Source organism: Triturus cristatus, chromosome 5_1 (assembly GCF_964204655.1).
Source record: "Triturus cristatus chromosome 5_1, aTriCri1.1, whole genome shotgun sequence".
Taxonomy (NCBI): Eukaryota; Metazoa; Chordata; class Amphibia; order Caudata; family Salamandridae; genus Triturus; species Triturus cristatus.
In genome coordinates this window covers 488,253,564-488,325,652 of record NC_140587.1, presented here as the reverse complement: position 1 = coordinate 488,325,652, position 72,089 = coordinate 488,253,564, and positions in this window count along the sequence as shown.

Below are 72,089 nucleotides of genomic sequence, written 5' to 3'. Positions count from 1 at the left end.
CGAGGAGAAAACCCCAAGCTACTGCGGTGGTCAATCTCCCTCCAGGGGATGGATTTCACCGTGGAGCATCGCCCTGGTACTGACCACGGCAACGCCGATGGCCTCTCCCGGTTCTTCCGCCTCAGCGAAGAGAAGCCCCACGAGGATGGGTAGTTCTCTCCGGCTTTCAGCTGGGGGGGACGCGTGTTAGACCCGGCCCTCGGAACATAGCCATCCCTGTCCCCGCACCACACAACCTGACCCCTGCACCTCACGCAGCCCCCGAGCCCACGGCCTAGCCGATCCTTCCCACCAGAACACACACACACCCGACCCGGACTCCCCCGTCCGTGGCCTTCCCCCTATCGGCCACACCGGGCCCGCGTGCCCACTTCATGCACCAAGATGGCCACCCGGCCCCAGCGCGACCCTGGCCCAGAGGCGCCACTCCGGCTGGGGGACATCGCGCTCCCATTGGGATGAGAGAGGGAGGAGCAGTTTCCATCGCACCTCTGAGCTCCCCTGGGAAGGTGGGTTTCGATCGGCCCGCCGGCCTCCCCGAGGGCTGGCTCCACGCCTGCTGGGTGTCTGGGACTCCTCCCGACCCGGCCCTGAAAGGATCAAAAGACAATGGCAGGAAACACCGACAAGCGGCCCCCAGGTGACAAGACCCCTGCCTGCACAGACTCCGGACATCAAAGAGGAGTCGTCCTATAACAAGGGGTGCTCTGGGACTGTCCGGCAGATTCGCCTTTGGAACACCTGAGCCCTGCTGAGTGACTCGCGGCTCCTTGAAGATCGTAGGACCTCCGAACTTGTGCTTGAGCCCTGCTGAGTGACTCGCGGCTCCCTGAAGATCGTAAGACCTCCGAACTCGTGCTTGAGTCCTGCTGAGTGACTCGCGGCTCCCTGAAGATCGTAAGACCTCCGAACGTGTACTTGAGCCCTGCTGAGTGACTCGTGGCTCCCACAGACTCTCTTGGTCCCGCCGGACCCCAACGACGACAAGTGTATCCCCCAGCTCGAGGATTGTGAGCTGTGCGCCGGGTACGCTCCTGCATTTGATCCATATCCCCAAAGACTGTCCCGCTACCTCCTACCCCCTCCAAGACTCTGTGAGCCCGCGCTCCACTTGTATATATTTGCCTTGCTGATCATAAAGATCCTACAACTCCGATCTGATAAAGATTTCTTCTTAAGAACTCCCGGTGTGGTGTCTCTTTGTCGTGTGGTGCCGAGTGTACGATCCTAGATACGAGATTCCTCCCCTGAGGAGTCTCCCGCCAGTGCCCGGCTACGATACCTCGAGGGTTGGTCTCAGGATAGTCAGGGTCCCCTCCGGGCTCCTCTGAGGTCGCCTTCTAACAGTTGTGAATCGTTTTAACCAAGAATCAAATAATTGCCGTGTATATGCCCTTTCAGATTCCTCATAATAGGTGAGGTGGGGTATACATTTTTTTATTAACTTGTAAATATTATGTTTTTAAGATTGGTATTTCTCATTGTATGTTTCTTATGAATGATTATTTTATTGTACGCTTTTATGATTTGCATCCAAAATCGAAATAAAGCAAGAAATTGAATTGAATTGTGCACTTTTATGAGAAAAGTTGCACCACTGTGGCCGGGGTCTTACTGTGGGAGCCGGCACTGTCAATGCACCTGTTCTCTGTGCTAGTGAAGCTTTAGAAAACAGCTCTTCACTTTACATTCGGCCAGATTTTTGGCTTTGTCATGCCTGGATATCAATTAGAGCAGCCTTTCAAATTGTTAGAGGTAGAATAAACATGTTGGGATTCTTGCCAGCCAGAATCTCTTTGTCGAGGGAAGGATGCGTATTCTCAGTCCCGAGACATTACCTGCAAAGTTAATTTTTTATAAAAAGTCGACTCGTTAAATATAGGTTATTATAATGTATACATTTTTCTTGTCAATTGATGGATGAGTTGTTGTGTACGTTTGTGTGGAGTTACACAGATGGGGGAGTGTGTGGGTTCTTGTGATTTGGCGAAGGTGGGCTTTTTTGTATGGATTAATTGGTGACTGAGTGCAGAGATATATGAAAGGACGAGCGCACTGACGGGTGAAGGGGCCAGCCCAAAGCACTCTCTTCCAGCGGTGTACTTGTGTGTGCTGGTGATATGAGATTACAATGGCTAAAGGTGTCTTTATCCAGACTTATATATAAGGGCAACTCTACTAGTTAAATATACGTACCGATGTACTTTCAAAGACACGATTGGACAATAATAAAAGGGTCCAAGATGCATCTGGAATCAAATCGAATTTCTGCATTGTAGGTCAGCAAATAAACTAGATATTCGACTAGAACGTGTCCCCGCAGAAATGTTGCCTTCAGGATAAAACTAAAGTGGAAAGATGCGTTCAATCTCAAATTATATTATTTTATGTTATACGTACAGAAATTATTTTGTTTTAAGATATCTATATACGTTTTTACAAATACTTTAGGTGTCATGAAAATGACACTTTCCTTTCAAATTAATGAATCAAAAACTGGGCTCATTACAGGCTCATCTATTATTTTGGTAATAAAGTATCTTCCGGTTTAGCTGCCGCAAGTCAAATTAGTGGAAACATTACGTGACTTCCCATAAGAGATGTTGTAGTGCCACCTGCAGGACCAACGCCAATTCAACATCGCAATCTTTTTCGCTTGATATGGTGTTCCTGATGTTGAAATATATTCTGTTTGGTGGACCAATTCTTCATCTGTAAGGTAACATTTTGTAAGTCTTTGCGACAGCGCAGTTGAATAATGTTACCTGCGCTTTAAAATACTTACAGTATGGGCTTTGGCTCCAAGAAGAGGAGAATTGCTCTTTCATCTCATGCTGTTTGCTATTTCGTGTATCATTCCTGCCTGACAGGAAGTGCTTCCTTTAGCTGCACGAGGGACTGACTACTTAACATCGGAAAGTTCCATCAGTCGTCACACTGTGTGTCACATGCAATCCTTTAACTCCTGTATGCATTCCGTACAAAAAGCAATCATTTTAAATAATTTGTTGCTGCATTGGTAAAGACAGTAGTGCATTCTTTATTGTGCATGCAACAAATGTAAACATCATCTGTGAATGCTTGTGTTTCGACGCATGCCAGAGCTATTGACTTTGCAAAAACAACAGTTGATGGACAGAATGCAGAACAATGTCATACATTCACCCCAGTACAGAGATCTGGGCCTAAATCTATTGTTTTTTTGGTCACCATGCCTTTCCAGTTTGGACCCAGTCATATGCAAATCAGTCTTGACCCTGTGCCTCATGGGAAAACAGTCCAGCCCAAACTGCCAAGCCAGGTCCTCCCTGGACTGGAAACAAGCATCCTAGGACCGGTTTTGGGGTTTCACCCCTCTTCAGCCAGGAAAGCTTGATTCCAGTGACATGGAGAGAACGGGACCCACGGCTGGGTATACCCATCCCACTCGGGGTGACACATGCAAAAGCAATAGTTGATGGACAGAATGCAGAACAATGTCATACATTCACCCCAGTACAGAGATCTGGGCCTAAATGCATCATTTTTTTGCTCACCATGCCTTTCCAGTTTAGACCCAGCCATATGCAAATCGGTCTTGACCCTGTGCCTCATGGGAACAGTCCAGCCCGAACTGCCAAGCCAGGTCCTCTCTGGACTGGAAACAAGCATCCTAGGACCGGTTTCGGGGTTTCACCCCTCTTCAGCCAGGATAGCTTGATTCCAGTGGCATGGAGAGCACGGGACCCACGTCTAGGCATACCCATCCCACTCGGGGTGACAAATGCAAAAACAACAGTTGATGGACAGAAACTATTGACTTTGGCAGTGCTTGTTATTTTTCATTTATAAAGTTTTGTATAGTGCGAACATGACCCTGGCAGGTATCAGAGCGCTTTACATTAGATGAATACAGGATATAGTTGAAAGAAGTAGAAAGTGGTTATATTTGTGAACGGAGCAAGTTCTCTTTTTGTGGACGATCTGTGGTTTCAATAGTAGTGAGCTCACACTTTGTTATGATAAGCAGCCCCCGGTAGCTCTAGCTTTTGTGCCAAATAACTGGGGGTCTTAAAATGAATGGCTTCGTGAGTCATCTTTAGCTGTATTCTTGCATCACAGGGGAGCCAGTTCAGGGCTTTTAGGACCGGGGATATGTGGTTATTTCTTTTTGTTTCGGAGACCAGTCTGGCTGCAGCCTTAAGAGAGGCCCTCAGTGGGGCCAGATTGTATTTAGGAAAGCCGCATAGAGTGGTGCTTCCATAGTCCAATCTGGGCAACTCTAGAACCTGGACCACCATCTTGAAGTCGTTCTGTGGTAGGAAGGGTTTAAGTTTCCTTGGGATACTCATCTGGTGATTAGCTCCTTTGGTGGCATTACTGATATAATTCTGCACAGGTTTCAAAGCAGGTGCAGTCCTCCTTCTGTTTTCCACAGGCCCAGTAATATTCTGAAAAGGGAGCCTAGTGGTGCCACATGAATGCCTGGTACTAGCCTGTGGGTGGGGGTGACCAATAGGGAAAAGTTTCCAAGGTGTAACCCTCCCACTTTTGCTGCAATTCCAGTGTGCCCTACTGCAAGCAATCCCACAGTACCTCTCTCTATCGAAATCAAATACAGCAGAACCTTTCATCTCCTGTGCAGAGCTCCTGTGCCTACCTTATAGATGTGGTGATACAAATGAGCAACCCTCCTCTGTGGTCACTCAAAATCAGTTCTAGGGGTAGCTCTCTTCCCACTGGGATTTGTGTTGGCTGACTAGAGTGACAAAGGAAGGGGTAGGCTCAGGTGTTTGCAACATCTGCCTGTGAAAAGGCTGGGCCTCGTTGAAGTTTATTTACTTATCAGGGCACTGCCCAGATGGTCATCCTGTCGAAGGAACAGAACACCCAAAGTCTTCCTCTCAGCTCTGGGGGAAAGTTCACACCACATCAAGGATAGCTCCTGGGTGACTATGGAAACTTAGCCAAAGGGGCTTCTAGGTTATGTTATTTTAGGCAGGTAAAAGGTTAGCTTTTAGAAGAAAAGTGTGTAAAGTATTTCTTAGAAATATGCCTTTACCAATACATTTGGTTTGTAATAGTTTTTTAAGAAGTCCAAGAATAAACTTTGTAGTTGGTTCCTAAGTGGACTTTACATTATTTAATTTTAATATTATATCCCAATGCTTGCCTATGAAACAGCTAACCTTTCTACAGTGAAAATAGCTTTTGGGGATTTGTCACTGTAAGAACATGTTTTACATAGGTGTGCCTCATTGTCAGTTTCAATTCCGACCAACTGATTAGGATACAGCTGGTTGGAATTGAAACCGGTCGGTCATTCTGGCTGGCTTCTGATGGGCTCCAGGAGCCCGTCTGCCAGTCACAGACCAGCCTGTAATCCACATGAAATGGGTTTCTGCCTTCTGGATTACAATGTACAGTTTCCAGCAGGGTTTCTATGCTGGCCTTTCTGAAATAGAAACTCTGTCGGAAAGCGTGTTTGGTGGCCCCTAGCAGGGCCCACTTCTGTTTTTGGCCTCTGGGTGGGGTCCGAGAGCGGGAGCCATAGGTGCCCCCTTGCTAATCCCTGCACCTTGTGACACACAGCTTTAGGTACCTGCCACGGGATGCAGGGATTAACACAGACTCCCATTTCTCTATGCGAGCTTCTGTTAAGGCTGGTTTATGGCCGTAACACAAACTCCCAGAGAGGAATGGGATGGTGAAGTTGCATCGTGATTAGGTAGTCGGGACCGCCAACCTTAGTTCAGTCGGTCCCGTTTCCGCCACGGTGTTGGGCAGGCGAAAGTCCGCCTTACATCGAAATAAGCCCCTAAATGTTTACATGTCCTACTTTTAAATGGCAAAAGAATGTTTTAGGTGTTTAAAAAGGGGTTATTTTGGCAGGTCAAATTTGCAATTGTAAAACTGCACAGACAGGCTAGAGTAGTAGTCCTGTTGTCATGTTTTCACTGCCACTCTAGTGGTGGCACAATATGTGTTGCAGTACACTAGTGACATTTAACTTACAAGCCCTAGGTACCCTTTGTAGCATTTACCAGAGACTTACAGGTAAGTTAATCTTGCCAGTTAGGAGTATAACACATTTCTACATGTTTAGGGGACAAAGCACATGCACTGGGGCCTGGTAAACAGAGTCCCTATGCAGAGAGCAAAAAAAACCAGCAGCATTAGTCCACATAAAATGGGGGCTATTGTGTAAAAGAGGCCTTTTTCTACATCATCATTTCCATTTAATCACATCTATTTTATATATAGCAAGAAACCCCTCTATTCTTGCCCTTCTCTGAGAATATGCATCTTTATAAGGTAATGTTTAAGAAAAAATTCAGGCACTTGATAATTTCAAAACTTCCTAATAAGCATCTTCCTCTTGCAGACTGAATTAATGATAATATAATTTGTCCTTATTTCAGAGAAACCCAATTCCTTGACTTGTCTCATATAGTCTTTCCAATTACACATTCACCCATGGTGGCTCATTTTATTTTAATATAAATGGAGGCAATGGAGGGGTGACCCAAGACTGTTGGCCCAATTCTCAAAGGTTAACTTAAACTTACAGCAGCGGCATCCAGGCACTTGTAGGGGAGACTCCTCACACAAACAGACAGGGGCAGCTCCTCCGATATGGCAGAGAAGTGTCAAACCACTGCTTTCTCGCAGTGTGAGAAGGAAAGACATGAAATGGTAATAACTTTTAGTTATTGCCATTTTATGTTTGCATTGCGACTGGGCGGGTAGGCGGTGCTGCTCTGCTCTCCGAGCAGGGAAGGGAAGGAGTTGTGTGCCCACACATGAGTGCACAAATATTATTTTTGGTCGACCTTCTCGGGCTGCCCAAACCAGTCTTGTGCACATTTCCCTTCCCCATGCAGGCTGAACACCGTGTTATGGCGCTCCAGACTAATCACAACGCTGGCTTAGGGGAGGGAGCCTAGCTGCCTGCCTCCTGTTCCTGTCAGAGGCAGGAGAGCAGGAGCTGAGAAGACGCAGGACCCAGCCTCAAGGTAAGTTAGTTAAAAAAAATATATTATGACCCCGCGCGACCTCCCCCATGCACCCACCCCCCACCTGTGAGCCATGCCGGTCGCAACTCTTATCAGATAGGAAAGACTTATCATTTTATTTGTGGAGTCTCCATCCTGAGTGCAGAGACTTCGCAGTCATAAAGATACTCCTTGCAAAATACCTTTGTGAAGAGGAAAAGAACGCAAACGTTCATAGAAGTGCAAATTTACCTTTGTGAATTAGGCCCTGTGAGTGAGTCCCTCTGTTGTCGAGTGCCTTGGAAATGGATGGATGTCTGCTAGGGTTAAGAAAACTTTACATAGTTAAGGAAAAGGCAGCATTCCTGCTGACTGGAGCATTGCCTACGAAAAAACTTCTGCAAATTAATTCTAGTATTTACCAGACAGTAGTGAATCTCTTGGAACATACATGGGTAAAAATGTACTTTATAAATTCTGATTGTATATTTATTTGTACTTTTTGTACTTTACTTAGGTAAATGTTATATCTTATTGATCTAACTACAGGAATATCGAGGCGCACATTAATCAAGTATTCACGCAACGCAATGCATAAAGCCATCTTGCTGCACGGCATGAAAGCAAGGGGGCAGGATTGCCCTGTAGTTAACATTATACAACACATCCTTGCTCTGTGCCTTGGCTGGCGCACAAACTGCTGCCTAGCACCAATGCATGCATCCTTGCACTATAATGCATGGGTGCCTGCATTTTAGGCAGAAGGTGTTCCTTCCGGCACAAAAACAATAATCCAAGGATTTTTACTCTTTCTATATGTGCTGCCGAATGCAGCACACCTAGAAGGAGGAAAAACAGAGTAGAAATAAGCATATTTCTCCTCTCTCCTCGTTACGCCTCCCCCGGGGAGACATAGCATTTTGACACATTTCCAGTTCTACCACTAATGGTAAATTTGGGGATACACCAAAATACATGGGTGGATGTGTGGGAACACCCATGCCCCACCCATGGAATGCCTCCCTGGGGCAGAGTAATGCAAGTGAGTGACTTGCACAATGTTAAAATACATTATGCGCCAAGCAGGGCACATGAGAGGTAATTAAGAGGCAGTGAAATGGGAGAGAAATGCAGATTAGTAGGAGTACTAAGGGGCTGATTACGATGGCGGTCATAGGCACCTCTGTGGTGCTGGCGGTGGTGGAAAACATACATTTAGTTACTCCTGCGGCGGTCCTCCCGACCGCCATATTACAATGGGCAAAGATATCCCTTTTTCTGTTCATCGCGGTGTTTCCGGATCCACCAGAAATATTGTTCCACAAGGGTGCCAGAGGGAGCCAAAAGAGAAAGCCCGCCATGCAGAATGACTTTCCAACCGCCGATCAGATCACGATGCGTCAAACTGCCCATCAGAACACGGCAGAGAAATCAGCTCATCGGAGATAGCAGAAGCACAACTAGATAGAAACATGAGTCTGAGACAGCGCAACACGTTCCTGGCCGTCATGGATCCTGCTCTACAAGCACTGCCGCTGCTGCCTACCTGATCCACTACCAGCAGATGAGACGCCATCGTGGTCAACACCACAGGTAAGTTTGAAACATCCCCGCATACAACCCCTGCACAACAACAGCACACAACTGTTGCGCTGAAATACATGTCCTGTCTACATCAGACACCCTGGCGGAGACAGTAACATATACCATAGTCAAAGTACCGTTTCTTGCACGTAGGTAAATTGTCACCTCTGCATCGGGGCATGCATCTCCTTAGAAATGAAGGCATATATCCCGGTCGTGGTGGTCATGTCACCGCAGCGGTGAAGCGGCAGTAACACTTGCCCACAGTGTTGTAGGATTCCAGCACATTGTCCCAGGCAGGCAAGATCCTCATTAAAACCTCTACCCCACAAATTTTCAAAAAGAGGCACCACTCAGCACAACATATCTGCAGCAAGAAGTCATGTGCAGGCACATTGTCAATAGTAACATCTCATTAGGATCATCAGCAATTGCATAGCAACAGGAGTCAGTCAGTTCACATACAATGTGGAACAGAGGAGGGCAGACCAACCAGGTTGTGTATGTGTACATCACAGTAGTCCAACAAGGTGTTGGATGAGTCAGGGAGCCAAGGTAGATGACATATGATATGATACGCTACTGCCACATAATCACAGTTCAGCACACACCCCAAGCAGACATTGGTAGGTTCATCACATACAATGGCAGACCATACCACATACCAGTCCCTACCATGCAACACAGTACACATTTTCTGACTCAAACAGCAAACTCAAAGTAAGCACCAGTGGGCATTTGACTGACTTGTGTACTGCTGCACTAAATAACACCATGTGAGTGTGTCCTGTACATCAATAACACAGACTACACTGCCACTTCACAGAACACCTCCACACCATAACTCCACCTCAACAAATGTAGCACCAGCTATAAAGTATTGAATGAATTCCAAAGTGTCAGGAAGAGTGCATCTTGACAGCAGTAAACGCTGACCTGAGACTCATGACAACTCTACTCTTCCCCACACCTGCCTTCCACTCATGTGAATAAAAGTGAGTAATTGAAGAAATGAAGAGTCACTGTGCTTATTAACAAACTTGAAAAATGCCAGTCTGCATGTTAAGTCCTTGATACAGCTCACACACTCTTACTCTGGCTCATACACAAACCATAGGTCGGCAGCACTGTATGATAACAAATAAACTATTCTAAAGTGGAGGGCACAGTGCAGGAAAAGCATGGAGAAATTACTGGTACCATATGTACATGGAATTCAAGAGGTACCACATATGACACTACACTTAGGACATCAAATAATACATGGGTGGCACAGAGATGAAAATTGCATGAAAGTAACATATGTGCAGCATCCCTGTGATACAGCAATGCAAGTAATGCATTGGACCAGAATGAGATAAACTGTCATAAGCCATAAAGTGACCAGCCCCTCATCTGCATCAACTAATTTGGCATGTGTATGCCACCAGCACAACACTCATGGTGACATTCCCTGACTGTCAAACTCAACTATGACTTCACACTTACCCCTCATCTACCCATCTTCCACCTTCACTGCTCTACACTTGGGACAAGCTCTGATAAAGGTGAAAATAACGTCCTATGAGTTCCCTGTCTGATCCAATGCTTGCAGCAAAATAGTAGATAGGCAATGTGATCCCAGACCACCCTGGACCAGACAACATTTCTACTCTGGCCAACTGCACAGACAGCATAATCTAAACTAATCCAAAAATACATTAACAAATGACAAATATAACCACAAACTGTGTGCATCCAGACAAATCAGCCAAGATAGCCATAGACACTCCACCGGTTACAAAGTGAGCATGGTGTCAGTGTGTTGCACAAACATTCACATGCACAATCCTGACAAGTGACTGTTCAAGTATAGGAAGCCATAGAACAATAGTGCACACAAAACAAGCTAATATACAAGACTCCACATTGCCACATGTAACATGCACACAATAAATGCACAGTACAAATTCAACACATATCTGAATGCATTCAAATACACAAACTCCTCACACACAATGTCATGCTAAAAAATATTACACACACATGGGCTTGTCAGTAGAAAGAGCCAACACAGAACAAATACTGCATCCCTCAACAACAAATTCATAACATATGCAGATCTAAAGACATCACGTAGCAATCTCAACTGGACATCAGTGGGACTCACACCTGGCAAGGACAATGCAACATCCACTGACATCAGTGCATGCACAGTAAGCAGTGTGTGAACATTACTAAAACCTTCTCACACATATCTGATTTCACCACCATGAACTTTAACATCACAATTCATCACAGCACACAGATCACTACACACTCAGGATGGGTAGCAGTACCTCAGGAAACACCTGTACATTTTAGTTATCACCTACTCCTGCACAACTCAGGCAAACAGATATGCATGTAACCTGACTAGAAGACTGCTGGAAACTCACCTGTACTGTACATGAGCAACCATGACTGCAATCAAGTAGAATAAAATAGCATATAACTAATTGTAAAACAGTGCTGAAGGACACAATTGTTCTGGACACAGATCATCCTCCCACAGTATAGTGTCACACTATGGAGTGGTGGGGAGGGTCAAACACTGGCAAGGCATGGAGTGGAACATATTTGACTGAAGTGGTGGATACAGGAGTATTGTACAGGTGAGGAGTGTACAGAGCAAAAACACATAGAGGAGTAACTCAGAATGTGTAGGCATCAAATAGTCTTCTTGCGGCTGGTATGACTTTGAATACTACATAGTGGAGTAAATAAAGTATAAATTGACAATAATGTATGTGAAAGTCACATATAATGTTTGTTTGCCAGAGCCAGTCAGCACAGTGAGAACAAAGGTAACCAAGAGCCATGGTTGATCCCAAAACTCACAACACAGACATTGCAGTGACACACTCTGCATACTCACAAATGATGTGGACAACAAGTAGGTGTACTCTAGGACTGCAAGGTCACACCGACACACTACACATTGCTCTGTAAACAACTCCTACATGTGCCTAAAACCTCCAGCAGGTGCCTGATCATGTAAACAAACAGGCACTCATCAACGGGATCATACATGTGTGAAAGGGTCATACCCAACAGTACATCAATACTTCAGCTAATGACATGACAATCACACTGTATGAGTACTCAAGTGCACACATTCTAATATACCCATGTGACTATGAAGCCATACCTACCCAAGATGATTACACATCTACACTGGTGTATACACATCAACATACAACCCACAGATATGATGGACCCTGTCCTCTCCTGAAGTCATCATGTAAATAGAAATAGCTGCTGTTGATGTAGAGCATCCAAATATGTGTACAAAAGTAGAGCACCAACAAAACAAAGAAGAGTTGACCATCACAGACAAGCATCACGGACCCATAAAGCCTTTGAGTCAATAAGCAGATTAGTTGCTGTAATCTCTGGGAACCCCTGCAAAAGCAAAGAAAGTACATGCCAATGTGAATGTGGCACTCAGAGCATGGAAGAGATTAACATGTACACATACATTGTACTGCATCCTTAGCAAGTCCAGCGAAAGGGTAGCAGGTAGTGGTGGTGATCTTCCCGGGGAAAATTACTGGACCTCGTGGTACGCTGGGGTGTTGGCGGCCTTTTCCTCTGCTTACCCTGTTGTGGAGGTACTTTCCCCTCTTTGCTACTTTCTTCACGCTTAACAGTGGAAGTGGAAATCTTTGCCAAACCAGCCCTTCCGAAGGGAGGTGGTGCCAGTTGTGGCAGGCACCAGGTCCACGGCAGACAGGGCAAGTGTTTGGGTGGAGTTTGGATCATGTGTCGGGATGGGATGGCGCTTGGAGGACGAGGAATGTGAGGTGTGCAATGTGGATGCATGTTTTTTTATCCTTATGTTTCTGAGTGTCCTGTTATGTGCTGGTTGTGGTGCAGTCATGTGTGCTTTTAGTGTGCTGTGGGGATGGTTATGGTCTCTACGTCGCTTGGAGTGCTGTTGTTGTGTGCTGCGTGTGGATGACTGGGTGCCTGAGTGCTCTGGTGTGTGTGTGCTCTGGTCAGGTGGGGGCACTGGGAGTGTGGTAGCGGAAGGGACAGGAGAAGGACTGGGAGATTGGGACTGCAGAATGGCTGCCGTCACTGTGAGGACAAAGACTGGACACTTCTGTGCAGGCCACCCATGTCAGAATGAATACCTTCCAAGAACGCAACTACATGTGACAACTTGTTGCCAGGATCCTGGAGTGCAGTCTGACCCACATACAGCTGCCACATGATGTTTATGGCCTCCACACTGAGGGCAGCAGGGGAGACAGGGACAGGGGCAGCGGTGCCTGGTGGGAAGAAGACTCTACCCTTCTTAGGGCTGCGGACCTGGATACCACTTGGGGGAGCATCAGGGAGGGTGGACCCAGGACGGGAGTTGTGGCAGACGAAGAAGCAGATGTTGAACTTCCTGTGCCCGCCACCACCGAGGAGTCACCGCTGGAGTGTGAAGATGTTGAGGTTAGTGTTTCAGGACCGGACTCCTCCAGGGCACTCCTGTCACCCTCCAAGGCACTGGTCCCCTCAGTGTTGCTGTACTCCTGGGGACCAGTAATGCCAGTGTCTTTCCCTACGGTGTCTGGCCCCTCTCCTTCCCTGACCTCGGTAGATGCTGCAAGAGACAGAGACATAGGTTGACTAAAGTGGCCTGCTCACAAACATGATTTGCTATACAAGCAGAAATACTTGCACTGAAAGTCCCAGATGCAAATTATCCATGTACTGTATGTATAATCCCAATTCCTGGCATGATCAGCTGATGCATGTAAATATGCTCAGTAGATAGTCATGCTCCATGTTGCATTGTCACTGCCAACTTTCTGTGCATGTGTCTACATCTCAACATCACATCCTATTGCCTGTAGGCACACCCACATGCCAGCAGGTAAGAGAGCTAAACATACAAATATGTTGTGGTTCTCACTCTTGAAGTATGAGTTCACTGAACCCCACAAATATGAACGGAAACCAAGACATTGTTAAGTGGCATTACCTCCTTACATCAATTATGTTTGCCAGAGAAGCACAACTACTGTTTAACGATGGTAACCACTTTGTAGATGTATTAATTAGATGGAAGTCCAGACAAAAAATCTCTCAATGCACCCTAACATGATGCTCACTGCTGTGCACTGCCAGTTGATGTCTCTGAGACTCACACTGCTGCATATGTCACATGGTCACACATTTTGTGTGTATCAAGTGCTACTAAGCCCCATGTGCTAATGTTGTCACAAAGACAATGCACATTAGCATGATTTGGGGCAATGCGGTGCAAGGCCTTTGTGTCTTGTGACATGTCACATACCAACACCATTTAAATTGCCTGCCAAACCGTCAAGGGTCCAAGGCATGAGAGTGCCTGCTGTGCATGAAGCAATGAGTGTCCTCCATATGGACAGCTAATGTGTGCCAGTACCTAGGCTCTGGCATCTGACATCCCTACGTTGTGCCGAATTATGACATCCATTACACATCAATGTCCCAAGAAATCAATCACTGATTGGAAGCAGTAGCCATAACTTCACCATGCATTGATGAATATGGACACACCTCCACAATGCACACATACTGAGGACTGCAACTCTGAGTGACAATTTCTTTGGCCAACAAAAGTCACTGTACAGCACCTCACTCACATCACAATTTGACACATACACTGATCACATCCAACAATGTTAAGCCTAGTGCCAAAACAATCTCACAATAGACACGTTTAGCTACATTGCTTAAAACTTCCACTATCTAACAGTCACAGACATGTTGCCATGTGCACACATATCAAATGCAGATCAGCCAATTCATCACTGCAATCATCACCATCAACACCATCAGCGACTATGTGCACTTGCTGTCACTTAACAGGAAATTACTTCATGTGATGGCATGCTGCTGATATTTGACTGAATGTCTGGCATTGATGCTGCTATCTGTATCAACCATGGTACAGGTGAAACCTCTGCTAACACACTGCACCCTGAGTCCACATATGTGCATGTCTCTATCCACATACACATCATCACATGAGCATACTATTGTGGGAGCCACACAGCACACACAAGGCTGACAAGTGTGTTGGAATACACACTTCACGCAGCGTCTTCTCCTGTGGAGGAATATCTCAGTTCGGACAACATTCACCAGATGGTAGATGAAAACATGTCAAAATGAATTACTATGACACTGTTCATGTATTTCCCACATGAGTACAAAACGTTGTACACATGCAGAACCTCTGCACTCGCCAACGAGGCTACTTAAAAGCCATTGCATCACACAAGAGTCATCACAGAGGTCCTGCCTTGCTCTGGGCTGGGATTAATGCAGACACTCATGCACCAAGTCATACTTTGCATAATACTCACCCTCGACTTGCTGCTGTTGGGCCCTCAAGTGTCCACCCAGCTCTGGCTGTGTCACTGCCAGGATGTGGGCCATTAGTGGGGTCATGCTCCTGCGCACCAACTTGCCACTTCGAGGGACTAGCCCCATTGTCATTTCTGCAACGTTTTTGCTGAGGCGGCAGATGTCATCCCACCTCTTGTGGCAGTGTGAATGGCGTCAGTTTGAGACCCCCCAGGGACCACACCTTGCAGGCAATGGCCCTCCATATGGCCTTACGCTGATGGATCTTGAGCTGTAGGCATGGGAGACAAGAAGAGGAATATTTTTAACACTGTGTTGTGTACCACTGAGTGCCAGTCCAGGAGCATGAAAACACATAGCACACGGATACATTAATGGACAGCAGAGGCCATAGACCATGTCACATAGTGCACTTGGAGCAAGCCATCTTATTACAATGTAAACATCTATGAAGATGGACACATTACCTGCCCATCTCATACGAGTGCCAGTACAGAAATCAAGGTGAAACTGGGCCTCATCTGTGATGCACTATGTGTGTGAGCATGACATACGATACACTGTAAATGATGTGTAGTGGGCAGACTCACTGTGTCTTACACTACACACCCCTTAATGTCCTTGACCACTGCACAGCTACATGTGTCATGGCGGTCACAATTAGGTACATGATCTTACATTCTCCCACTCTTGTCACAAGGTGTCTTTCTAAGTCATTTTAGCGATGGTGCCTTGATACATTGTGCATTTACTTGACAGGCCTGAGGGCTTTTCAATGACAAAAATAAAAATAATGGTCCGTCACATAAATAACATGCATGTACAATGAGAATGATGACACAGTGTATACACATGTGAGACTCTACACATAATGGAACCAAAACAAGTTGGACATGTCCACTGTACATTAAGCAGATGTGCAAGAGGTGAGTTGCTCCAATATAGACAGATACAGGCCTTCTACTCCTGCGCAGACTGGCCACATCTCCATAGGGTCACTATCAAAGCAGTACACACATTAATCAGTACCCTCTGGCCATTCTACATTTTGCATCTCACAAATGATAATATGCACACTTAATGAACTATCACATGACATAGCACAGGGAATGTGTATTCAGAGTGAGAGTTTCTCAAATCAGCAGTGTAACTGTACAACTGCTAAACCACGTTATGTCCATATCATCATTGCATGCAGTCAGGGGTCTGGGAGAATAGGGTTATACACCCCATTGATGTGAAGTCATTATGCTAGGCAGTGTAACACACATTTACATGACCCATTCTCAGAACAACATGTGCGATGTTCGGCTTGAATAGAGCTGTACCAGTGTCTATGGTGCCATCCTCCCCACATACTGAAGTTCAAAAAGTTCTACCTCCTGTACGGCCCGTGCTGATAGCAAAATCTGAATGCATCAACATAGGCTTGCACTCACAGGCACATACTACTATACAGTAACATAATGTGTGCATTCTGAGCACTCTAAAACTTTTACTCATTCACTTACCAGTATCTCTGGAGCACCATATAGGCACCCGTACTGGCCAAGGACCTCGTCCACCAGGACCTCCAGCTCCTCTGTGGTGAAAGGATGGGCCCTGATGTTTCTATACGAGCCATGACTGGGTCCAGAGATGAGGTACAGCAACAGTTGGTGGTGATGAATGGCAGGCAGCAGTGTCTGTATGCAAGTGACAGGTGTGGCTATCTCACAGACATTTATAGACACCTAGGGTTGTTCTATTGGTACTCTGCTGATGCAATTGGTCCGCCAGGTTAGCATCTTTCATTTGTGGCCAACGCCTGTCACCGCACTGGTTGAACACGTTTACTGTGATGTTTAAACTGAAAGGCACTACAGCGATGGCAGTCCCTATTGGCTACAGTGTTATTCGCATAGGCGGTGTCACCGCCGTGGGGGTCAGGCTGTCTCTACCGAAATCCTGCATCATTTAATTGTGGCCAATGCCTGTCACCACAGTGGCGGAGCACCCCTACCGCGATATTCAAAACTGAAATGTACTACAGCGATGGTGGTCCCCATTGGCTGCAATGTTATAAGCATAGGCGGTGTCACACTGCGAGGGTCAGGATGTCTCTACCACAATCCTGCATCATTCACTTGTGGCCAATGCCTGTCACCGCAGTGGCGGAGCACGCATACCGCGATGTTCAAAACTGAAATGCATTACCGAGATGTCGGTCCCCATTAGCTGCAATGTTATTCGCATAGGCGTTGTCACACCGCAGGGTCAGGCTATCTCTACCCCAATCCTGCATCATTCAATTGTGGCCAATGCCTGTCACTGCAATGGCGGCGCACGCCTACTGCGATGTTCAAAACTGAAATGCACTACCTCAACGGAGGTCCCCATTGGCTGCAATGTTATTCACATAGGCGGTGTCACACCGCGGGGGTCAGGATGTCTCTACCGCAATCCTGATTCCTCCAATTGCGGCCAATGCCTGTCACCACAGTGGCAGAACACGCCTACCGCACCTGTAAACATATTGCGCATTAGCATTCTCACTTTGCGAATTGCATCACTGATCAAAACACATTTACCAAAACTAATTTCAGCTCTTTGTAAAGTGAATTGAGAGTGTGACATTTAACTTATGTATGCCCACACATGTCATGGCAGTACACATGATTAAATGCATTGGTATGTCCGTACTCACATATCACATTTCATCCATGTGGGCATGTATACAGATGTCATGTTGAATTGGCTATCATTTTTGTGAATATGCCAATGTGTTTAATGCGAACTCCACCTACAGTCATGATGGACTGACCACGTAATGTGCATATATGTCTGTACACAGTGCTGTTTTTTATATTGATAGTTGTCCAGCTTACACTCAGTGGGCTCATTTTATAATGATGTTGTGCTTAGTGTGACTAAAGCTTGAGGTTGTGCGTAACAGCAGCTACATACAACTCAGCATTGATGCTGTTAGCTATATGTGCTGTGTCAGCTACACACAGGGCTGGGGACACATGATGTAGCAGTGTACCATATAACATACACATAGTCTGATTTAGATTTGACAGTAGTTATTTCGTACATCCTGGCTACACGAATGACTACAGGAGATCAAGGCTTCTATGCATGTCACTTGTGCATTAAGCTGTTTTTACAGTTCTGTCAATGTTGTGGTTATGTTAGTCATTATGTAAGCTGTTACGCACATCTCATCACATACTCATTTTTACCTGTGGCCCCTGCCAGAATATGTAGGAGACAACCACCTGTGTATCGGCCTTTCCCAGGGCTGGAGATAATGGAGGATACCGACATCATTAAGAAATTCCGTCTGAATCGCCTTACCGTTCAAGAGCTATGTACTCAGTTGGAGTCACATTTGGGGCCTCACAGAACCTATCCAACAGCTTTGACACCAACAATAAAGGTGATGGCCACCCTGCATTTCTATGCCACTGGGTCATTTCAGTACACGGTGGCCATCGCAGAATGGGATGTCTCAACCTATGTTCAGCATGGTGTTGCGTGATGTCCTGTCTGCATTGATGACCTACAAGGGCGGGTGCATTCACTTTCCAAGGAGACATGAATTGTCAGATGTGAAGGGGGAATTTTATGACCTTGGTCACATACATATTGTTGTTGGAGCCATTGACTGCACACTCATTGGCCTTGTTCCACCACAGGTACGTGAGCACATCTACCATAACAGGAAGCATTACCATTCAATAAATGTTCAAGTGATATGCCAAGTGGATCTGATTATCTCCCACGTATGTGCAAAATTTCTGGGTTCTGCACATGACTCCTACATACTGCGTAACAACATCATCCCACAATTGATGGAAAATCTGCACCCGAAGCTGTGTCAAATAGTGTGCAGTATGTGTGACATGCTGGTCTCCTCAAATATTTCTATTACAAACTTGGTCTGTGTTTCTCACAACTAGGTGACTCTGAGTATCCCAACCGGCCTTGGTTGCTGAGCCCACTGAGGAATCCAAGGACACCGGGGGAAGTCTGCTTTAATGATGCCCATGGGAGAACACGTCGTGTAGTAGAGCATCCTTTTGGACTTCTGAAGGCTAGATTTCGGGGTCTGGACAAGAGTGGTGGTGCACTACTCTACTCTCCCCAAAAGGAATGTCAGATCATAGTCGGCTGCTGCATGCTCCACAACCTTGGCCCCTGATTCTAGGTGATGATGATCAGCAGATGCCCCCGGGTGCAAATCCACACATGCCAAGTGACGATGATAGTGGTAATGAGGAAGGTCTTAACCTGGGTCAGCAGCTGATCGCCAACTACTTCCCTTCAGTGTAAGTTACCATTGAGCAACTATGACTGTGTCTGTTTGCTTTGCTGTTAGTGCCGAAGCATAGATGATGTGTTGGGATGCTGCCTGTTGTTCGCACACTGCTAAGGGCTAATGTGTGTGGCACAGTATTTTTGTTTCCACTTACCTCATGTCTATGTTGATGGTGTTGGTCAGTGATATGTGGGATGAATATTGTACGGTGGTAACTAGTGGTGTGTTGTTGCTGTTATGCCATCATATGACAACTCAATGTCATCTTCTTGTGTCTTTCTAGGTTCCTCCGCCCCATCAATGTCTCATCACAATCAAAGCTTGTGGTACATTGGAATCGGAGTTTACATTGTACATACTGTGATAAACATGGAATTGGCACAAAGGCATAGGTGTGTAAATTGTGTTTATTTTCTATTGGATTGTGTTTCATTTGAAGTAGATGAAAAGTTAGTTGTGCAAACTGAGTGTATGAGTTGTCAGTGATGGTAACAGAGACAAATAGAGTAGTCACCACAATAATGGGATTACACAGTCCAACAAACTCCTGCCATCAACATGGCAATGTGCGATTGGATAATCAACAAAATCAATGTTCAGTGCAACACTGGTGACATCATGGCTGGCTCAGCGACTTAGCTTTGGTTAGTGCTTTGCCACTTGATCCTCCTGTGATGTTTCCCTTACATCCCCTGTTGCGTTTGTCAGGGGGGGATCTCTGCTGCAGGCTAAGAGGGGTCTGAGGAGTGGTTGTCTTGTAACTCACCGTCCTTTGTGGCTGCAGCCGAGGTGGTGGGAGTATCAGCAGTCTGGCCACTGGAGGGTAGCCATCATTTGAGCAGCATGTATGTCCCTCAGAACAACCAAAAGCTGGCCCATGAGATCCACAAGTTGTCCCATTCGTGTGTCCATGGACCTCTGCAGCAGGTAGTGCTCACGTAGTTCCTCTACAACCTGGCCCATCTGTCCCAGGTTCTGATGGTATGCACCAAGGACTCTTGCGACGGTGGCCAGGGTTTCTGTCCCAGTGTCCTCATGTGATTGGCCCCCAGTTGCCCTCCCTCCTGTCCTGTTGACTCAGACCTGTGGCATTGGCAGTACACACACCCGCACACTGTCCCCAGCATCCTGGCCTTGGGTGGTGGTGTTGGTAACCACTGAGCCAGGGTCAGTGCTGCAGGCAGCGGTGGTGATGGTGGAGGTGGCTGCAGCTCAGGACAATGTAGTAGGGGTCAGCGTAGTTGTTGTCGCTGCTGTGTTGCTAGTTATGGTGGTGGGAACAAAGAGGCCCTGAGACAGAATGCGCCCTCACAGTCCTGAGGGGCCAGGTTGTGGCTCCTCATCTGAGAAACGTAGAGAATCAACATCAGAGAGTTCAAGTTGCGGTAAGGGAGACTGGCTCTGCTGGTTGGTGGTGTTCCCACCAGCTGTTGATTGTGAATCTCCTGTTGAACAGAGGTTGGATTGTCAGTTAAGTGCACTCCACAACCTTGGTGACCCAGTTTTGGATGTTTTAGTTGATACGCCAAACTTTTTACATTGCAATCATTTGGAATTGGTAAAAGATTATCAGCATCATGAGGATGTAGAGGTACATACATTACTTGTTATTAGTGTGACATGTAAATAACAAACATTTGACATGTACAGATAGTGGGTTTACATAGACATGTCATCATCTACCAACTTGGTGAACCTCCACTTTGGTTTATGCTGGGATTATAGAATTTTCTGAGGATCTGTTTGTCATTTTTGTTTGAAATCATGTGGTTTTGTTTGTTTGACAGATTGTCCATGCACGTTCATATGAGCCTTCATGCTTTGAAATAATGGGACTTACACATTGCATTGTGTGCTTTGCATGATTGGGCCCTGAATTTATTAGCATGGGACTTTGTGATTCAAAGTGTGATTTATGTGACATTTAACTGGGCTTAGCTGTGTGCGTACTGGATGTGACATATGGAGGTGTACAGAGTTGGCTAACAAGTGAGGGATGTTGTGGTCATATTTGAGAAGGATGACAAGGTGCATGCCCTGACTACCTGCCTGTTAGGTGGCACTGTGGAGAGAGATGGCTGCCACATGGTTCTGGGTGGGGAGAATGTTCCATCTTGCTCAGCTGTGAGGCAAGGGTGCCTGGTGGGAGTTGTAGTGCTGGCTGCCTGTCCACACCCCCTCTCTAATGAGAAGGCTACCTACCTGTGAGCTGAAGCATAGCAATGAAATGGCTGCCACAGGGCTCGTGGTGGAGAATCTATCCTGCTCAGCTGTGAGGCAAGGGGGCCTGGTGGGAGTTGTAGTGCTGGCTCCCTGTCCACGCCCCCCCTCCCTGTTGAGAGGCTACCTCCCTGTGAAGTGAAGCTGAGAAAGGTAATAGGTCACACATGGCTCTTGGGTGGGGGAATGTTCCATCCTGCTTAGCTGTGAGGCAAGGGGGCCTGGTGGGAGTTGTAGTGCTGGCTGCCTGCCAACACACACCCTCCCTGTTGAGATGGCTACCTCCCTGTGAAGTGGAGCAGAGGAGAGTAATAGGTTACACATGGCTCTTGGGTGGAGGGAGTGTTCCATCCTGCTCAGCTGTGAGGCAAGGAGGACTGGTGGGAGTTGTAGTGCTGGCTGCCTGTCCACACCCCCCACTCCCTGTTGAGAAGGCTACTGCCCTGTGAAGTGGAGCAGAGGAGAGTAATAGGTCACACATGGCTCTTGGGTGGGGGGAGTGTTCCATCCTGCTCAGCTGTGAGGCAAGGAGGCCTGGTGGGAGTTGTAGTGCTGGCTGCCTGTCCACACCCCCTCCCTGTTGAGAATACTACCTACCTGTAAGCTGAAGCATAGCAATGAAATGGCTGCCACAGGGTTCTGGGGGGAGGGGTGGTGTTCCATTCTGCTCAGCTGTGAGGGAAGGGGGCCTGGTGGGAGTTGTAGTGCTGGCTGCCTGTCCACACACCCCCTCCCTGTTGAGATGGCTCCCTCCCTGTGAAGTGGAGCAGAGGAAAGTAATAGGTTACACATGGCTCTTGGGTGGGGGGGGAGTGTTCCATCCTGCTCAGCTGTGAGGCAATGAGGCCTGGTGGGAGTTGTAGTGCTGGCTGCCTGTCCACATCCCCCCTACCTCTTGAGAAGGCTACCTCCCTGTGACGTGGAGCAGTGGAGAGTAATAGGTTACACATGGCTCTTGGGTGGGGGGGAGTGTTCCATCCTGCTCAGCTGTGAGGCAAGATTGCCTGGTGGGAGTTGTAGTGCTGACTGCCTGTCCACGCCCCCCCTCCCTGTTGAGATGGCTACCTCCCTGTGAAGTGAAGCTGAGAAAGGTAATAGGTCACACATGGCTCTTGGGTGGGGGAATGTTCCATCCTGCTTAGCTGTGAGGCAAGGGGGCCTGGTGGGAGTTGTAGTGCGGGCTGCCTGCCAACACACACCCTCCCTGTTGAGAAGGCTACCTCCCAGTGAAGTGGAACAGAGGAAGTTAAAAGGCTACACATGGCTCTTGGGTGGGGGGAGTGTTCCATCCTGCTCAGCTGTGAGACAGGGGGCCTGGTGGGAGTTGTAGTGCTGGCTACCTGTACACATCCCCCCAAGGATATATTGCTAGCTACCTTTGAGGTGAAACGGAGGAATGAAATGGTAGATATGTGAGACGAGTTGGGAAGAGTGCGTTGTACATAAGTGCATTTGGGTCTAGAAAGTGTAACTTTATAGTTGTGCAAGACAGTACATGTCAGTGTGATGGGATACATTTGTCGGAACTTACCAGTATCCACTCCCCCAGCTATTCCTGTGAGACTATCTGGATGCAGGATAGCAAGCACCTTCTCCTCCCATTCACTGTATGTTAATGGTGGAATGGGAGGGCCACCACCAGTCCTCTGAGCCTCCTCATGGTTCCTGTTGGCACGGTATTTGACCCTGGCCTTTAGGTCATGCCAACTCTTCTTGATGTCACGCAGTTTGCTTATGGTGATCCCTACTGCATTGACTTTGTTGACTATCCTTTCCCACATTTGATTTTTTCTGACTACTGGGGTCTGTTTGACCATGCTTCCAAACAAATGTGGTTCTACTCTAATTATATCGTCTACCATCGCTGACAACTCATTGTCTGTGAATTTAGGCATTTTTTTCTGTGACATGGTGTGTGATGTACAAATAAGTGGCAATTGCAGGTAGGAAGATGGTGGTGGAGATGTGTGAGGTATGTGTTGGAAGTGTTGGTGTGGGTGGTTGTGATGGTGTGTTGTGTGATGATGTGCCTCTCCTTTCAACTGTAGTGTATGGCCCTTCACTGCTAGAGCTGTGCAAAGGATGATGGTCAGGGAAGGGGTTGGTATTATACTCAGCTATGTGGGTGTGTCAAAATGAGGAATATCTATCAGGTGTATTTTCCATGTTGACCAAGAATTTTATTGGTTTTCAATACCTTGGGGGTGTATCATTGGGGCGTGTCAGATGTGTTTGAGGGCAGTGGCGAGATCAGGCACACTTGGAGGCTTTGTTCTGTAGTTGCATTTGTCCGCCATTCATCTTTTTGAACAACCGCGGTGGTCGTAACGCAATGATCATTAAGCCAGCTCCGCCATCTCATCATAATTTCACTTTTGGTCATTCTGCATGAGGATCGGCCTTTTTAAAGCATTCTGCTGCTGTTCTATCTGCTGCTATCGGAATTTCTGTTTTTCCCGACATTGCGGACGGTTTATTGTGAAATCCGGATTTTACATTCATTGCATCGTAATGTCACCGCTGTTTTTTTCAGCGGAAAATGTGGACTTTTCTTTGCCAGAAGCACGGCAGTTGGCGGGCTTTACCGTCCGCCATCGTAATGACCCCCTGAGTTAGAGAAACACAATATTTGGTAAAATAATCAACTTGTTTTAGGGCTTTTAAAACAGAGATGAGAAAGAGAGAATGTGTCTGTGTGTGTGTGAATGTGTGTATGTTTTTGTCAGTGTGTGCATGTAAAAATCCCAGGTGAAATCCGACAGACACCTGCCTCACCATACCCCACTGAAAGCATCTGTACCCAACTATCAGAAATTAGATTTCTTAGGGGGCTGTAACACCACCCATAAAGCTACTCCTCTGCTTACAAATGATACAGAGGGGGAGGAGCCTAGCGCTTGACCAAGATGGCCGCGTGAGCTTTGAGCTCCCGGGACCCACACGCCCTCCGTCGATTATCCTGTCTTAAATCCTGTTTTATATGCACGGCATCTTGCAGATGACTCATTGCTGAGGCGGTTGATGCTGCCCGGGCTCGGATCGCCCACCGGGAACCGGAGTTGTGCACGGCGGAAGATTGAGGCCTATCTCCGAGGGATGCCAGGGGCTGGCGTTGGCAGGATGCCCGGCCTCTAATTGAACAACAGCGGCCTGGCGAGGTGTGAACTGGCGGACGGAGAACGCCGTACTTTCACTTTCACTTTCTCGCCCTTTGTTTGCCTTGGTCAGGGAGTGTCTTCAGATGCTTTATTATCCTCTGGACGCCTTGCGCCCTACTCTGCCTGGTTATTGCAGATCTGGTTTCTCCTGTTCCCTCTGACTGAGAGAGGGTCGTCTCCTTGCACCGGGTTGCTCGGTGCCAGATATGTCGGGTAAAGCAGAGGTGGATAGGCTGAAACCCAAGGCTACCAGGCGGGGAGCCTATACCCAATCCAATAATATGGATCGCTATGCCCAGCAAAAGGGATCGCCTGGTGGATCGGGCCAGTCGCTGGATGTACAGAAGGCTGCCTCATCCCCGACCTCGGAGCTCTCGTTGCAGGATGTCATGGGTGCACTCGAGGGGATGCAGGCCTCGATTGGGAGACAGTTTGATGCCCTGGCGCATAAAGTGGATACTATCTTGGTAGATGTCAACCTGATCCGCGCGGATTTGGGCAAAACTAATGAGCGGGTTAAATCCCTTGATCTCAAGACCACAGGCCTCGCTGATGATGTCTCGGAACTTCAGACCGAAGTTCGTAAGCTGCGGGCTGAGAACGACCTCTCCGCCCGCCGGCTGGAGGACTTTGAGGGCCGGGCCAGGCGCAACAACGTGCGCATTACTGGGGTCCCGGAATCCTCGGACGAGATCTCCGCAGATCTGCTCGTGGAGGACTTGGTGCTTAACCATCTGAAGCCTAAGGGCCTTGGAAATTTTTTTGCAGTCGAGCGGGCTCACAGAGTTCCTGGCGGGAGGCCCAGAGCGGGAGCCCCTCCGAGACCGATTGTCGCCCGGCTCTTTCACTTCCGAGATCGGGACGCTATCCTGCAAGCATCGCGGGTGACGGTCCCGGTCCCTTATCAGAACGCATCAGTGAGTTTCTATCCGGACTTCACCCAGCTGGTGCAAAAGCAAAGGCAGAGTTTCCTGGGGGTGAAGAGACGTCTTCGGGAGCGGGACCTGAAGTATGCTATGCTTTTCCCTGCCAGATCACGTGTGGTGTATGAGGACCGGACTTTCTTCTTTGAGTCGCCTGCTATGGCCGGAGACTGGTTGGACGCTTTGCCCCGACGACGGACTGGCGGGGATGCTGCCACAGACATGGAGGGTGACCGGGATGATGAATACAGGCCCCAGCTAGGCCCGCAGGACACAAGGGTTCGCTCTCCTGTAATGGAATCTATAAGGAAGTTGGCACGGAAACTGCAAAGTACAAAGACAGAGTTTATTAACCCTTAAGGGTGGTCCTACAATCCATACAATACCCTTCAGTATTGCATAGAGTAGCACAAAGAACTTGCATACACGGTCCCCTTTTATACACAACAGAGGGGCTCATAAGTGGGAGGGCACGACATGAGACGAGGAATGTTACCTTTTATGGACATTTGCAATACAAGATCGATATGTGGGCGGAGCTGACATACTCCTTGAGCCCGCGAAAACATGGTCAAGCAAGGACTAACTGATAGCAGATGTGGTCAAGTCTGGGCATGCGCCAGACGGACAAAGGAACTATTTATAGACTGTTACTAGGCAGATTACAAGAGCAACTAACACAAAGATAAGACTCTCCTCGTGTTGAGCACGTGGAGACATGACAATACAAAATGGAGTCCAGACTTCAGTCAACATAACAAAAGAGACATGTGTAAACCAGGAGAATTCATGTCTTTAGTAAATGCTTAATCACATCGTAGTTGCAATTTACAACAGACGACCATTTCAGCATTTACTGAAGACATCCGGTTTGTTAGGATAATCATCATATATATCAATTATCATCATCTCTTCTACTTCCTTAGCTAAACGTTTCTGATAAGTGACATTGGCAATAGCTTTCTTATCGGGGATACAAAATGATACACATACGGAACAGAGCAAAGGACCACATTGAATACAGATACAGCAAGAGAACAGAACTGCTATAATTATGCAGAGACCAGTCAAAACCTTCCAACCCCAAGCAGTGATCAATGCCCAAAACCATCCAGAAAAGGACCAAGTGCCGGTTTCTGTATGGATTTCAGCTGCAATTTTATGCAACCTGTTAATTGCATTGTAGACTGAAGGTGTGTGGTCAGGAATAAACACACAGCAACTACTTCCGATAATTTTACAAGCTCCACCTCGATCAGCTAACATAACATCTAACACCATACGATTCTGCAATGCAACAATTCTGGTAATCTGTAATTCTTCCGTAAGATTCCCAAGAGCAGCAGCGGTTTGGTTCGTCACAGCCTCTACCACTCGTGTTAATCTTCGAATTTTCCTACTATTTAGGGCAGCTCCAACGAAGAAAAACAATCCTAGATTGAAGTCGATATACTGCTGTAAACTGGTGTCAGTTTGATCCACATCATCAATTGATAAAGTACGTTTATACCTATTTACAGTCACATTATTTAACAACTTTAAATCCTTATGATAGGATGCAGGTGCCAGAAATACAGGAGGTAACAAAAATGATACATAGCATACTCCAGACCAACCGGCTGGTAAACGGTAATAACCTTTAGTTCCACACACAAAATACGTATTATGGGATGCTAAGAAAGTACTGTTATTCAATCCATCGATGTTTAATATGGTAATACAATCGCTAACACCGACAGGAATATAACCCACGCTTTGGACACACAGGTCCGCTTGAGCTTGTGCCACTTGAATCACAAATCTGTCCTTTCCCACAGTGTCTCTGGTGTTCGTGAAAACATATGGAATCGATTCATTGTCTGGTCGATACTCTTCCCATTCCCAAATTGTCCCATTCGCTTGCGGATATCCATCTTTATCCTGATGACATTCTTTATTGAGTCTGAAGAGTAATCGTCCCACTGTGGGTTTCCGAGTGGCAAAAAGCAAAGTGTACCATGCTCTACAAGAGCCATTATGAGAGAAAGGAAGAGGTATGAATGGCGTTCCTCCCTTCTTCTGATGAGCTGGCATCATACCACATATCCAACAGTTCGTAGCATTGGTGGCAACATGGGTATGATGTAACATCTGGATGAAAGTGTTATTCAAATAAGACTGACGATGCTTCAATTCTTGATACGGAAGGGTATAGAAATAGTGCTCCGCAGGCACTGGAGTGGTCAATACAAGCAACTCTCGGGCAGGAGTCACATTCTCCACAAACCATGTGGTTATCCCAACAATAGCTACTGTGAGCATAAAACCTATTGCACAAAGGATCTTCTTTTTCTCCATGTCGAAATAGAAAATCAATATCTTCCTGAAACTAAAAGTTTGTCAGAACTCTTCCCCTTGGGCAGCGGTCGATTTCTTCACCAACGGGCCAAGACGGGTGTCACTACACTAATGCAGGGCTGATCCCCCCCCCTTGCCTCACTGGCTCTCCGTTTCACTAACCCAAGGGCCGTTCTGACAACATGTCCCGCTACTGAAGGATTCACTTTCTTGGCCTCAGATGATATCGCCTTCCTCCAGGAGTCGCGTGGTCCGGAAAGAGCTCCTCAGCGTCGTTCGATTCCACAGCACGGCCTCTCTCTGTGGTCAGAATCTCTCGTTGATCGGTCAGTACAGCGGGCTCCACCAATCCGGGCGGTACTTTGCGGCAGTGCAGGGAATGGATCCAATTCTTTCTGTTGGAAACTCGCACAGCCGTCCTTGTTGCCAGCAAGACTTGCTCAGGGCCCACCCATCTCGGCTCCAGGCTATTCGTCCTGTCGAAGATTTTCAGCATGACATAGTCTCCAGGCCGGAGACTATGTCCTTCGCCGGTGGACCGATCAGGGAGCGCCTCCCGGACCTGTTGATGAATGGAAACCAAGTTATCCGTTAACTGTGCCAGATAGTCATTCATCATCACACAAGGTACATCATACACAGTCTTGGGTTTTGGCGGACCCCAAATATTCATTGGACGTCCAAAGACAATCTCATACGGTATAAGACCGATTCGAGAGTGCGGGACCGACCTAATTGACAACAATGCCAGCGGTAAAGCGTCTGGCCAAGTCAAAGACGTTGAAGCTTGAATTTTAGCGATCTTGAGCTTCAGTGTACCATTATACTTCTCGACTAGTCCTGCAGATTGAGGGTGGAATACTGCATGGAACTTCTGGGTGATGCCTAGACCCTTCAAAACATACTTTATAACGTCCGCTATAAAGTGGGGCCCGTTATCACTCCACAGAAGTCTACAAACGCCATATCGAGGGAAGAACTCCTTCAACAGCATCTTAGCGGTAGTCATTGCAGTATTGTCTTTCGTAGGGTAGGCCTCAACCCATTTGCTAAAGGCACACACCACTACTAGGACATACTTCAAATTGTTACAACGCTCGAGCTGAATGTAATCCATCTGTATAACCTCAAAGGGTGCAGTAGGCGTTACGAACCCTCCTGCTGGGGTCCGAGTCCCCTTTCCTGGGTTGTACCTCTGGCAGATCATACAGGTCTGCACCACCCTCTTTGCAGTGCTAGCAATCTCTGGATGCTCCCAAACTTGGGTAAGCAATTTTACAATTGCGGAAGCTCCAACATGTGCTAGCCCATGTGCCATCTGAACCATAGGTTGTACAAAAGCTGTGGGTAATTTCCATCGATCCATCTGCTTATTTCTCCAGCAACCCTCATCATCCAATTCTCCCTCACTGGACCATTGCTCCCGTTCTTTGTCAGAAGCGGTCCTCTGTATTTCTCGCACTTCTTCCTTCGCATCATGCCATCTTTCTACTTGTGACTTCACTACATACATGGCAGTAGCACCGGGCTGCATCGCAGTCTCCCGCGCCACTCGGTCTGCTAACGCATTCCCTTCTCCAATTTTATCAACTACTTTCCTATGGGCGCTACATTTAATAATGGCAATTTTCTTCGGATATGTCAATGCAGTTAAAAGATTATGAACTAACTCCCCATGCATTATTTGTACTCCATGCGACGTTAAGAACCCTCTTTCCTTCCAGAGCAGGCCGAAATCGTGCGCTACTCCGAAGGCATAGCGGCTATCTGTATAAACATTCACACACAATCCTGTACTGAGCTCACATGCTCGTGTTAATGCTATCAGTTCCGCTGCTTGAGCTGATTTCTGTGGTATGCGTGCTGTCTCCACTATTGTTTGCAATGTGGTAATCGCATACGCTGCCGAAGTCGTACCATCTGGTAGCTTCAGGCATGACCCATCCACCCACAGTTCTCCATCTACATCTGAAAAGGGCGTATCCTGGAGATCAATACGACCCTTTGTTTGTTCCTCGGTCACAAGGATACAATCATGTGCTTCTCGTGCCTCAGACCGAGTCTCGGGGTATGGCAGCAATGTGGCAGGATTTAACGTCACGCACCTCTTCAACGTGATATGAGGAGCCAAAAGCGTCAGCTCATATCCCGTTAAACGGGCACTGGTCAAATGCTGCGTCTTTGTCTGATTAAGCAGGGCATCAACAGCATGGGGGACTAGTACCAACAGCTTATGAGATAACACAATTCCCTCGCTCTGGCGTATTGACACAGCTGTCGCCGCAACCGAGCGAAAACAACCAGGCAATGCTCGGGCAACAGGGTCAAGTACAGCCGAAAAATATGCACAAGGGCGCTGCTTATCGCCGTGCATCTGCACTAGAACTGATAATGCACATCCATCTTTCTCATGCACATACAACGAAAAAGGCTTGGTATAATCAGGTGTTCCTAATACTGGTGCTGAACAGAGGGCCTGCCGCAGTTTCTGAAAGGCAGTGTCACACTCATTCGTCCAGGGGAGCGGGATAGGTGTATCTTTTGTCAAAAGGGCTAACAATGGCTTGGCTATATACGAAAACCCTAATATCCACTGCCTGCAAAAAGAAACAAGACCCAAAAATGCGCGCACGTCCTTCTGCGTGGACGGCGTCGGTGTATCCAGAATCACTTGAACACGGTCTGGTGTGAGTGCACGTCCCTCCTTAGACAAAAGGTGACCTAGATAAGTCACCTTTGGTCTACAAAATTGCAACTTTTTCCGAGAGACCTTGTGATTGTGGGATGCCAAAAAGGAAAGCAAAGACAACGTACTCGTTTCACACAACTCCGGGGTGTCAGCCGCCAGCAAGATGTCATCGACATATTGAATGAGGGCGACACCCTCGGGCAGAACAAAGGAGTCCAATTGTCTTTTCAAGGCTTGACTGTAGATGCTAGGGCTTTCCGTATAGCCCTGGGGAATTCTACAAAATCGGTAAGACCTATTATTGAGAGTGAAACCAAAAAGGTATCGACTATCGGGATGAATGGGGATTGAAAAGAAGGCATTTTTCAAATCAATAACAGAAAACGTGGTCGCCGTAGGCGGGACCAAAGTAAGCAACGTCGTGATATCCGAAACCACAGGGTACTGAGGTATCACGATCTTGTTTACTTCTCTCAAATCAATGATAAACCGACTTTAGCATCCGTATCCTTTTTCAGAATGGGTAGAATCGGGCTATTACAAACATTATAGGGAACTTCTTCCACCACTCCCACCTTAATCAAATCCTGCACAATCTGTATAAGAGCCTCTTCCCCCTCCTGCGAAATACGATACTGTGGAAGGCGTGGTAACACCGCCCCCTCCTGGACACTAATGTGAACAGGCGGAATCACCATCTGTCCCACATCAGTATCCGAAGTGGCCCACAGAGCACGGGGGAGGGCAGCTAACACAGCATCTTCTGTAGCCACACACATCCGTTCAGACAGGGGATAATTGTCATTCAATATCACCCGCACTCCAGCAGGGGAACACCGGATCGTAGCTCTGAAGTGCTTCAGCATATCAAGGCCCATAATATTATCCGGCGTGCTCGGAGCTAACAAAAACGGACAGGGTGCAGAAAAGGAATTAACCCGAAATGCAAGGGGCTGCGAAAGAGGGCTTCGGGAGAGTGTTCCATCAAACCCTACCGATGTAACCATTAAGCCAGATGGGGGAGCCCTCGGAACCAATTGTTTAGACAGTGCACTACGAGTCGCTCCTGTGTCCACTAGAAACTGATCAGTGGAGCCCAAAACCTCAGCTGATACGTAAGGACCCCTCTGATCAACTGGCACCTCAACTGATTCTAACCCCCATCCAACGCATTCCTATGCATGCTGAGAATCATGATACCCAGACCGGTCAATCCCCGACACTTGATACTGATTTTGTCGATCAAAAACATTAGACCTATCTCGTTGCTGCCCAGCAAGGTCAAACCGAGCGTGATCATTAGAATTCCCTCTAAAATTCGAGAAACCCCCTCTACTTCTTGGGCCACTCTGAGTGTGTCCCTGACCGTGCCCCTGCCGTGAAGCATGCAACGCTGGGCATTCTCTGGCCCAGTGCCCCGATTGCTTACAATACGCACATTGATTCCTATTCAGATCGGATCGGCCCGAGGGAGGACCATAGAATCCTCCCCTACCTCTATTTACACCCCGTCGGGGCGGACCATATACTTGTGCTAACATCACCTTCGTTTTTAAATCCTTCGATTTCTTTTCCTCCTGCCCCTTCGCTTCTAGCTCCTGGCGCTCATAGTACTGAGCTATAGTCAGAAGGGCTGTCGGGGTCGTAGTGGACCAAGAACTTTCACTCGCTTTGAGGCGAGCTGCAATTGCCGGTAATAAATTCGCCACATATTTGTCAGCAAAAAGGTGCCGACCCGTATCATCCGTAAGGGACTGACCGCTAAAATCATGGAACGTCTCCTCAAAGCGCGTAAAGAAATCTGCAACTGATTCATCGGCTTTCTGCTTACACGAGGCTAGCATATTCCAGTCAATCTTTTTAGGAGGAATGATGGTCTTCAACTTAGTCAGAATAGCAGCGGGGAGATCTAAGATAATCTGAGGTGGTTTCTGCGCGGGCTTTCTCTCCCTATCCTCATCCTCAAGTTCAGACCATCGAGCCTTAAAAGTGGCAACATCATCTACCTTTCGCACGGATCGCCACATATCTGGTGGTAGAATAAGCCCAAAGAACAAATCTATATCCGCTAAGGTCATAATACAAGAATTCAAGGCCCCCTCGACTTCTTCGTAAAAGGCCGCTGGATTCTTGCGGGGATCAGGCAACGCATTCTTTAATGCCATGACGTCAGCCCTGTGCCAGGGAGTATAAACCCAATTATACACAAAATATCCCTTAGCATCGGCGGAGGTAATATCCGAGCTAGTCCCCGCTCCTTTAGGAGGAACATACAAAGGCGCCGCCTCGCGCATTGGTTTAGCATGCACTGGATCGCTCTTATCTGATTGAGAGGTGGATGAATGGCCGCCTCCAGTACGCGAATCCGACCGCTTTTCCTCCTCAAGATGTTGGCGCGCTTTCTCTTTAAGGTCTGCTGCCGCATCCCGCAACGCAAACAGTCGCCGAACCGCCTCAGGCGCCTTAGAGGGAGAGAAAACACCATTACGCAATGCTTTAGAATCTGATACCACATCAGCAGGTTCAAAGACACTGGAATATTTCCGAAAGGCAGTAATCACTTCATCAGAAAAGTGTCCCAAGAAATACAACCTTTCCCTATCCTGCCACGACTCCCAAGAAGCCAACAGTTCATCAAGGGATAACTTGCCCTTACATGCACGATAAGAAACCTGCCGAAGCTCACCCATTCGCTCAGCCGATAACATGGATCGCGTGTCTACCTTACTCGAACCCGATCCAGAATCTTGCGGCCTCGGGGCAGACGCGCCGACATAAGGAGGCGGAGAACGATCTAATAAATAAAAATCATCGTCATGATTATTAAGGACAGGATAGAGTGGCTGACGAACAGCATATTGACCCGAGACTTGTAACCTATGTTCTTTCTCTTGTTTCTCCGTCTGTTCTCTTTCCTCCCGACGCTTTGCTTCCTGCGCTCTCACATGATCATTCTTTCGTTGCTCTTTATCAAACAGCGCTTTCTCGCGTTTCTCTCGCTCACGCACCTCCTTCACCCATAGTCGCACACATTCAAACATATCTTGCCGCGCACGCCGTTTACACATACACTGTTCCACATACTCAATCTTACGTATATCAAACGACCCATACAACGGCCACCGTAACTCAGGATCCTTTCTGGTATATTTCCTCCATACTGTGCTGTACATTATGGAGGAAAGACCATGCTTCACATACATATCCCTATTAGGAGTCCCCTCTGGGGGAGCTGGAGCAGATTCCTCGAGGTTTAACCGGTTTCCAAAACAGCAGCACCACTTACGGAGTGCGCTAAAAGCAGGCATGCTCAAAAATAATGCAGAATATGCAGTATTATCAAAAATGGCACTTAAACGTTGTGCTGGTCAAAGTTACACAGTTCCGGAGAAATATCTCCACATTACCTGCCTATATGTGTTGCAACGCATATATTCTCACAATAATCAATACAAGATATGACCGGTCATCACAAATCAAACTCAAATAGCCAACCCAGGCTTCAAAAACTCGGAGCAAGTACCGTACAACGGTTCTTACCAATCAAGAGTCCAGATTCCAACTGCCAAGCTCCGAAATTCGCCCAAACGGCTGTCACGGCAGGACCGACAGAAGAGGTCTCAGTCGAGGACCGGCGCCACCCAGATGGTCAGCTCGGAAGGGAAGGAAGAAAAACCTCGGGATGCCAGGACTAAAGTGCCTCTGGCAGTGATCACATCCCCGGCCAAATTCCTCACCTTCGTCGCGACCAATCCTTCGAGCATCCGAGTCGCCGATGAGCCCCACGTGACGGGCGCCAATTGATGAATACAGGCCCCAGCTAGGCCCGCAGGACACAAGGGTTCGCTCTCCTGTAATGGAATCTATAAGGAAGTTGGCACGGAAACTGCAAAGTACAAAGACAGAGTTTATTAACCCTTAAGGGTGGTCCTACAATCCATACAATACCCTTCAGTATTGCATAGAGTAGCACAAAGAACTTGCATACACGGTCCCCTTTTATACACAACAGAGGGGCTCATAAGTGGGAGGGCACGACATGAGACGAGGAATGTTACCTTTTATGGACATTTGCAATACAAGATCGATATGTGGGCGGAGCTGACATACTCCTTGAGCCCGCGAAAACATGGTCAAGCAAGGACTAACTGATAGCAGATGTGGTCAAGTCTGGGCATGCGCCAGACGGACAAAGGAACTATTTATAGACTGTTACTAGGCAGATTACAAGAGCAACTAACACAAAGATAAGACTCTCCTCGTGTTGAGCACGTGGAGACATGACAATACAAAATGGAGTCCAGACTTCAGTCAACATAACAAAAGAGACATGTGTAAACCAGGAGAATTCATGTCTTTAGTAAATGCTTAATCACATCGTAGTTGCAATTTACAACAGGGATGGGCAGGATTGATGCCTTTGGGGCCAGTCTGACTTGCTTTGGTTCCGGACAATGACTTGAGCTGATTGCAGTAATACGGAGGGTTGCGGGAGGAAGATGGGAGATCTTTCCTCCCTCAGGGTACTTTTTGTAGTTTTGCATTATGGTAGGGCGACAGGCACACTGCAAGTTGGGGGGGCTTTGTAAGCTGCAGCAGGGGTGCAGGGTGGGGGGTGGAGTTGGGATTTTGGGGTTGTTGTTGGGGGGTTTGTTTTTGCAAGGCGTAGTAATGTTTGTCAGGGTTGTTTACTGGTGGCACTTCGGGTGTGGGGAGGGCCTCTTTGTGTGTGGGTATGGGGGGTAGGGGCTTCAATATTATTAGCTGGAATATTAATGGCTTGGGAGATCGTATTAAGCGGGGGATAGTCTTGCAGTTCTTGAAACGGTCTTTGCCGGATGTGGCCCTACTGCAGGAGACACACCTTATAGGTAATACTTGCCATGCTCTTAATAGAAAAGGTTACAAATTCATCGCTCACTCGGGATTCTCCTCAGGCTCCAGGGGTGTGGGTATCCTAGTTAGAGCTTCACTACCTTTCGAGGTGGACTCCACCATTGTTGATGATAGGGGGAGGTTTGTGGCGGTGGCGGGGAGGTGGGAGGGAAGAACGTTGGTGTTGGTTTCGGTTTCTGTCCCTCCTGCCCTGCAGGCCTCCACATTTGCAGATCTGGGCAGGGCCTTGTTGGACCTCCCGGAGGGTATGCTAGTGGTGGGGGGAGACTTTAATGCTGTCGGCTCTGGGTTGCTGGATAGGTACCCGCCCAGGGACACCGGGGGGCTCAGAAGTGGCTTCCAGACTTTATAGATACATTCGGTTTGGTAGACTGCTGGAGGCTCCGGCACCCCACACAGAGCCAATATACCTTCTACTCCGGGGCGCATGGTAGTCTCTCCCGGATTGATTATCTGCTCACTCTGGCTGCGCACGCCTCACTGGTATCTGAGGCTAGGCATATGGCGCGGGGCATATCTGATCATTCGCCAGTGTGGGTCCGGCTGGATGTCGGCCGTGAGGGAGGGGGCAGGGTTGCTCCTATTAACCCCTGGTACTTCCGCGATCCCAAGATGCGTAGTGCGCTGCTGAAGACAGTTGATCACTATTTTAAGGACAATCAGGGTTCCGTTGACTCGGCTGTGTCGTTGTGGGAAGCGTTTAAGACCGTGTTGAGGGGGGAGGCCCTCTCCTTGGTAGTGGCCGCCAAGCGACGGAGAGATGGCGAGGTTATGCAGGTTGAGGATGAGATCGCGGCTTTAGAGGTGGCCCTGGAGGGGGAGGTTACAGCGGCCTCACTGCATGATCTGAGCTTGAAGCAAGCGGAATATAGGGACCTGGTGACGAATGCCGCCAAGACCCTCGGTAGGGAACAGCAGGGTCGCTTGTACGATGTTGGCAATAAGGCCGGGAAACTCCTAGCGTGGCTGGACAAAAAAGAACGTGTTAATAGAGTAGTGCCGGGGCTGACGAGAGAGGGGGGAGAGGTGGTTATTGATCCCGAGGGTATAGTACAGTGTTTTTCGGATTATTTCCGTATGGTTTACACTTCGGTTTCGGATAGGCCAACTGAGGATTCGTGTGACCTCCTGCGTGACATCGCTCTGCCCTGCCTTTCTGACGTAGATAGAGATGACCTCGATGGAGATATAACGGTTGATGAGGTGGCGGGTGCTATCCGCGCGTTGCACTCGGGCAAGGCCTCAGGCCCAAATGGTTTGCCGATTGACTTGTATAAGCTGTTTCCGGATAGGGTCGCTCCTCATCTGCGCGCCATGTTTGTGGAGGCGCGGGGGAGTGGGTCCCTTCCGTTGGACCAGCGACTGGCGACGATTGTTGTGATCCATAAGGAAGGTAAACCCCGGGATAAGTGTGCCTCCTATCGGCCGATATCACTCCTTAATGCTGAGCCGAAAATTCTGGCTAAAATCCTTGCGGGCCGCTTGGTCAGGGTACTTGGAGACCTGATCCATCCGGATCAATCGGGTTTTATTCCACACCGTAACACTGCGTTAAACCTTAGGCGACTTCATGGAGTAATTGCCAGGGCGAGCACGCTGCGTGAACCAGCTATTGTGGCGTCTCTTGATGCCACGATGGCGTTTGATACGGTGGAATGGGCATACCTGTGGGCGGTGCTTGCCAAGTTCGGCTTTGGCCCTGGTTTTGTGAGCTGGGTGAGGTTGCTTTATGAGGGTCCTCTTGCGAGTGTTGTGGTAAATGGGCGAGCGTCGACTCCGTTCCAGCTTGGGAGGGGCACCCGGCAGGGTTGCCCCCTGTCGCCTTTGTTGTTCGCCCTTGCCCTCGAGCCACTGGCGGCGTGGATACGCTGGCATCCGGATATACGTGGACTTAGATGGTCGCCTGATCACGAGGACCGTATTTCGCTCTATGCCGATGACATCCTGTTATATATCGCCTCGCCCAAGAACTCGCTTATAGTGGTTTGTGACGTTCTGATATCTTTTGGTAAGAACTCTGGTCTCGTCATCAATTGGAGTAAATCATATTTGTATGTTCTGAGCGGCGACGTCCCACCTGTCCTGCGAACTTGTTCGATTCAGATCGCCCAGCAGGGCTTCGTGTACCTGGGGATTTTTATCTCCACTGACTCCACTTTGCGGTATGAGAGGAACCTGCTCCCTCCCCTGGCGCGTTTGCGGCGGGATGTTGCGGCCTGGCGGAGGATGCCGGTCTCCCTCCTCGGACGCGCCGCTTTGTTCAAAATGATGTCTCTTCCTCGGTTCCTCTGTGGTAAATATTTCGTTACCGGTACTATTTTTTATGCAGTAAAGTCTATTAAGAACAACTCAGTAAAATGAGAGGCAGAATCCGTGGTATTAGAGGTTTTAAAAAGGCTTTATTCCTATACAAAGGAATACAATTCGAATTGTAGGCGTTCTATTCCATCACCACGAAAGTTCAGGAAGGAAGGGCATATATTATTGACAGGTAATCATTTTTATAGAAAAGGCATTACAGTAAAACAGATGCAGTAGGCGTATCAACTGATAAGACAAAATAAACTATGCATGCGTAACTAGAATAGGCGTAACTAGACAACGTCATTATGCATGATGTCACAAGTGGGTGGATCCATAAGAGAATCCTGCAATGTCAGCAGAAATAGTTGGCAGAGATGCGTGCGCAGCCGCATGACGTGTGATTGACGTGCAACTAGAGGGAGAAAGGGACTTGACATTTAGCTCTACATGTGGAGACAGAAGTCTGGGGTTATGTCAACCTAATCCCAAATCATATCTAATATCCTATGTTTAAAGAACTGTGTTATCCAAAAAGAGAGGTCTCTTAGGATAGAATCTTATTCTATACTGACTATACTGACTGTTAGTGCGTGTACAAGCGTCTAAGTGTCTACACTAGATGCGAGGGGGTAGGAATATTCCATGGTAACAGGGCTATGAATTACTTGCATGAGGACAGCGAGGCCTGGCCCTTTGCACGGTAGCTGGAGGAATGTTTACCTAAACTGCTAGACAGGAATGCATCGGATGAGGGGCGGAGAAGATAATCTTGAAGGTGAAATACAGTTTTTGGCAGGCGACGGGCTGGATCAGGCACCGTTAGCCGCGCAGGGAGTGAGACAAAGTTCATGGTCACAGATGCAGGCTCAGACTGGAGCTTTCAGAGGCAGAAGGCAGGAAAAGGCTTGATGACAGAATTCGGGCCTACTCGCCTGAATCTGTAAAATGTGGAAAGTGAACCACATAAAGTCGGTGGCCTTTCATACTTAGGAAAGGAATATCTGACCCATTCATAGTGGATCTGAAAGAGGACATGTTGACGGTGGACGCACATATATTTGCGTCTTCAAAACTGGAGCAGGAGGGAACATACATGTACTTATAGCATGTACATGGAGCCGTTGGGGTCTACGATAGGGGACATAATTGATCACAAAATTCATATTTCCTCACCTCTACGCCTTGCAGAATACTCTTGACTGGGTACCGGCCAGTTACTTTCGGGAGGTCGAGAGCCTCCAACGATCGTTGTTGTGGGATGGGCGGCCACGCATTGCGATTGCTAAGTTGACGCTTCCGTGGTACGACGGGGGTATCGCGCTTCCGGACATTCGACGCTATTACTGGGCCACCCAGATGAGCGCGATTAATCATAGTTTCTATGGTCCGGCTCTAAGCCCCGGCTACGCCATGGACCGATGGTTGTTGCGCGGCGGTAATTATCACCGAGCGTTGTACTCTAAATCGCTGGACTCGTCCCTCACAGGGCCCACGGGGGTTGGCGGTGCGGGTGTGGAAGTTGGCGACTGACTCGCTGGGCTGGAAGGATAGGCTCACCCTTGCTACCCCGTTGTTTGAGTCTGACAAACTAGGGAAGCTTTGGCATACCAAAGGTTTTGAGAAATGGGACTTGATCGGTATCTCCAGGGTTGGAGATTTGCTGATCAAGGGGAGGGTGAAGTCCTTTGAAGAGCTGCAGAAGGAGTATGAGTTGGGGAAATCTGAGTTTTTCCGCTATGTTCAGGTGCGTCATGCCCTGCGGTCAGTTCTCGTAGAAGGTGAGAAAGTGCCTGAATCCTCTCCATTGGAGGACCGGATCCTCGATGGCCATATGCCGGAGAGTACGATCTCTCTTATCTATAGGAAATTGATTAATGTTCGGGCTGACCTGCTATTGGGGCTGCGGGATCAATGGATTAGGGACGGACTTGAGCTGGATGACGAGGACTGGCAGTCTGCGGTTTCCTCTCCTAAGGAGGTTGCGATCCCGTCGCGTCTGCGGCTGGTGCAGCTCAAAATACTCCACAGAGTCTATGTTACGGGGCCAAGGTTGGTTCATATGGGATTCTCTGAGGAGGGCTTATGTAGGAGGGGCTGTGGTATGGTGGGTACCTTCCTGCATATCATTTGGGAATGTGGCGTCATCATGGAATTCTGGAGGAGAGTCCATGCGGTAATGGGGGAGGTGACGGGCATTGTTATGCAGCCGGAGGCGCGGTGTTGTCTCCTGAACGTTTGGGGGCCTGCTCATCACAATGAGGCACAGACCCAGTGGGTGACTCTGGGTAACATGGTGGCTAAGCGAGACATCGCGCGCCTGTGGGGCTCCGCGGGACCCCCCACATTGGCTGCGTGGAAGGAAAACATGGACTGGAATATGTTCAGGGAAAAGACGGTATATTGCGCTAGAGGGCGCCCTCGGAAGTGGCATGCCATTTGGGGGCGGTGGAACCAATATAGGGGGGGCATATGCCTTGCCCCTGATCTGGATCCCCCCGAGGAGCAGCTCTCTCCTTAGCATTCTTTCCAGCTCTGTACATATGTTTTGATTGTTACTTGACTTCTTGGGCCTCTGCTTTTCCCCCTTTTTCCTCTAATCACAGCGCTGTGACTGATAGACGAAGGGGGTCCGGTCTCCCCTGAGGGGCAATCACCAGGTGTATTCAGTGTACTTCGCCTTGCTTGGGTTTGGTTTGTGTTTGTGTTATTTAAAATAGAACCTTTTTGTTTCTCCCTTTTATGTACTGTGGATGCTTCTTTGTATTGCTCTCTTGAAGCTGCCGTACCTCCGGGTTGTCGGCTGAATAGCTGTGTCCTTATTTTTTGATGAATAAAGGTTTTTAAAAAAAAAAAAAAAAAAAAAAACAAATGATACAGAGTCTTCCCATTGCAGCCATGTTTATCTACAATATGGCCTATATTACCCACATAATTTCAGGTGTTGGACAATGGCCAGTACACACACTACCTCTACAGTGGGCCTACCAGTCATTGACTGACACTGGAGAGGCATTATCTTGAGGATTTCTTTTTATTTTAAAAGGGCAGCAGCAAAGGGGAATCACTACCTTTTCAGCCCCAAAATCTCTCCCTCCTGGCCATCAGTGCACTAAGAGCTGCGCTGACGTCACAGTTTCTTTACTGGAGGCAGAGGTGAAATCAAGTAAGAGCCCCCTGCCACTCCGGTGGGTTTGTTTTGTCCCGCAATACCTCCCCAAGTTTCAAGGAGGCCACCCACAACCAAGAAACCCACTAGGTCACCACTGATTATTTTATGTGGGGGGCAGCTCTTGCGGTGGACGGGCTGACCCCCCTCCCCCCACTCAGGGGGAGCAAAAATGTTTATAATAAAAGTGGTTACCCCTTGGGGGGATGGTGATCGAATTTGAAAAGGATTTTATTTTTAAAAAATAACTCAAAGAAATGTTAGGAGGTAGCTCAAATAAATTAAAAGTTGCTAAAAACATTGTGACGTGTTTGCACACAGTGAAAGGCCCTGATCAAAGGTTGACTGTTAATCTTTCAGTTGCTTATTTTTGTATTTGTTAGCTAAACTGGTACTAATGAGGTGAAATATTTGCCCAGACAGTATTATCATGCTTAAAAAACACAAAATAATGAAGTACTAGCAAAACATATGCTGCATTCTCTAATCACATAATTTGGTGCTTTACTGCCACATAATTCCAAATAATTTCAGTGACCCTGGTGATAGCATTGTGAGTTATCACAGGGAAAACGCTGCCCACAAAATTGCAGGGGCAACTATGTGAATGTGTGCTTCTTGAGATTAAAGGTAGATTTTTCGCTTCAGGAAATTACTTTTATACTGGCAATGGCCCAGCAGCCCCCCCAACAACAAAGTTATGCATAAGCCATGACAAAGGTATGCTGTGGTAACGGGTATGTGGCAAGCTGAAATAATAGTTTGTCTTTTTTGTCTTTGGGAACCTGCAGCTGCAGCAAAAAAGCAAAGTTTTGTTTGTTGATATACTATTGCACATATCTCATAAACCCACACACCCACTGACTGATCTAGAACCATACTTCTGCCGTCTATGTAGAACAGTGTTTTAGAAGGAAGGTTTTAGCCAGTCAGCAGAGCTGGTGTCTCTGTGGGTAACTACTGCCCAGGCCCTAACTCGAGACATGAAGTACAGCTCTGAGGGAGGATCAGATACTGATAGAACATCAAATGGAGCAGAATCTGGAAGTGATTTTACTTTCGGCGGAGTTCCATCCAATGACTTGTATTTCAGCAATTCTGAAGAACATGGTCATGGTAGTCATGATGTTCCTTGTCAAGCACAGTCTGTGCAGCGGAGCAACGAAAGCAGGGCCGGCCAACTCAGAGAGTAGGCAGGTGTGGAGGCAAGCACAGATGAAGTGCTTTCCTGGCAGTCCCCCAATTTAGTGCAGCCCCTAAATTCCTGCAATCATTGGAAATGCTGGATGTTGACTTCCTTGAAGAAATTGTGCAGCACACAAGTTTGACAGCAGAACAATTTCTGAGGGAGCATGGAAGCACTCTCGGGAACGCCGGTGGACTCCAACTTCACTTGAGGAGTTGATATTTTCTGGCCTTACGCTCAAAACGGGGTTATTGCATATACCAAGGGCCCGATTCACAGAACAAACTTAAGACTAAATCCTAAACTTAGTACCATTCTGGTATTCACAGAATGCACCTAGTACTTCTGGTATTCACAGAATGAACTTACTACTTTTGCTATTCACAGAATGAACTTAGTACTTTTGCTATTCACAGAATGGATTTACGACTCCTAAACTTACGTCCGCACTCGGGCCGGAAATTCTGGCCCGGAGGCGGAGCTTCCGGCCCGGAGGCGGGGCTTCCGGCCCGGAGGTGGGGATTCCGGCCCGGAGGTGGGGATTCCGGCCGATTTAGCTATGGCCGAAATCTCCACCTCTGGGCCGGAAGCTCCGCCTCTGGCCCGGAAGCCCCGCCTCCGGCCCGGAAGGCCCGCCTCCGGCCCGGAAGCCCCGCCTCCGGCCCGGAAGCTCCGCCTCCGGGCCGGAATTTCCGGCCCGAGTGCGGACGTAAGTTTAGGAGTCGTAAATCCATTCTGTGAATAGCAAAAGTACTAAGTTCATTCTGTGAATAGCAAAAGTAGTAAGTTCATTCTGTGAATACCAGAAGTACTAGGTGCATTCTGTGAATACCAGAATGATACTAAGTTTAGGATTTAGTCTTAAGTTTGTTCTGTGAATCGGGCCCCAAGTTTGCAATCCTATTGGTGTACTCGCTTGGGGTGTGTAACACCCATCTTTATACTGTACATCAGCTGAGATCGGTTTATGCTATTAATAAAGATAATTCTGCTGCATTGCTTCCAGGATCATCCAGACCACGACAGGTTATTCAAAATTCAGCCTGTCATGCAATATATGTCTGCCAGGTTTGTAGAGATGTATACTCCTGGAAAGAATATAGTCATTGACGAATACCTGTCCAAAGGTCAGCTGATGTTCAGGCAGTACATAGGCTAGCAAAAGAGCTCCTTATGACATCAAGTTGTACTGAGACCTCTACTGGCAGTGTATACAGGGAAGGACTCCACAATAAACCCTGTAGGTTGCCCTTCCCCTCTAGGAGTCACAACAAAGATTGTATTAGAGCTTGTCCAGCCAATCCTTCATAAAGGTTATTATCTTTCATGGGTTGAGTTTGAGCATATTGATGCTGCCTCAAGGCAGTTTCACGAATACACACCTGTAGATCCGCCAGCAAAACACAGGGCTTGCCAAGAGTTAGACATCTCTTTGATGTAACAAGAACAACCAAATTGGTTTGGTGGTCAATTGCCACACATGCACAGAAATTTCAGTTTGGAGCCACTTAGCAATAAAGGAGCTAAGTTGGCAATTTTCGCTTATTACAATCCTGTTCCTCACCCTGACACCTTGACAAGTACTGAGGTGGTAGAGGTGTTAAATTAGGCAGTCGCTTTATACTGGACAATAGTACAGTTCGTACAACGCACAGTGAGCCCCAGACCTGTTGCAGTAGCAGGACCGGATTTTCCCACACCGGTACAAACCTTTTAGTCCAAAGACTATTAAGGCTATCATGGTAAAAGCGCCACGAAGCGGGATGAAATGGCTTTCTGGATTGCTTGTAAGATCAATCAATTGGAAGCTGTGTATCTGTACACTACCCCCAAGACAAACATAGAATATTGACTATGTGTCTCCATCTTGAATGATGACTTCTGTTGAGGAGTGCAATACTTGGGGAAACATCTTTGCATGCATTTATACAAGTACACATGGTACGCCTTCATTGGTAGTCCTCCCTGATGTACTTAGACATGTACAAAATAAGCACAGAGCTACACAAGCTCGGGATTTAGGAATTAAGTTAATGGTTAACTTCTCTACAGTGTCCTCTATCTTTCAAAGTAATATTAAGCGAGAGGCTTTTATTCTGGCCATACATCAGATCATGAACAGGTACTACCAGAAATAATGACTGAAGTTTATCTCTCTGTAGGTAGAGATACCTTGAGTACTCAACCCACTAAGCCACACTTAAAACTACAAAATGACTTTCAGGGCTCCGTCATGAGAAATCTGCAGCGGAAGGGAAGAAAAAACAGAAAGACAATGATAAAAGTCAGACTGTGTTACCTGCTTCTTGGGAATCCAGCAGGGGTGATTAGAACTTAAGAGGCCACACGAAAAGAAAAATACCTGAATGGTATCAGTATTCTGATAGCCACTCTTCACATTCTTTTCAGGAGACTGAAGGTAAAAGAACAGAGAGAGGAGCCAATTCGAGCACCGAAGCAAAGAGGAGTACAGTAGGAAAAGTGAAGCAGGATGCAAGACTGATGTCAGCGTAAAGAGAAAAGAGAAAGGATTGGACTCTAAAACACCAGCCAAGAAGAAGAAAGTAGCAGGACTTTCTAAAAAACATGCCGCTACAGTTACAAGTCCTCCTGCAGAGCAGAGCTTGGGCGAGATCGCTTCTAGACAGCGCCGTAGAAATCATGATAGTACACCAGGTGCTTCAGAGATTTCTGGATGCGAGTTTAACTGATGACTTCATACACCTCAGGACTCCAGATCCACACTTAAGTCCCCTGATAAGGTTTACAACCTAAAAATACAAATTGAAGGGACCATACCACGTATTAACGCAGTCTTTTGGACACAATTGTCTGATGATTATGACATTACCCTAATGTAAGGAGATTGGCCTTCAGTCTTTATAAGGGAAGCACTCCGTGGGGAAGAAGTCATAAGGGTAAGTTTCTCTCCCATAGTACCTGTGGATATCAGGGAAACTAATGCCAGTCAATGGGCTTGGAGACAAGCTCTGGCCTTATATAGAAATGAAGCGATATGGGACAAACACTCTAGTTCACATGTTACTCCTTACACAGTGAACCACACCCACAAGCAGAACACCTTTTAAAACCAGAATCAAAACGTGGTATCAAAGCAATATCAATCAATTGCAGCACCAGGGCATGATAGCACCTTGTCTTTCACCAATAAACACCCCTTTTTCCCGTCTCCAAGCCAGATGGCTCCTGTGGAATAGTTTTAGACTATAGGAAATGAAACATACATACTCGAGCATATCCAGTATAGAACACACATCGCACATGTTTAATGATCAACCTGGTGTGGAACAAATGCAAAACAACTTTGGATATCTCCAATGGATTTCTAGTCAGAACATAGCACCTGAAAGTGAGTATCTAACAGCCTTCAGTTTCGATAGAGTGCAATTTTCATTACGACATTTGCCTATGGCTTGTTTTTAGCGTGAGTCATGGAGATCTTTCAACCAGATCCTGAGGTATTGTCATAAATTGATAATATCTACCTTACAGATGATGACTTAAATCTACACCTAACTAGGTTTGAGAGAGAGGTGACCATATTAACAGAACATGGTTACAAAGTTAACTTAAGAAAATTGAAGACTGCCTACCTGATGGTGACTTCTTGGGATACAAGTTATCCAGTGAGGGCAAGGGTCTAGCGCCGGGCTTCCTCCAGAAGTGCACCACCTAGCATACTCCCGGCACTCTCATTAAGTTCCAATCCCTGCTGGGTTCTCTTAAATTTAGAAGAACTTACTTGCTGCACTATGATGAAAGACTGAAACCCCTATATGACCTGATTTCTCCCATGTTTTCGCTTAAACAGTGGTTGAGCATGCATACTGATATCTTCTGTGCTCTATAAGCAGACATGCTTGAGTCTGAATACTTATAAACTAGGGACAATAAAACCAAGTTATCCAAGTCATATTCAGTAACTATTGTTACACTTATGTGACCTACAATGAAGGACAGCCATCGCTATTGCTTACAAGTCTCACTTGTATCCCCTGACTGAAGCACGGTTTGCTTCCACTGTAAAAATCCTGATGGCTGTACAAACAGCTATTCTGAAAGAGTTCCCTTTGGCACAGGGAAAACATAATTATTGTTTCTCGTGTACCAGCACTAGAAGCAGCCCCAAAATGCCAGCATTCCTAAAGGCCGTGCCGTACCCCCGAGATGGGTACAGTGGCCTCTTCATTAAGTGCAGTGGATGTAAAGTTTCAGTAGGATCCCTCTCTTCGTACATTGGCTTTTCTCCAATATGAACAGGATGTTGTGCCAACTCCAGAGCAATTAGCCATTAAGCATTTTCAGAGCATTTTTTCTACAGATGGATCTGCACAACCTGTGGTAGGAACAAAATGCAAATACTCTGAAGCCTACGCTGTAGTACAAGGTGTAGTGAAGGGTGGTGAATTCATCTCACAGTGAATCCAGACTAAACTCTTAGGTGACAGTACTGCCCAACATGCAGAATTACATGCCCTGCTACTTGCATTACAAAAGGCTGACTCATCAGTTCCCACACTCTTTGTGTCCGACTAAGCCTTCTATGTATGAGGTTAGAAGGTTCATTTGCAACATTAGTGGTTGAATGAATTCAAACTTTCAAAGGAAAAGGCTATACAGAATAAACAACTTTGGGGAAAGGTAGCTGTCTTACAAGACTAGCTTCCATTGGTCCATGTGAGGCACACTTTGGGCCATCAGCGTGACAGTATTCATGCTAAAGTGAACTGTGCAGCTGACGTAGAGGCAAAGGCTGCAATTCAGACTGTCAGAGGAGCAGTTCTAACCAGATCTCAAATGAAGATCAACACATATCTTAACAACCATAAATACAACCAAGCAAGTTGAGAAACCCCTGTAGGATTTCCACCTAAATATTCGTACAACCCTAATTCAGATAACATTCCTGTAGTCCTACAGGAGTGGGAGACAGAATAATAACTAATAGTCTGTCTAGAATAGAATTAATCAAAGAAGCTCATGAGGGGTTGCCTTCTGCACATGCAGGAGTTAACACAACTGTGACAGTGCTACAACAATGCTACTGGTGGTCTAGTTCATATAAACAGACAAGGGATTATGTCAGGCAGTGTGAAATGTGTCAACTGATTAAACTCTTCACTGTCAAAAGACTCTCACTAACTCCCCTCATGATTTCAAATATAACTTTTCAGCTGATTTATTTGGACCACATCTGTCCCCTAAATTCAGCTGACCAGTAAAAGTAAATATTGGTAGCTAGACTGATTTGCATATGTCTGGGTCCAAACTGGAATGGCATGGTGAGCAAAAGAACGATGGATTTAGACCAAGATCTCTGTACTGGGGTGAATGTATGACATTGTTCTGCATTCTGCCCATCAATTGTTCTTATTGCATTTATCACCCCGAGTGGTACGGTAATTCCCAGACGTGGGTCCCGTGCTCTCCATGCCACTGGAGTCAAGCTATCCTGGCTGATGAGGGCTGAAAGCCCGAAACCAGAACTAGGATGCTTGTTTCCAGTCCAGGGAGGACCTGGCCTGGCAGTTCGGGCTGGACTGCTCCCACTGGGGGCGGGGTCAAGACTGATTTGCATATGGCTGGGTCCAAACTGGAATGGCATGGTGAGCAAAAAAATGATGGATTTAGGCCCAGATCTCTGTACTGGGGTGAATGTATGACATTGTTCTGCATTCTGTCCATCAATTGGTTTTTTTGCAAGTGTGAAATGTGTCAGCATATTAAACTCTCCACTGTCAAAAGACCCTCGCTAACTCCCCTCATTATTTCAAATATAACTTTCAGCTGATTTATCTGGACCACATCTGTCCCCTATTGCTTCATGTTCTCGATTACTATGGATTTAGAAATGCAAGCAGTCAAAAAAGATTTGCAGTGCCTTTACCGGTCTTGCATTTGCCTCTAAGGCTTACAGGGATTCAATGTCTGCTCTGGGAGTTTGTCTGCAATTCAGCAACCTGTTCAAAGCAGGATTGAACGGTGTTGTTGAGAGTGCTACTAACATGATTAAATAAGCATTAACTGTTAGGGTGCTAAGTTCAGGTCTTATCAGGTGCCATACTCTGTATGAAGTCCAGAGAGAACTAATTACCTTGCCTAGACGAGTACTAGTAGGACGCACTACATATGAGGTACTCTCCAGAGTACCTATGTATGTGATTGGCTAAGATAATTTTGAGAAGGTGGAGGATGAATATAAATTTGACTTGGAGAAATGTTTCAATGATTTTCTGAGTATGCTGACAAGTTGACTAACACAAACCACTCTGATGCCGCCACGAGTGAAGAGAAGGTTATCACTACTGCCGCCAGGTGGGTTCCCAAAGCTGGAGACCTAGTTCCAGAGAAAATCCACAAGAAGCAAGATTTTGAACCATTCTACAAACCACTTGTCACTGTTCTTGGAGTAAAAGGCAACATAAATGTATCTATCCTCCTCTGCCTGGATCAAGAAGAAACAGACAGGCATCTATTGACTATATCAACAAGCATTGGCATAGCCAATAGGTCTCGCTTTTGGGACCTTTTAAGTGTTTAGCCATGCAACAGTTGCATAACTAAATACTTATAAGGTCCCAAAAGCGAGACCTATTGACTATGTCAATGCTTGTTTCTGTTTATTACTGCTCTGTAGTAATGGCGGCGCACGGGTGCCACCATTACTACATAGAAGTAATAATAAACAGGCTCACGGAGAACATCAAAGCAAAAGTGATCGCGATCAAACATCAAAGCGGCCGTGCGGCCGCGAAAGTGAGGCGCGTGCGCCCGTGCACATGCACTGTAGCTCTAGGCTACAGTGGTAGCACTTTTTTGAGCCCTCACAAAATGTCTCGCCAGACCAGCGCATGCACTGGGTCAGGCGAGACCTAAAAAGCACTATGTGGCCAGTCCTCTACAGTCGGTCACTGGAGACACCAAGAAGGATTCACAGTAGCACCTCTCAGCCTGTCCCTACTCTGAATAAACCACCCTCTGAACAAAGCAGTAACATTCCGAGCTCGAGTTCCCAGCTGGGGATACTTGAGCTTAACACTCAAAGCAGAATCTTAAGTGCAACAAATACAGCTGATACTGATAATATGACAGTGATGACTGTCCAGCGCAGTTACATGGTTTACTATGAAATTCCACCTGGCGCTGCATCATTTGAAATGGTACCCTCTCAAGAGTCTCGAGAGACAAATGAGTTAGAAAATGACTATCTATTTTGCAGGAGTCACTCACCACCAGATGCTGTCAATGGTTTTGTGACAAGTATTTAATTCCACTGTGGACATATGCCTGGATAGCCTTGGGAACTTTCCTTTTCGTCATGTGGATGTCATTAATATCCGTTGAAACCTTCCAATGTAAAAGTCAATTTGACTATGTTCAATAATTTGCAATTACAAATGAATATGTCTGAATCAGACATAAATGATATGATACAGAATGGAACCTATAATTCAACTAAATTCATTGTTGAAGGTTTAGCTTTATTTCTTTTTTGTTTGATCTGTTTATTAAAGATTTTTTTGTTTTGTATACATGAATACAAAGTAGAACATATTCAGGGAAAGCACCATACAGAACCAATAGGTTGTCGTAAAATCCTGCTAGTTAAACAACAATATAGCTGCTTGGTTACATCATTAAGCATAAACAATATAGGTTATATCAACACACCATTTGGGACATGGGTCTACTTGAGCCAATCTCGCTAACCGTCAGGAAGGGGGACACCTAATGGAGCCTCCGGCACCAGCAGCCCCTGCAGCGCACACAACAAAGTATTCCTTTCAGTGGAGATGGGAAATGTACGCAAACCCAGCGTATCCTTCCGTATCAGGGAGACCACTTCAGCCTTCACCCAATTCAGCTTGGAGAGGAGTCAAGCTTTCATCGGAGGGGACTCCTCGAACTTCCACTTATGAGTAATCAATCTCTTAGCCACAATAAAGCCCAGATCAAGAAACCTGGTGGATGCTTTGTGTTTTTTATTTCTGGAAATCACACCAATGATGCACGAATCCCACGTTCGCAGCACCTCCCTATCTGTGCAGGTGCCTAACGCATCCAGCACCCCCTCCCAATAAGTCTACAGAGCGGGGCAGGACCAGAGCATGTGTAAAATATCTGCATCTACCATCTTGCAGCGCGGGCAGCATGCATCTTGTCTATTAAAGTTCCGATTGATTTTATCTGGAGAGAGATATGTCCGATGCACAGTATAAAATTGGATTAACTTGAAAAAGGCGTTTCTGTAGACTTGTTTGGGGCTTTCCAGGACCATAGACCATTCCTTTTCTGAGTAAGGCCTCCCCCGGTCTGCCTCCCACTTAGCTCACAATGGCATTAAATCCGTTAGGGTATGTCCCCTGATCGAGTCTGCAAACCACTTCACCAAGTGGCATCCTAAGCCCATAACATGCACATAGTGCACTAGGAGGTTCGTCAGGGGTTCATGCGTTAAGTCTCCCCACCAACGTCTCATTGCGGCAATCCAGGAGGAGTGATTCAGAAATTGGCCGGGGGTACTTTATCTTTCTTCGTTTTATCGAGAAACGGCCGTAGTGTTCCTTCTTCATATAAGTGTCCTAGGGTGGTTACACCAGCTTCCACCCATGAGGCAAGGTCTATACTCCGAATACGTCCCTGCACGGTCGGCATTCCTAATATGAGTACACCGGGTACACTTCTGGTAAGATGCAGTGCCCTGCAAAAGCATTTCCGTGCTATCGATATCAGCAAAGGAAAAGGTTCATTCAGTTTGTTACAGAAATGGAATAAATAAAGGATCCTGTCTAGGGAATACGGAGGATCCCGTTCTGCCGAGTCTGACAAATGAAGCTCCTTCACGCATTTCACCATCAACAAGATTTGAGACGCCAGGTAGTAGTGCTCCAAGTTGGGCAGGGCCAGCCCCCCCGTCCCCCTTGAGCAAGGAAGATATAACTTTGTCAATGCCACCCAGCATTGCGAGTTGTTCCAGATAAAATCCCGGGCAATCTTCTCCAAAGATCGGTAGAAGGACACGGGTAGGTAAAGCGGTAGGGTAGCAAAATATTAAAGGAGACCCGGTAACATTACCATTTTGATTAACTCCACCTTACCTATGACTGAAAGGGTAAGTGTCTTCCAGAATTTAATTTGAGACTTGAGCAGTGTAACTGCCCTTGTGATATTTCCATCCATAAGGTTTTGTTTGGTATGGTAGATACGAACACTCAAGTATCTGAACGCCACCGGTTGCCACTGCACCATGATCCCATTCACTATCCAACCTGGATCCACTGTAGTAGGATTAAACGGTTATAGACAAGATTTACCCCAGTGTACCCCTAGCCCAGACAATGATGCAAAAGATTTCAACGTGGCGGGGATGACCTGCAGGATTGCCAAGACATCTTGTACGTACAAGATGTCATCTGCATAAAGTGAAACGGCATGTATGCCATTCCCAAGGCGTATCCCTCAGTCTGATGCTGAGGCGCGTAGTGCCATCGCTAATGGTTCGATTACCAAAGCGAAGATCAGGTGGGGAAAGCGGGCATCACTGACAAGTCCCCCGTTCAATCAAAATAGGTTAGGAGAAAAGAGATCCCAACCGCAATCAAACTGTAGGGGCCCCGTACAAAAGCCCAATAAGGCTTAGTACATAGAGTCCAAATCTGTAACGGTGGAGCACGGCAAACATGAAAGACCACTAGACCGTGTTGAAGGCCTTCTCCAGGTCCAGCATGACACAGCCGGCCATTGGCCAGTCCGCAGTAGCACAACTCATCACCCTAAACAGTCGACGTATGTTAAGCGATGTGCTGCAAGCCGGCACAGACCCATTCTGGTCCTGGTGGACCAGTTGGGGAACCAACGGCCCCAGCCTGCTAGCTAGGATGCCTGCTAATATCTTATAATCCCCATTTAGGAGTGCCAAAGGACGGTACAGCCCCACGGAAGTAGGTTCCCTGCCTGGTTTGGGGAGCGTAATCAACGTAGCCTCCATCATTGAGGCAGGGAGGGCAAGATATTCAAGTGCCTCCGTGTATACCCGGAGCATCTGGAAGCACAGAGTGTCCGCATATGCTTTATAAAATTTGTGCGGAAGACCATCAGGACCATGGACCTTGCCGGATGGCAGAGTCCTCATTGTTCCTCGCACTTCATCAAGCATTAGTGGTGCATTTAGGTAAATTCGCTGTTCAGGTGACAAGACTGGGAACGGGAGTCGCCCTAAGAATTGCTGAATTGCTTCTTCCGAGGGATGCGGACCAGGTTTTTCCAGCTTCATGAAATGCGTCGTCAGTTCACCATGGATTTCTATCTGTGTGAATCGAAAGTCTCCATCCGGGGAGCGAAGAGATGTAATCAGCCTACCCGGTTGCTCCTGTTTAATCAGCCACGCAAGGAGAGACCCGGAGCGATCCGCTTTGGCATGTATTGACGCAGAGTACGCTGCAAAGTTAAGGCAGCGCTGTCGTTCAAGAAGCTCCGTGTTTTCTGTCACGCTACCTTTAGGTTGACCAGTCCCCCAGCATCTGTCACAGCCCTAGATTCCAACGGCAACAAGCGTTTTTCCACCTCAACCAGATCTGAAGCTACCTTTTGTCCCAGCCCACAGCCCAGCCCCAAACATTTTCCTCTCAGGGTGACTTTCGTAGCCTCCCACTCCACTAGTGCAGAGGAGGCAGTCCCCGTGTTAAGTTCTAAATACTCTACGATCGGCTCACCAATTGCCTCCCGAAATACAGGGTCTTACAGCATGGCCGGTTGCAGCCTCCACGTGGGAACACCTGGGACCCCACCCTCCCAAGCCAGCACAAAACAGTGAGGGTTGTGGTCAGAATGCATACGCTCCCAGTACTCCGATTTTGAAACATACAGTAGGAGGAAGGAGGACCCAAAGAACCTATCCAGCCTGACATGTAAGTTATGAGATACAGAGAAAAAAAGAGTATATCCTCTCCCCCGGTGATGTTGCCTCAAACTGCGATCTGGTCCCATCCCCACGCCCATCCATTCAGTGCCACAGAATTGGTCGCCACATCCGTGGTCTTGAGTGAGGGGTAGGATCTATCGACCCCCACATCTAAGACACTGTTAAAATCCCCCCCCCAGCAACCACGGGATATCACAACACCTCCCCAAAACAAGAGTCAGATGACCGAAAAACTGGCCCTGGTCCACATTTGGTGCATACACATTCCCCAACAATACAGGGCGCCCATCCAATTTACCCTTCACCAAAACATATCTGCCCTCCTTATCCGCATGTGTCTCGTCTACTGCAAAGGGTGTCCCCGGGCGTATCCAGATAAGGGTCCCCCTAGCGAACAGAGAGTAATCTGTAGCATATATTTTACCCCTCCATCTACGTTGCAATCGGGTAACCTCCATTGCACTCAAGTGAGTCTCCTGCAATAACGCTATATGCACATTGTGATGTTTTAAATAGGATTACACTGCATATCTACGGGAAGGCGTGCGGAGGCCCCGGATATTCCAGGTAAGTATTATGTGACCCATGGCAAAACTAAGAAAAGCATGCCGCAATGAACATTAATCCCTCTGCCCCAGAACTCGCTGTGTAGCAGTCTGATGTGCACAACAACATTTTCCGTATCTCCCACCCCCCGGACTCCTGCAACAGAAAGCAAATGGGAAGTACTAACCGGGGAAGGAAAGAACCATATAAGGGCATGCCCCAAAACATCAGGGAGTCGTCCAAACACAACAGACAACACCATAGCCGCCTGTCCTACCGGATCCAAAAGATTGTGGAGAACATCAATATCAACACCCCCAGGAACCTTTTGACCGACCCCCACCCCACATCATAATAACACACAGACCCCAGAGGACATCAGGATCCCACCACATCAAAGCAAACAACAGCACTCGGCAATGTATTTTCAGATCAGCCAGTTTCATACGATACCATCCGCTGTTTGGGGTGTAACGTCTGCCATTCTCATAGATGCTTTATCAGAAGAGTCCCCCACGGAAGAGCCCCCATCCTCTGATGTATGATAGAAAGTGTTTGCTCTGTCTTCGTGCGCCGTTAATTCTGCTATCTTGACCAGGCACCGCCGTCAATCCCTGGAACCGCCGTCTTGGCCAACATCTCTGAGTACCTCCATCACCAGCTTCCCCAGTCCATGCTATAGCACCAGTGCCCACAGGCCTCGGGCCAGAGTACTGACCCGATGTCTCCAGCCAGTCCCAGACATCCTGAGGTGTGTCAAATAACCTGGAATTCTCATCCAAGATGGCACAGAGCTTTGCCGGAAATAACAGCGAGAAGGAGAGATTGAGCTGCCGGAGTTGACGCTTCACCGGTAAGAAAGATCACCGATGACGCTAGATCTTCATTGTGTAGTCCGGAAAGAACAACACTTTACCTTTTTTGTACTGGATATCATCTAATTTCCAGGTCTCTCAAAGGATTACATCCCGATCTCTATAGTGTAGGAGCCTGAAGATGACAGGATGCGCTCTGTCCCCCGATGCCGGCGTCCTGCCCAGAACGCAATGCGCCCTCTCGATGGTGATGAAGGGGAGAATACAGTATGTGGCAAAATGGTCTTGAGCCAGGATTCCAAAAAGGCAACCACATCTTGGCCCTCTGCACCCTCCGTCATCCCAATCAGTCAGACATTATTCCACCGGGAGTGGCCCTCTACCTTTTTAATGCGGTCCTCTAGGTGCTGGATCCGAGCCTCATAGGCATTCTGCTGTTTGTCTTGGAACTGCGTGGCAGGCTTCAATTCAGCGATCTCCTCTTCTACAGTTTCAACCTGATCCTTCAGATTCCAATGATCCACATGTAGTAAGTTGAGGTCCAGAGCTACTTTGTCCAGTTTAGATTGCATGGCTGCAGTAGAACGCTCAATAGCTTGTAGTATAGTGTCCAGACAATCATCATAAGCCATTTTTTCCTTCATTGATTGTGGTGGGTCAGCATCACAGGCCCCGGCCACCTGTGAGGAGGCCCTCGACTCGGCACCCCTAGTACATCCCATTATCTTGTGTCCAGCAAGATACGTCCACCACACCACTGGAGCCTCCCACGGGGTCTCTCTACAGTGTCGCCCAATGTAACATTAATCTGCACTCCCTGAGACCACAAACTACAATCTCACTCCTGGCCCACTCCTTCTGAGCGGTGTCAGGGGTCTTTTCCTGTTGCACTACCATCAGCAGGTCCAAGGGGTATCAACTCACCCCACCGTGCAGTTGTGTCTCTGGTTAAGTGCATCACACAAGAGCGCCCATTGGAAATACACTCTCCGCTTCTAGACGTGGCTCCGGTAGCAAGAATATCTAAAAAGTCACATACTCATTGTGATGTCTGCCTTCATGGATGAGGTGCTGTCAATAAACCTCTATTTGGATCCTATCTTTGTGTGCCGCAACATCATTAAGAGGATCCATCACTCATTTCCCTGGCATACACCAGCTGTCCGAATGCAGGCCACCAGTCAACTGGACCAACAGTGGGGGTCCTTTCCTTCCATATGATCTGGTGCAGGCCTACCAAGTCCTCCTTATGCTATGTCCACCTCCGAGTGAACACCAACACCATCACACCATCTCTGTGAAATACTTGTGTCGGCTTCCCATTTTTAATATTGGGTGATCAGCTGCCCCTGAGCATTTCACCTCTTTGTTGGTGACAGTTAGAGAGCCACGGAATTCGTCTTCAGGCCCTGGCTGAAGTGCGCACTGCTACATTCACATCCAGGACGGGCTTCACACAGCTCACCTCGCCCCAGGGGCTGGCCGCCTTACACACCGCTCCGCTCCGCTCCGCTTCCCTACAGGGACGCGATGTGGGTGAATCCAGGGCCAGCTCCAGCACCCCATTAAGCAGATCACGGATGCAACCCGTCCACCTTTTTTTGACTGCTTAGACAGCTATAAAGTCCCTCGGCTGCAATAGCTCAACTAACAATGTCAGGGAGTGTTCCGGGGCCGGTATGTCCCCCGGCTGTCACATACTTCTCCTCCGCGGGGCACACCGTTTACCACCAATCGGGTCCGGTGACACGTCAGCCCCAATCAGCAATGTTTAATACGGCCTCCCCAATCCGCAGGTCCGCAACTACACGTCTGCCCCTCACTCCGTCTCGGACCACATGTCCTCCGGTCCTCGCAATGGCTTCCACAGTGTCCTAGGGGTGTCCCTAGATCATCGCCCACCGTCTAGTTCTGCCAGTTGCCAGCCTTGCAGGATAGTTGTATCGGATTACGGGGACAGAAGACGGAGCGCCACTAAAACGCGTCTGCCATGCTGCCCCTGCTGGCCACGCCCCCTGTTGAAGGTTTAGCCTTATGGCATTACAATTCTAAAAATGCACGCAGTGTTTCCTTTCCAACACTCCTGGACATAAATCAATTGTCCTGATCCATGTTACAATACACAAGCACCTGTGGTAGTTACTACATATAGGGCCATATTCACAAGGATCTATCGCCGACTTAACGGCACGTTATCGCAGACAAAGTTGCAATAAACTTAGCGCCCCAATCACAAGCTGGTGTTAACATCCCACAGCACCAGTTTACCCGCGAAAGCAGCCGCAAAAAACATCGCCACGAATAACCCCGGCAACTATCGCTAATGAGATGCAGAGTAGGCGTTCCCGAGCCAAAAGCCGCGACAACACCACTCCACAACATTCGCAACGAACAGCCAGAACAGCGATAAGAACACAAAACAGGCGATAAGGCGCGTTAGCACCAGAAAAATAACACCTGCTCTAACCTGGTGCTAAGTCGGACTACAGCCTGCACCACAAAAGGGTGCCCATCCCAGAGCCACACATGAAGAACCATAGATGCCCCCGAGCAACTGCCCATGCAGCCCGGACACCCAAGAGGGCCCCAACACCCACCGACACCACACCCAGGCCTGCAACCACCAACCACCCTTGACCCCCACCTTGGACACCCCCATTCCCGGACAAAGAAACTGAACGCCAACACTACGAATCCCAAAACAAAAATCTTTTGACTGATGTCACACAAGCAGGAATACCAACACACATGGGTGCCCAGAAAATGGAGAATCAGTCATACAGCAATACAATCACCAACACAAAACACCATTTAAACAAAAAACAAAAAAAAATTCGGATGAGTCCTAGCTGGTCTGCACTGGACAATCTGTTGGATACAGCCTGGAAGACAAAATCCAAGAGAAGAAGGAGTGCCATGCGTACAACAAAGGAAAGAGAGGGAGAGAGGGAGGGAGGGAGAGAGTGAGGAAGAGAGATGGAGTGAGACTGCACAAGCAGCACAAGGCCTCTCGGGCACCTGGCCCTACATGCCAACATGTGTGTGTGTATCGCTATCCGGACACCATGAGCCCAAGGCCTTGTCTCAATCTCAGCGCCTAAACCACATCACATTCCGAAAACGCAAATAATAGTCAGACACACATTCGGGATAAAAGCTCCTTTGTACCAATGCAGAAGGCGGGAGGACACCTTTACCTCTGACCTTGGTCCTGAACGCGGCTGGAACTCCCTGAGAGAGATGCCATGGCAGATGTGGACGACTCCCACACCACGTATTACGCAAATGAACAATCCATCTTATCCACACCCCACACACAGAAGCCCCTTCCTGAGGTACCCCCGCATGGGATACCCTTGACACTCATGGAAACAGCAACCCATTCTCCTCAACGTTGCACACACAATCTAATCATAGCCCAGAGCTGGGGCATATCCTCCACACAACTGCCGCAGTCCAGAAGAGTGCCGGTTCCACGAGACGAACCAACGCAATGTCAGGCCATCCCGGGCACATGCACAACCCCCGTCACATGGAGCAGTACCGTGCACGTATGCTGCATTTACTGGGTGCACTGCCACTGGCAGTGCTGCGGATCAGTTACCGGCTGAGGTTCCGCCTTGCCTACGTCACCTCCGTCCAGCCCTGGTTCCACTGCCGAACACGCACATTCGAGTGTCCCAAGGATGTCTGCCTATCCAACACAACCGTAGATGAATTGGACTATGACTTGTGTGTGCGCTACCTGTTGGATCACGAACAGGAGTGTAACCAAGACAGCCGTGCATGGGATGCCATGACATACTGCGTATGTATTGGCAGTTGTGCATGGGAGATTGCACAATTCCTTGTGTGCAGTGACCACATCGAGGTGCTCCCCTATTGGGCTGTGTTGTGGATTGGGGAAACAGCGTGGGCTGAGCACACCTGCCCGGACCAGTTAATGGATTGGCTCACCCTGCTGTTCCTTGAACATGACAACGACGTACTATTGGAACACATTGCACATGAAGCTGCACGGGCATTCATGGACGAGTAACTACGTTCCTGCAGCCACATCGGATTGTCACACACAGCATGGGTCCCAACAACTTGTTGCATTGTGAGGAATGCTCACACATCCCACCACAACAGAGGACATGTCTGCCATCGTCAGGACTCTGGATGCATGTGCGTGGAACTATGCGTGTGTACACACACCTGTGCAAGGTGATGCAGGTCCATGGTCAGAGCAACACAGTGTCGTATGGCAACGTTACCAACTCAGACACACTGCTGGGGTGAGTGAACACACATGGCAATGTAGGACGACATGTGAACCTGTCGGACCCTTCCACCTTATCACTGTCAGCAGAGCAGCCCATCTGCGCACTCCGGTGGCAGAGCACTATGCTGATCACATGGGCAGTGAGTCGAGCACCTCACACGGGGCAATGGGCAGACGCCAGACAACACATGACTCCTCCAGAACGGCAAGATATGCTGAGACCGTTGCCACCCGTGATGATCGTTGTCCATTTTTGCTTCAGCATTTTCTGAACCTCGACATGTTCCCATGCTGCGTGTAAGCGCCTTAAGCCTGTCCCTGCCTGCTGTGGCCGTTGCCTCATTCATACTGACATGCACATGCCAATGAAGTCTATGCTAATCTGCTGGTGTCTAACTGTGATGAGTGTTGAATCGATTGTCCTCTCGTGCGCCACAATGAGCATCGTCCCTACACAGGGAGGAACTGACTGACGCATGTACAATGGGGGTGGCTCCCTTTTGCAAGCTCCACCTCTGTGGGCCAGACATTGTTTTGGGATAGTTGCAGGCCGACCTGTGCAGTTACATGACTTCTGCAATGTGAGTATGGTGTCCAAACTCAGACCATGTGTAGCTATGTCATGAATTGTAACAGGACGTGGCCACACAGATGTGTGTGTGTAGGTATGCGACGTGAAGTTCGGTTGTCACATGTGATGTAGGACACCACCTCTGGCCTGCTACCGATTGTGCATTCCTACACACAGCCCTATTCAATACATGTATGTGTGCCTACATTGGGGGGTTGTGAGACTGTAGTGAATTTGCAATGGGGACACAGCTAGTACGCACCTCCACAGTCATCCAATTGGCCATGTGTCTCAGGGACACACATACGCATAGATGTCAGTTACCAGGGTGTACCTACATGTGCATCATTGTCCCTAAGTCCCGCCATACTTCAATACGTAAGTGAAAATAGTCATGACACATATGTGTGAATACAAATGAAGGTTGGAATTAATACAACCTCATATGCCAAATACAAATCCTCTGTATCGACGGGATGTAGAAGGCACCCGTCTGGTACTAGGACTGGACCTTACCTCGCCTGGTAGCAACTCAGGTCAATAAGGCCCCGTTGTAGCCTCAACCTTAACCCAAGCTGGATGTGTCCACATCCAGCTTGGGTTGAGCTTGAGGCAACGACGGACAGAGCGGGGCCTTATTGACCTGAGTTGTTACCAGGCAAGGTGAGGTCCAGTCCAGGTTGTATTAATTCCAACCTTCATTTGTATTGCTTTTTCCTATTTTCTCACTTTTTTGAACAATTGGTTTTAATGCAGTAGCAATGACATTTACAGACAGGTCCTGAAGAAAGCCGTGGACCGCTAGTCCAGAAGGCTGAAACATGTCAACCGTTTTTACAAGCAGTGAATTTTGAAACTGCTTTTTTGCACTGTTTTTAATAATAATGATCACGTTGGTGAGTGATCCAACCATTTGCAAGGGTCTCTTCACTTCATAATCTTTTACATTTTCTTGTGGTGTTACTCTTCATGACATAGGTGGTCAGCTCTCTTTTTCCCTCGTAAGGCGGCTGGTACAGTAGACCCCCGGATTAATTGTTTGTTGTTGATCATATTGTTTTGGGGAGCGAATCCGTGGCAGGTCTATAAAATACCCTGGACCCTCTACCACCTTTTTGTTTGTTATTGCTGTGTAATTGTCCAGCAATGAGGATATGGCAGTAATTTCCATCCCCATCTTACTCCCCTGATACAGGTTCTGTGTCCGGTGTGTCAGGTGTGTGTGGCGGGGTAATGGCTGAGTCACTGGGTGCCACTGACACATCAGACTGCGAAGGTAATGGGGCTGTGCCACTGACACATCAGGGGCCGGAGCTGTGTGTGTCGATGTTCCAGCTGCAGCCATCTGTGACAGGCTCAGTGGCATCAATGGCAAGATGATGAACTGCAGGGCGTAGAAGTTCCCAGCTACTACTCGCTGGTGTCCAGACGCGGCAGCCAGACTTCCAGCTTGCATCTGCTCCATGGTCTCCATTGCCCTCCACATCTGTGCCAACTCTGTGCTGTCATCGCTGGTGCCTGTCTAACAAGACAGTTCTTGTATCCGATTCATGGCCCCATCAAGGTCAGCCAAGGTCCGTGGTGGTGCATGGTGCGCACAGGGGGTGTCCAATAGGGACTGTACGTGGTCCCGATGGGACTCAGACACCCACGTATGGCATTGAGTTTGGCTGCCACAAGCTCGAAACCCACCCGCAGCTGATCAGCCAACTCCACCTGGCATGCTCACGCATGCTTTTGTAATTCCGTGTCATGGTCAGGGGGTCCTGGGAGACAGCTGTGGTGGTGTGTGTTTCCTGCTGTGTGGTCTGTGCAGGTGGTGGGGTCACCTCGAGGCAGCTGGCCTGCCCTGCTCCTGGGATGGGGTGCGAATGCTGTTCATTATCCGTTAGAGGGTTTTCTGACATATGTGCATGTTGTCCTCTTCATCATCACTGATGAGAAGTGTGGTGTGCTCTGCGTGAGGTGTTTTTTGTCCCGCTGAAATGGAAAGGGGTGATGCAGGTTAACAGTGTTTCACATGAATTTTGAAGGATTGCAGATGTTTACATTCAGGCTACATGCCAATGTACATTGTGACTGTTTTGGTGGAGCTGGTTATTTGATGGTAGTCAGTGTGTTTACCGACTACATGACGGATGTGTGATAGTACCCGTACATTATCATCACACAGTTTCAGGCAATGCCAGATGTGAGTGGACAGTTACTATGCACAAGCGGAACATGTTGTGAGCTCTGTCCTCTGGTGTTGCATATTGTACCATGTTGCCATCATTGCTGATGTACTGTGATTGCTATGTGTGTGTGCTGCATCGTGGGGGAGTTGCCCCTACAGCTCTGATTTTGTGTACCTTTCTCCCTTTGAGGCCGGGTGCCTTTGAATTGTGTGCTGTATGGCGGTGGCTGTATGGTTTTTGACTTGGGTCATATGTGCTCCCGGACAGATTTTGTGGCCTGGTGCATTGTTCGTCTGCTGCGTGTGTTGTGCAGCATGGGTTGTGGGTGCACGTGGATATGTCAGAGTGTGACCTGCTCCTTTACGGATGTGATCCGCACTGGGACACCTCCATGTCGATTCATGGGCCATGGCATGAATTGTGACTGCAGCCATGCTATCTGTCATTGCAGTGTCACTTGCATATTCAGTGTGGCTCACAGAAGTCGCTGCTTTCCTGGATTCAGCACATGTGCATGGGTAGGTTCTGATGTTGGTGTTGGGGAGGGGATCCCCTTTGTGCACATAGTGGACGGGGGTCTACTTGGTGTTTCTATTTGTGCTGCAGTGTGCCAAGGCTGTCAGGGACATGTTCCACGATCATTGTGGGTGTGCAGTGTGCGACACATAATTGTGCATGTGTGCCATTGTGCCCATCCCCCCAGTCCCTGGTCGCTACTCACCCTGTTGCTGTTGGGTCAGGTAATTTCGAGCTGTGTCCAGGACCCCAACTCCTGCCGCCGTCTCCACACTGCTGACTGTGGCCGCCATTTCCTTCAGCTCATCCAGCTCCTCTTGTGTCGCAGGACTCCCACCTCCAGTCGCCGTTGCTTCATTCCGGTTGGCAGCGAGTTTCTCCTTGGTTTGGCTGTGCACTTCATTCCAGCGCCTCCTGGCCTCCTCCATTGACCTCCTCGACACTCCGATTGCATTGACTTTTGTGACGATGGACTGCCATATTTCCGTTTGTGTTGCCAGTGCCGCAGGGGAGGTGACGAACAGTTGTTGATAGTTTTCTATCACCTCCGTGACGATGATCCGGTCTTCCTCTTCTCCTTGCCCTTCCCCGACCCCGGGGTTCCATGCTGATCCTCCGTGGGGCTTGTGGAGTTCGGCCTGTCCTCTGCTCTCGGTCCGGGTGCATCCATGGTGCTACGCAGTTTGAATTGGTTTTGGTGGTTTTTTTTTCTGTTATAGTGCATTTTCCCACCAGTTGCGTCCGAGCTGCAGGCCTGTGGCTGGTTTTCGTGGATTTTTTTACCGCGATTGGCCTCATCGCATGTTTTTTGGCGTTCGCGTTTCGCATTTTTGCGGCGCGGCGTTGGATTTTGCGCGGCCATTTGATGCATTATCTGGTGACTATCGCATGCTACCGCCGTATTGTGAATACTTGGTTGGCACGGCGTAATTTTCCCGCGATGGGCTGCGATGTTGAGAGTTGCGTTCTTTTGAATATACCCCTCAGTGTAGGTAAGCTATCCCGACGATAGTTGGAACACACCAGTCTTTCAGCTGTGAAAGGACACTTTTCCTCAATTGATAAGGGCATGGATTTCTCTGACTTTATTCTGGGGCCACGTGCTAAAAGAAATAAAAGATTCCTTGCCACAGGAATATCTGCCATCTATAATGAATTAAACAAGTATTCTGAGAAAGAAGCTGCAGAAAGAATTCAACAAATAGACCAAGAAAACATGCAAACAATTTTAAAGGGATTGACAATAGAATGCACACACTTTCTAAAAGTGAATACTCATTAAATTACATTTTGTCCTTAGGCTTAGAACTTATGAAAGGGGACCTGAATTTATTACAGCATCGTCCGGCTCAATTAAGAGCCATCATAAAATTAAATTGGGCACTACAAACACTCAGGTTAGGTTTTGTGCCTTGACAACTTCTTGATGAAACAGCCCCATGTGAACCCTACAATTTGACACTTGCTCAAAAAACAATGGCCAAAAAAGAACACCTTTATACCCTATTAAGTATAAAGCAAGTTGAAGGTGCACCATTTACAGTCAGTGACACTCCACCTATTACCTGGTGTATACAGAGTATTTTTTCATTGCCTATTACAATGTTTCATTTTCAGGACTGTCAAAAATATAACTCTGTTGGCTGCTATGAAACTATGCGCAATTCACAACTGTTTAATTCAAGGAAATTCCCTTTTAGCAACATCTGTTTAAATGAAAATTATGATGATTCTGTGTGTATCAGTACAGCAAATTGCTGAAATCTTCTTGGACACTCCCTTCTATGTTACACCATATCATTGCATGGAATGTGTAGAGAATTGATGTCAGGGTTAAGTTGTTTCTTATTTATTACCCCCCTTGCATTTATTTCCATACATCATAGACTTATTAATAACAGCTTTTATTTGATTTAAACGAATCCTACTTGCTATAGGTTGGAACCAAGTCAGCCATACCTGATAATGTTTTCTTAAACAATATAGGGGCATATTATCAAGCAGGGCGTTAAAACTATCGCCGCTTTAGCGGCAGAAAACTGCCGCAAAAATGGCGATAATGGGCTTGATAATATGCCGCAGAGAATTCCCATAGAAGCCCATGTTGACACTGAAACATGGGCTTCTATGGGAATTCTCTGCGGCATATTATCAAGCCCATTATCGCCGCTTTAGCTGCAGTTTTCTGCTGCTAAAGCGGCGATAATTTTAACGCAGTTTCTTGATAATATGCCCCATAGTGTTGTGGAAGGACCTTGTATCCTGTGCCTCAAATTGCCATTGGAAACATCCCTTGGCCTAGTATAAGCATGAAATGTATGCGTTTTGGCGATTTTAACAAGCTATTGTCTGTTATTTTACAAAAAGAAGTCGCTTTGACTTCAGCTGTTGAAGTTTATCATCTGGAGACAGCCAGAACTGCTTCAGAAGTTCAGAGGCTGTTACATGCACAATACTTAACACATTTTGCAAATATCATGCAAACATTATTTCATTTGTCTGTAACAACTGGTGTCATACATGTTTTTTAAGAACATTGGATCTGGTCTGGTGACTAGATTTGAGGCAGCATTTGGATTGATTTCGGCTTTCATTCATTCTCTGTTCTCCAGTCTTTTTGGAGGATTGATGATCATCATTCTGCTAATTGTCTGTGGTACCATCATTTGTCTTCTGCTCTGAAAAAGAAATCAACAACATGGAGTACACATATCCAGCTAAACAAAAATGCAGAGAGGCTCTAGCACAATCCATGGGACATGCTTGGCTATCTGAACTCAGCGAGCATTGGATGCTCACATTTTGCAAAATGAATGCTGCACAAGTGTCAGAGGCGTTTACAGTCTTCAACTAACACAGGAGCAGAATGATGCTAATTTCCCAATGCCCCCATCGGAACGTTTCCGCGAGAATAGGTATAACTCTCTACGGGCAAGTGTCGACGGGGGAAAGGGGAATTGGACAGAGAAGAGACAGCCCTGGATATCTTCGTCATTGTAGAGAAACGATTCTGCAACAATTAGCATTTGTTCACTACACAATTCCTTAAGCATTAACTTACTGTATATGAGGTAATGAATTAGCTTGTCTTACCAGGAAGTATTCAGGGCCAAACCTCTCTTCTATTTCTCAGTTGCTTGAGTGTGTAACAACTGACTTGCTCTGGCTCTTGCTAACCCTTTCTTCTTCTTCTTTTCTTACTGGAGTGAAGGTGGAGTCGGGTCTTGGAAATAGAATTAAACAGTTGAGTAACGTGAATCTTCTCTGTCGAGTATAACTACACTGCTGTTGTGTAACTGTTAACTTACTTCATCTTCTAGCCGTGAGCATGTTGTACTTTTTCGTTGAGCTACAGCCTTAGGAACTGATAACCGTAAGCCAGGTGTAAATAGACTTCCTAGTTTTGATAACCTATTTATCTATAATGTCTGAGGTACTTTCCGCTGCTTAGGTACTATGGTAGATTTACTCGGAAACTCTAAGACTAATGCACTATCTGTCTTGTCCCAAAGGAATTAAACAAGAACAGTGCGAGGAGGGTTTCGCGTTGTTCAGGTTTAAACTATGAATACTCTAAGAGAGTCTTTATGAATACTCTGAGAGAGTCTTTATGAATACTCTGAGAGAGTCTTATTCCTTCTGCGGAATAAACTCAGAATTGTCACCGGACTCCGAACTACTCATTGTCTCTCATGACTAGAATTCGGACTTCCTACTTGACAGGAATAGGTTCTACATTCTATTCAAGTTACAACGAGATACACTAACCTGAGTATGTAAGGTGACCGTCGAAGGATAGCACGACGAAATTCTTCGACGCGACCTACCCTAACTTCCACGACGGTGAGGTACGTGTTGCTTCGATAATTTCTCTGGTGAAGTGCGCTCGAGAACGTTGGCAGGCGCGCCTCACCTGCTGCGTTAGAATTCAGTAAAGACTAGAACGCCGACCCATGAATGCGTCAGCGGCCATATTGGAAATCCTGCGGCGCCAACAAATACGCCAACTGAGAGCCCCATGAATTCCATCACTCGGTTTAACCGAGGAGATGGTATTCACAGTGGTGGGTTCCGAATTACGCGGAGGAAACCTCCCGTGAACCCTGACAGTACCCCCTCTCAACGGGGTTTCCTCCAAGCGAGGTTTATTAGGATACTTGGCATGAAAGGCCTGGATCAAATGTGGCGCGTGGACATCCGAGCTTTTCTCCCAGGATCGCTCTTCAGGTCCAAAACCTTTCCAATCAATGAGATAAAAAAGGTGATTGTGACTCCATTTTGAGTCCAAAATTCTCTTTACTTCATATTCAGGGTCTCCCTCAACAATAATGGGAGCAGGGGGAGATGTTTGACGTAAAGTGGATTGCACCTTTTTTAGTAGGGAAACATGAAAAACCGGGTGAATTTTAGTAGTAGCTGGCAATGTCAAACGATAGGTGACAGAATTTATGATTTTTTCAATAGGGAAAGGACCCATAAAACGTGGTTGGAATTTACGGGTGCCCTTAAGGCGTAAATTCTTCGTAGACAACCAAACAAGGTCTCCTACATTAAGCATGGGCGTAGGTCGTCTTTTCCGATCAGCACCACGTTTATAAGATGCCTTGGCAGCAGTCAAATTTCGTGTAGCCAATTGGTGGATGTTGACTAGGCGTTGGGCAAAATCCTGAACTACAGGGACTTCGATGTTAGACAAATGAATATGTGCATTAGGATGCCTGCCAGAAGTTATGAAAAAGGGGGAGTACCCAGTGGAAACATTTTGAGCATTATTGTGAGCAAATTCAGCAGACCACAAGTAATCAGGCCAATCTGCTTCCTCATCAAGCAAATAAAGCCGTAGGTATTGTTCTAACTCTTGGTTTGTGCGTTCAGTTTGTCCATCCGTTTCTGGATGGAAACTAGTGGAATAGCGGTGGTCGATACCTAACCCTTTTATGTAAGCTTTCCAAAATCGAGATAGGAATTGGGACCCCCTGTCAGTGATTAACACCTTAGGAATGCCATGAAGGCGAATGACATGTTGGTTAAAGAACTGTGATAATTGTAGTGATGTTGGTGTGCCTTTAATAGGTACAAAATGTGTCATTTTACTAAAAGTGTCCACACAGACTAGGATAGTGTCAAAACCATGAGAGGATGGGAGATCGACAATTAAGTCTAAAGATACTGTGTGCCAGGGATATGGGGGAGTTGGTAAAGGTTGTAAAAGGCCTTTTGGTGCTTGCCTGTCCGATTTTCCCCGAGTGCAAATCTCATATCCCAAAACATATTGTTGAATGTCACTTGTCATGTGTGGCCACCAGAAATTTCGTTTAACTAATTCATCTGTCTTGTGGACACCTTTATGACCTGCTAGAGGGTGATCGTGACATTCACGTAAGGCTTTAGTTTGAAGGTCTGTGGTGGGTAGGAATAGTGCTTGCCCGTGATAGGGTAATCCATTCTGGACAGTTCGAAAAGGGTCTTCCGCGGCCCAGTCGTGGATAAGAGCAGTGGTCATGTGTTCTCGAATTTGATCTTCAAAAGGTTCCAAGGAAATAGTTCCAATGATTCTGTCAGCCGGAATTATTTGCTGATTTTCGACCTTGATACTCTGATGGTCAGTATCCAATCTGGACAAGGCGTCCGCCTTCCCATTTTGGGAACCAGGCCTGTATGTGATGATGAAGTCGAATTCCACAAAATAGAGGGACCATCGAAGCTGGCGTGGTGTAAGAGTTCTTGCAGAACGTAAAAACTTCAAATTTCTGTGGTCAGTGAATATCGTCACCGTATGCTTAGCACCCATGAGGTAATGCCTCCATTCTGTAAAAGCATCCTTGATGGCTAAAAGCTCCTTCTCTGTGATGGTGTAGTTGCATTCCGCTGGGCTGAGTTTACGAGAACGATACGCCACAGGGTGCAGCTGGCCGGTGTTTTTGTGCCTTTGAGATAAAATGCCTCCTATAGCAAAGTCGGAGGCATCAGTCTCTAGATAAAATGGCTCTGTGGGGTCAGCATGTAGAAGAATAGGTGCCGAAGTGAAACTTTTCTTTAATAAGGTGAATGCTTGTTCAGCTTCCTCTGACCAATTAAAAGGAACTCCTTTTCTCAATAATCTGGTTAAAGGTAGAATCTTTTGAGAAAAACCATGGATAAATCTTCTATAGAAGTTAGCAAAGCCTATAAAACTCTGGACTTCCTTGATGGTGGTTGGAGATTGCCAGTCCGCAACTGCCTTTACCTTGTGTTCATCCATGGTGATTCCAGAAGGTGACAACACGAATCCCAGGAACTCTACTGTGGTGGTGTTGAACAGACATTTTTCTAGCTTCACATATAAGGAATTTTCTCTGAGACGTTGTAAAACAGCTCGGACCTGTCCGTGATGTTCCTCTTCAGACTTCGAATAAATCAAGATGTCATCTATGTATACTATCACACATAGATCAATGAAGTCCTTCAGAACATCGTTTATGAAGTACTGAAATGCCGCTGGCGCATTGCATAGGCCGTACGGCATCACCTGAAATTCGTAAAGACCGTATTTAGTCCTGAAGGCTGTCTTCCATTCGTCACCTTCTCGCACTCTGATTAGGCGATAGGCTCCCCGAAGATCAAGACGGGTGTAAATCTTGGCTTCTTTAACTTGGTCAATCAACACAGAGATCAGAGGCAAAGGATAACGATTCTTTGTTGTTATTCTATTGATTGCTCGAAAGTCTATACAGGTTCGAAGGTCCCCTCCTTTCTTGGGCACAAAGAAGAGAGGGGAGGATACTGGTGACTGGGAAGGTCTAATGAAACCGTTATCCAGATTTTTCGTTAAGTATTCCTTTAGATGAAGATTCTCCTTTTCAGTGAGGGCGTAAACTCGGCTGCATGGTAAATTCGCCCCCGGTTCCAGGTCTATCTTGCAGTCATAAGACCGATGTGGAGGTAATCTTTCTGCTTCAGCTTCGTCAAAAACATCCTTGAAATCCTGAAGGTTTTTAGGAATTTCAGTAGTTTGAATTACGCATACTGTCTGTCCATTGTCACAAAGTTGTGCAGCCACGCATTTTTCAGCTAGTGTGTCTGGTTCAGAGAAACAATGTTGGGCACAATATTTTGAATCTAAGGCTATGGTTCTGGCCTCCCAATCAATTGACGGATTGTGTTCTGTGAGCCATGGAATTCCTAAAATGAATTGAAATTGAGGAGCATCTATTAGATCAAACTGCATTAGTTCTTGATGACCCTCCTTGGTAATTATCTGTACAGATTCAGTGTGGCTGGTTATTGCTCCTGAAGTTAAGTCTGACCCATCAACTGCCTTAACCTTTTCGCTCTTCTCCTTTTTGATTGCCAGTAAACCTATCTGAACTGCAAATTTTTGATCGCAAAAATTACCAGTTGCCCCAGAGTCTATCATGATTGCGATTTCCTGCAAGATCACTGTTCGAAATTTCAAAGTAACAGCTAAGGTCAGGTGAGGTGTGGAGACTTGCTGGGTGTTCGCCAGTTGATGAAACACTGGAGTTGTGTCTTTACTTGCATCCACCAGTCCAACTCCGCCTACTGGTGGTGCTGAGAGTTTTCCTTCTCCTTGTTTTGTAACTTAGGTCTCTTCAGACAGGCCTTAACAAAGTGACCACTTCCTCCACAGTACATACAAAGCTTGTTCTGACGTCTTTTTTCTTTTTCTTCCTGCGACAATGGGCCTCTAATGGCACCTATCTGCATAGGTTCCTCTCGAGTGGTTTGCTCAACAGTTCGTGTTGATACTGACTTGATTCGATCAAACCGAGGGACACTTGATCTAAAATCCCTTCTTCTTTCTCCCTTTCTTTCATTTAGGCGATAATCAATCTCTAACACCAGGTCTATTAAGGCTGAGATTTCAGAGGGTCGATTTGGAACCTGAGACAGGGCATCTTTTAGTTCATCTTTCAATCCCCTGTAAAACACTGCTGCTCTTTTACTCATTGGCCAATTTGTCTCCGCTACCAACTTATTAAATTGAGCCAAATAAGCTACCAACTCTCTATTACCTTGACGAAGCTCTAGCAATTCATTATCCGTGGCCTGTGAAGCTTTCCTCCTATCGAATATACGAAGAAATTCTTTCTTAAAATCTTCAAGATTGTAAAGGATTGGATCATCTTGTGTTACTAAGGGCATCGACCAGGAGGCAGCATCCCCACTAAGATAAGATAAAATGAACGCTACCCGAGATTGAGCATCAGGGAAAATCGCAGGACGGCACATAAAATGTAGGGAGCATTGAGTCAGAAAAATCTGGGCCTTTTGGGTGTCTCCATTAAATCGCTCCGGAGGAGCAAGGGGAATTACTGGGGACAAGGAGTGCACCACCTGAGTGGTACCCAAGGGTACAGAGCTTGAACTTATGTTTTGTCCTAGAGTTTCAAAGGCTGTGGATTTTACATTTGTTCCAGAAATGGTCTCCCTTCCCTTGATAACCAGTATCTCCTGTCTTAAGATTTGATTCTCCTCTCTAACAGCTCCTAGATCCCTTTGTATATTTCCAAGTATTTCACTCAAATCTTTTAGATCTAACCCTTCCGCCATTCTGCTCAGGTGTTGATGACAACGTGGGCACTTCACTCTGTCAGAGGCGTTTACAGTCTTCAACTAACACGGGAGCAGAATGATGCTAATTTCCCAATGCCCCCATCGGAACGTTTCCGCGAGAATAGGTATAACTCTCTACGGGCAAGTGTCGACGGGGGAAAGGGGAATTGGACAGAGAAGAGACAGCCCTGGATATCTTCGTCGTTGTAGAGAAACGATTCTGCAACAATTAGCATTTGTTCACTACACAATTCCTTAAGCATTAACTTACTGTATATGAGGTAATGAATTAGCTTGTCTTACCAGGAAGTATTCAGGGCCAAACCTCTCTTCTATTTCTCAGTTGCTTGAGTGTGTAACAACTGACTTGCTCTGGCTCTTGCTAACCCTTTCTTCTTCTTCTTTTCTTACTGGAGTGAAGGTGGAGTCGGGTCTTGGAAATAGAATTAAACAGTTGAGTAACGTGAATCTTCTCTGTCGAGTATAACTACACTGCTGTTGTGTAACTGTTAACTTACTTCATCTTCTAGCCGTGAGCATGTTGTACTTTTTCGTTGAGCTACAGCCTTAGGAACTGATAACCGTAAGCCAGGTGTAAATAGACTTCCTAGTTTTGATAACCTATTTATCTATAATGTCTGAGGTACTTTCCGCTGCTTAGGTACTATGGTAGATTTACTCGGAAACTCTAAGACTAATGCACTATCTGTCTTGTCCCAAAGGAATTAAACAAGAACAGTGCGAGGAGGGTTTCGCGTTGTTCAGGTTTAAACTATGAATACTCTAAGAGAGTCTTTATGAATACTCTGAGAGAGTCTTTATGAATACTCTGAGAGAGTCTTATTCCTTCTGCGGAATAAACTCAGAATTGTCACCGGACTCCGAACTACTCATTGTCTCTCATGACTAGAATTCGGACTTCCTACTTGACAGGAATAGGTTCTACATTCTATTCAAGTTACAACGAGATACACTAACCTGAGTATGTAAGGTGACCGTCGAAGGATAGCACGACGAAATTCTTCGACGCGACCTACCCTAACTTCCACGACGGTGAGGTACGTGTTGCTTCGATAATTTCTCTGGTGAAGTGCGCTCGAGAACGTTGGCAGGCGCGCCTCACCTGCTGCGTTAGAATTCAGTAAAGACTAGAACGCCGACCCATGAATGCGTCAGCGGCCATATTGGAAATCCTGCGGCGCCAACAAATACGCCAACTGAGAGCCCCATGAATTCCATCACTCGGTTTAACCGAGGAGATGGTATTCACAGTGGTGGGTTCCGAATTACGCGGAGGAAACCTCCTGTGAACCCTGACAACAAGTAAAACCGGTGTTCTGGTGCATAAAAACTGACATCCTCTTTAACTTACATCTGGAACAAACCCCAGTGGCTTATCTTGATATGGAAAAGATGATTCAACCTCTACATGAGCACCAGAAACAATGCTGAGCGATGCGCTTTTCCCTTATACAGGATGCTACCTATGACAGAGCAATAACACCAGTGGCACTTTTTCACGTAGCTCTTGATGAATGGTCTGGCTCATTGTATCCTTCGAGCCATTTAGAGAAGATCCACAACCAA